Below are 72,089 nucleotides of genomic sequence, written 5' to 3'. Positions count from 1 at the left end.
ATTGGTCGTGAGATAGCATTGGTATTTCTTAAGGAACACTGCCAAACAGCGACACCCGCAGGTAAAGTTCACAGAGGAGTCATGCTTTACAGTCTATGGAGGCATGCCTCCCTTTCCTCTCAGAGGAAACCATATAAAATCATCAGACCCCCGTTGTGCGGTGGGTTTTGTGGGGGGTAATTGAGAATGAATGGGGGAAAGTCCATGATTGGATATGATTGGTTTGTGCTATAAATCCCGCCTCTTGTTGACGTGCGCGTTCCGCGCGTCAGTTTGACTGAAAAAATTATGGCGTCAATCGGAAGACTAATTGAAAAGTAAGTAAACAGATCACAGTTAGATATCACCGCTTTATGTCACGTCAAAATCAAACTTGAAATGGACTGAAATCATGATGACTGGGTTTTTTTTAGTGCAATCGATTGATAAAATTAAAAATACAATTCGTGTCTGTGACAGACTATGTTTACGGAGCATGACTGATGATCCAAAATATCCTAGGTTGACAATTAAAAAGAAAAACCGCAATACACAAATAAAATATATTGTTTAAATTATTATTGCCTTTAGTTATTATTTTGGAATGAATGTAGAAATGCTTAAAACATTAACTTGATGAGATTGACTTGGTTTTGATAAATAGAACATTACACTGTTAATGTAAAATTACGAAATAGAATTGTATTTGGTTTCCTTTTTTTTTTTTTTTTTTGATGTACTGTAAAGTAATGTTCATTTAACAAAGAAGATGTCAACTTTAAGAGTAATTCACATTAATTTACATTGATTCATAAAAAAATGTGCCTCCTCATATATATATATATATAGCAACATAAATGATTTTTACTATCACTTTTATTCTGCAAGGGTGTAATTTAATGCATCCTTGCAGAATAAAAATATTAAAATATGAATTTATTAGAATTTGAACAGTGTAGATAGATAGATAGATAGATAGATAGATAGATAGATAGATAGATAGATAGATAGATAGATAGATAGATAGATAGATAGATAGATAGATAGATAGATAGATAGATAGATAGATAGATAGATAGATAGATAGATAGATAGATAGATAGATAGATAGATAGACAGACGGACACAGACAGACAGACAGACAGACAGATAGATAGACAGATAGACAGATAGATAGATAGATAGATAGATAGATAGATAGATAGATAGATAGATAGATAGATAGATAGATAGATAGATAGATAGATAGATAGATAGATAGATAGATAGATAGATAGATAGATCTTTTTATAGTATATTTCATATATATAAATTAATAATATGTTGCTTTGCTCATGCAACCTTCAAAACCAGTGACATAAACACTTGGAAACATTCAAAGACTGGTCAAACAAATAATAATAAAACACTGATGTCTTTTAATGTAAACACGAAGATGGATGCCTGTCTGTTTGCTTCTTTGATTTTTTGAATGTCACTCCCTCATGGAGGCAATTGAACATGTTTAGTTTCCACCTGCTCCCAGGTTTTTGTTTTTTTTTTCTGTGATGTTGAACTTCTATACAAAACATTATGCACCACCCACAATCTACTGACTTGAAACAGTTCTGCTCATCCAATCAAGGGGTGGTTGCAATCCAATTACTCTTAAACTGCAGCGAATTTGACCTCTAGCATCTTTAAACTTACCATCACTTTGAAGCATTTCAGGTAAACTAGATTGAGATCTTTTCCATACAAAGATGTCTTAATTTGTACAGTTTATATGAATAATAGCCATTTTGTAAAATGTACATCGGGGAAAATGAAATATAAGAGACATTAAGAGACAGTTAAGAGAAGGATGATGAACATAATCACTTCATGTTCTGCCAAGTCTAGCAATTTGCTCATAATTAAAAGCTATTTGCTCAGTCCTCAACCAAGGACACTGGAAATTGAGACTATATGTTCAAAATAGCATACTAGTATAATACTCTTATTATTTCTGGCAAACACAGTAAAGTATGTAAATGTTATGAATAAATATAGAATATGATAAATGTGTAGTATGCAACTGAGGATATATATATATATACACACACAGTACAGTCCAAAAGTTTGGAACCGCTAAGATTTTTAATGTTTTTAAAAGAAGTTTTGGCTGCTCACCAAGGCTACATTTATTTAATTAAAAATACAGTAAAAAAAACAGTAATATTGTGAAATATTATTACAATTTAAAAATAAATGTGTACTATTTAAATATATTTGACAAAGTCATTTATTCCTGTGATGGCAAAGCTGAATTTTCAGCATCATTACTCCAGTCTTCAGTGTCACATGATCCTTCAGAAATCATTCTAATATGCTGATTTGCTGCTCAATAAACATTTATGATTATTTTCAATGTTGAAAACAGTTGTGTACTTTTTTTTCAGGATTCCTTAATGAATAGAAAGTTCAAAAGAACAGCATTTATCTGAAATACAAAGCTTCTGTAGCATTATACACTACCGTTCAAAAGTTTGGGGTCAATAAGAATTTTTATTTTTTTGAAAAGAAATGAAAGAAATGAATACTTTTATTCAGCAAGGATGCATTTAATCAATCAAAAGTCATCAAATAATCCTGAAAAAAAATATTGTACACAAATATTTTGTACAATTGTACACATTAAATGTTTCTTGAACAGCAAATCAGCATATAAAAATGATTTCTGAAGGATCATGTGACACTGAAGACTGGAGTAATGACGCTGAAAATTCAGCTTTGCATCACAGGAATAAATTACTATGTGAAATATATTCAAAGTTATTTTAAATTGTAATAATATTTCACAATATTACTATTATTTACTGTATTTTTAATTAAATAAATGTAGCCTTGGTGAGCAGACGAAACTTCTTTTAAAAACATTAAAAATCTTAGTGGTTCCAAACTTTTGGACTGTACTGTGTATATATATATATATTTATTTATTTATTTATTTTTTTAATAAATAAATAAATAAATAAATATATATATATATATATATATATATATATATATATATATATTTATTTATTTATTTATTTTTTTATATACTTTTTTTCCCCCTCTTCTTATTTGTCAAGGGAGAAGTCAATACTTAAAGAACTGTTTTGTACAATGGCATGGCGTACAGGAAAATGAAGAAGTGATGCATCACTCCACCCCTCCCCCCTTAGATGAAAATAGAAACATCTTGAAGTTCATGAAGTACACTCAAACAAGTTTCATCCACCTCTCTTCCCCATTTCCTCGCTCTCTCTCCTCTCCTTTATGTCATTCTGTCTACATGTGCTGCTCTAGAAACTTGCACAACGAAACCTAGACAGAGCCCTCATGACAGTCTGAGATCTTTTACTTGAAGTAATAAAACGGAAGATAGAGCTATTTTGCACCAACTGCTCTTCTGGCCCAAAAATAAGTCAGAAATTATGTCAGGCAGTGATACTCAATGCCCATTTGAACAACATAATTTAAAACTAATGTTTTTTAATTGTAACAGACACACACAATGCCAGTGCAAAAGTCACAGGTTGTCCAATGCTAGCACTTGTTAGTGGTTTAGACAATTGCTAGGTTGTTGGTGGTGTTTTGCTAGCTACTTGTTCACCAATCCAGATGACCCTCTTTCAAAGTAACTCTATGGTATTTTTGGGCTGTTTTACTGTCCACCAGGGGAAAATCACAACTCTAGTTGCTTTACATTTATTTCTGGGATAAGTTACAAACCAAAATCTTAGTAATAGTGCTAGTGATGCTTGCCTTAGTGAGCACCACAAAAGAAGTGCCCTGTTGTCAATGATACTCAGGGACCAATAGACATCTTGAACAAGATGAAAAGGAAGAAGCAGGAAGTCAATAAGAAGTAGCCTTGGGTGAATTTGAAGACAGCTTGCATCCCTCTGCTTCATTTCATTTGTCGTCTCCTCTGAATGAGCGCACTCTATACATACACCTGAAAACAGTGTCCCCTCTTTCCTGTCCTTTAATGGAATCAAGGTTGGCCACCTGTGGCCCAAATGGGCAATTTGACTCAGGCCTGAGGTTTCGTTTGAAAAAGAGGCTGTTCGTCCTTGCAATAGGACAAACTAAAATAGATTCTCTCTCTCCTCTCTGTTGCTCCAACATCACTAATATTACGTGTTAGGGTGAGCTGCAGTATCTAGCTCTATGAAACAGCTAATAGACTAAGATCATTATTGCGTAATAAAACAATTAATATTGTTTGTTTTAAGAAAAAAACTGGGGAGGGGGGAGGGTAATAGATGTACTTTCATAATTCTCAATACATAAAACATGCAAAAAAAAATTATAATTTATGCTTTTTTCGAATATTATATTCATGTAGTGTGTAATACAGCGGTTTGTGAATGTAGTATAAGCACCCACTCGCAGAAACATAAATCAGCGCCAATGGTTCATATGCAGTATCTTAGGGTCATTATTTAAGTGTTTTCTCAAAATTGCAACATTTCATATCTAATCAGCAGTGCTGGGGGTATAGCATTACAATTAACTTGAGTTACGTAATCAGATTACTTTTTTTCAAGTAACTAGTAAATTAACGCATTACTTTTTTCAATTTACAACAAAATATCTAACTTACTTTTTAAAATAAATATCGCAAGTTGCTTTTTCACATTTATTGACTAGCAGCTCTCCTTTCCCCATTTTGAGAGGTTGTTTGTGCTGTGTGAACATGATGCTTATTGTAGTTCTAGACTAAATGTGAACATGCATTTACTCATCTCACTTGCATGAAAACATTCAGTAATCCTCAAAATGAATAAATACAGTGAAATGCAAACTCAGTTTTTTTAACGCAAACCTGTTATAATTAAATATTTTAAGTTAAACAAATATACTTTATGTATTTAATCTCACTTTATTAACCACTGTCTTTGCAGCTGTCCTTTAATGATGTGATTTAACCATAATGATTAGCAAAAATTACTTTAGATTAGATTTAGAAATAAGAGTGTTGAACTTCCTTCTCCTGTATCCTATTCTTCTTTAATTCTGAATGACAGCACAGCTGAAAGTTTTGTTTGAGCTGTGTTCTCAACTGTACAGGTGTGAATATGCATTTCCTTCAGCCTGAGGTTTATTTATTTCACTTTTGGTGTGAAAGGGCTGTAACATTTGCCAAAAGTAGAACTTGTTTTGTTGTTATTAAAAAACAAACAAGCAAGCCCAGCGCAGGTGAGAAAAGTTACACAAAATTAATGTAATGCATTGCTTTTCATAAAAAATATCTTGATCAGTTACTTTTTAGGGAGTAACGCAATATTGTAATGCATTACTTTGAAAAGTAACTTTCCCCAACACTGCTAATCAGCTTTTGACAAACACATTAAAAATACATATTTACATAAAAAATTTCATGTTTACATGCAATGCAGGGATTTCCCAAATTTTTTGTCAGCTGAACCTTTTTGACCTAATATATTTACTTGAAGTAAGCCCTTAGATTTTAAGTTAATAAGTGAAGTCAATAATAATAATAAATAATAATAAAATGAAGTTCATGGTTCTCTGGTGTTGATTAATGATCACATGACATGCAGGTAAACAATGTTGTTTTTTATCTTTTTTATTAAATGTTTTATTTTGATTGTTTTTATTTTCAAATTTATTTTAATTTTTATGATTTAACTACTTAATAGCTTTTCATTAAACCCACAACCCCAGTCTGGGAAACCCTGACATAATGTAATATAAAAAGCACTTCATGTTGTTAATAACAAAGAATGGAATACATTTTCTTTCTCAAATCAATGAATGATAAACAAGTTAGGTCAAAAGTCATCTAAAAAGTAATCAAAAAGTAGTCAAAATGACCTAAAATGAGTAATCTAGATTACATTACTAACTACAATTTTTTTCATGTAATTTGTAATCAGTAACTGACTACAATTTGTAAGTTATCTACCTAGCACTGGTTAAAGGTGTTATATGAATTGTAAAGAAGAGGGTGATTTATAGTCATTTATTACTTCTATGTCAGTTGTTAATGAGACATGAACTGGCTTACCGCTCTCTGCCGTGTCATAGATTGAGTTTTCCTGCATTTCTCTGTGTACAGGTTCAGAATAGTAGCAACTCTCTCTCTGTAATCTTTGTTCAGCCTCGATGTTCTAAAAAGCATTAAGAGGATTTAAAGTGTGACATCTGTATCTGAAAGTGTCCATTATGTGTTACGAGCAATTAGAAAAACGCTCATCATCATTATGTGCTGTGATTTGATGTCATTAAACCTACAGGGAACGCCTGCTCGCACAGACTCCTGATCCAGCCCTTCACCTCTGAATGGATGGCAGCGAAGATGTATAGTTTGTCTGAGGTCTCGAGAAGAAAGGCGGCGCAGTCTTTGGGGCAGTCAGCCATCTCGTTCTCTGATATGCGGATGCATTCTCGCAGCCGGATCACCTGTTTGTAGTCGGGTTTGCGTTTGTTGGAGCCCTGTTTGATGGAGGAGTGTTTGTGCTCGTACACCTCCAACCGTGCGATGCTGCGTCTGCCCTCGGCCGCCACCACACACCACACCTTCTTCCATCGCTGGAGAGGACACACACACATTATAGTCTGTTATTTGCTCGGTTAGTGCTATTTGAATACATGTAGCCTACATATACACTAAAGCAGTGGTTCTCATCTGGTTTGGCCATGGTCATTAAGCCATGACCCAATTTTTTGAAATTTGAACCAAGCAAATTTATTTATCAAAACTGGTTCACTCACACACACACACATACACACACACAAACACTTTACTTAATATAAACATAAATTGTAAGAATATCACTATCACTTATGGATAAACAATATATGGGTAAGGCTATTTAATAGCAGTCCCACTCCCAAACTATTTAAGTAAGTTGGCATGAGCCACATCATCAAAAACATAGAAATAGCACAAAATGAAAATAAAGTGGTATTTTGGGTTAAGGTTACAGAAATATTGTATTTGCCATGGTAAATACAATAATTTACTGGGACCTTTTGGCAGGGCCATAACCAGCATAGGCATTGAGGGCACAAGTAACCCACAATAATTGATATTTCTTAATGCTGCTCTCCATTACGCACCGCTCTGTTTGTTGTTAGGATAGCAGACAGTTTAAAAAGTTACATTTTAGGCTGGTCTGCCGCGATTAATATTCACTGAAAAGAAGAGTGTGAATTTCAGCACAACACTTTTAGTTTTTGCGGTGAAAGAGTGCATGTGTGTTAAGTAGGTAAACATTTAACATTTGACGACTGTTTTACGATACACAGTAACATAGTGATGCAAACTACTTAAACGGAGAACTCCATTTTGAATTGTAAATGTGCTATTATTTAAATGATGTAATTCATAACCAAATGTGACAAGACAAGATGCCTTCATTTTCATTTTATTTATTTATTTATTCATTCACATTTTTTGACATATTACACATACAAAAATATATTATTTTAAATAAAATATTATTTGCAAAGTTTGGATAGGCTACTTAACTAGTTAGACCTAGAACTTCTTTTAACTTTATTATTTATTCTTTACTGCAGTAATTTTTATTTAATATTTCTTCTTTACTGCAATACAAAAATACCAATTTTGGCCAATTCGTTTGCGCGCGCAATTGAAGAGGGCGAGCTATGAGCACATATGACAGTACTGTAAAGTTTCTTTATCTGAGGTGAGAGACTTTTTATTTAGAAACAAGTTACGAAAATAATGTTAGAATAATGACACTAACATATAGACTGGCAACATCTCACCTGGCATAAGATACAAAATCATGCAACGCGTTTTTCTCAGGTGCAGTTTACTTAAACTGCGTCTGACAGAAGAGTCAATAACTGACATGCTCGTCTTTCAGAATAAAAGTCTCGCATCAGAAAAAAAAAAACTTTTAGAACAGTTCTAAACGTTTTCTGATGTGGTTGTTGTTTCTTTCACTACACACTCCGCAACCCAGTCAAAACGGTCTTGCGACCCACTTTTGGGTAGCGACGCACCAGTTAAAAAACACTGCACTAAGGTCATAAATGTTGTTGCATTACATAGCAAATATATCAAACCAATATGAAGCCTTTTTATTTGAAAGAAATAAGGCACAAAAACACTTTCAAGCAAAACATTTCTGTAAAGGTTTAAAATTATAAAGATGTAAAGTGTTTGACTTTAGTGATATTAGGATGAAGTACAGTTTATAAAATATTTTAATAATCTCTCTCTTTTAGTTAGTTATGATGAACGTTGTTGTACAGGCAGTAAAATCACTTAGCCTGCATAATGTAATTCACATGCATATTTCTCTCTTTTACTACCTTTCAAAAGTTTGGGGTCAGTAAAAAATGTTTTTGAAAGAAGCATCTTACGGTGACCAAAGCTGCATATATTTGATCAAAAATACAGTAAAACAGTAATATTGTGAATATTATTACAATTTACCATAACTGTGTTCTATTTTAATAAATACTATTTATTCATGTGATGGTAAATCTGAATTTTTAGTATCATTACTCCAGTCTTCAGTGATCCTTCAGATATCATTCTAATATAGTTAATGATTTGCTGCTCAAGAAACATTTATTATTATTATCAATGTTGAAAACAATTGTGCTCTTAATATATTTATATATTGGTTAATGGGGTCAGTTTTGTGTGATTGAACTCTATGCCAGCATCAGTGGACGCAGTTCTTTGCAGCGTTCAGTCTTCCGATGCATGTTGAATTCAAGAGTGTGAAAGTTATATTGTCTTTAATTTACCTTGTTTTACAGCTCTGAAAAGGACACTGAGAGTCTCACCTTGCCGAAACGTTGCTGATGAAAATAAAGCGTCCCTTTTCTCCTGATGTCCTCCTCCATGGTTCTTCAGCTGGGCTTTATCTGTTTTTTTTTTTCTCTCCTCCCTCTCGCTTTCTTTAGGTTCCCTTGAATCCCCTTTGCTTTTACACTGTTTGAATGACTATGAGATGCATTGCTGCGAATTGCGGACTGACCTTAGGTACATTGTCAGTCTTACTTCCTGTCTATGCAAGTCTAAATCAGTCACTTGGAGAAGTCAGATGAGTGGGCGTGTGTCTGTATGGCTGTGGTGGGGTTGGTTTCCTACTCATATGATTCTTCCTGTTTGACACTATTTAGAGCTGAAGACTGTTTATCTTCTGTAAAAACAGTGAAAACATTGCTGCCACATCAGAATCAATCACAGAATCACGGGAATTATTTACTTTTCCTCACATCTTACAACAGTACTATAACAGTAAATGCTACATGCAAAGTTCTGCATTATTACAATGTCAGTCCAAATAGATTAACATGATCTTCAATTTATATATATATATATAAATATAATTTTATTCAAATCTAAAAATGTATTGCACATACAGAGTATTTATGTACATCAATTGTGCATGATATTCATTATTTTCACCTCAAGTCGTGAAAATAACAGTCAGGAAACTGGCCAGAGGATATTAAATTAACACAAGGCTTCTTGCCATAGGCCTACATAGTCTGATCATGTATCTAGAGTGCCCCTTTGTGACCATTGCGGGCTATTACAGCACATTCACAAGCATTACATCACAAACAGGCTCTTGTACAGTATGTACACATTTTTGAAGACAAGCTGCTAATGCTAAAACATTCTTGTTTAGAATCTTCTTTTTTCTTATTCTTTCAATAACCACTGAGAAATGTACATTTGTTCAGTATCAGATCTGAAAGGTGTCGAAAGGCCATATTTTTAGCCGATACCACTCTGGGCTAAGGCCATCATGCGACAGCCGATTTAGTCACAACTATGGGAGGTTTTCTGAGAAACTTCTGAGAAACCTATCCTGTGGTGTGACACGGTTATTTTAGTTTACTAAAACTAAAACCTTACAAGATAGCATTTTCATTACTTGAAATATATATTTCTCTTAATCATTTAGTTAAACTTGATGTGCTAATATAACTAGAACTAAAACTAAATAAAAATGAATTAAAAAGGACATTAAAACTTAAAATTTAGTAATATTTTGAATTTTTGAATAACATTTATTTTTATATTTTCTAGCTTTTAGTTTTAATTTTAATTTGTTTACGTTTTAGTAATTTTTCATGTTATTTTTTTTTAGAAATATTTCTGTATAGCTTTATTGACTTAAGTTATTGAAACTGAAAGTTATTTACAATTGCCAAAGCAGAATGTCTAATTTTCATTTTAAGTTTTTTTTAAAATGTAAATTCATTTAATATTTATATTTCATATTATTTTGGCTTTATTTCAGTTACATTCAGTTTGTTTTATGTAACAGTAAACATTTTTTAAACATTGTTTGCTTATTATCATTGCTATGCATGGAGATTGTATGAATTCATATTGAAAGACTACATGGGACATTTGTATTTTAGAATTTTATTTTATTTTATTTTATAACACAGGAACATTTAAACTTGCTGAAATGAAATACTGATACATAGAATTTTTTTGATATTCATAAAAAAAAAAATAAAAAAAACCTGGAGATGCCAATTCCTCAGTTGAGACTCAAAGCAATCTGAGTCACAAAATGATAAAAATCAATACAATAACAAACTCTATCCTGTCACTGTCTCCACACTCTCTTTCACTTCAGTGAATGCTTTGAATGAGCTGTTAGCCTCCACAGCTCCATCTGAATAGGCGTAATGAACTGTGAATATCTTGTGGTTTGGTAGAGAGCCTGGAACCTGTCAGTTTAGCCATCTTCAATCCTTTATATTGCTCAACTGATTGTTCATCCTGATCTAAAAATTCAATCAAGTAGTGGTCAAAGCCTAGTTTAATAATAATAATAATAATAATAATAATAATAATAATAAATCTACAGATGTTTCCAACCTCACATCATCATCATCATAGGTTAATTACTTATTTTAGGGTGCACCTACAACCCAGAGCACCTTATCAACCACCTAGCAACCATCAAGAACTTCTTAGCAAAGTGCTAACAACCAACTAGCAGCTCTCTAGCAAAATCCAAGCAATCAACTAAAATTTCTGTGCATTTTTAATCATCATCATAACTATTTATAACGGTGTTGTCCTTGTTAATGTATTTACATCACATTATTAAGAATGTAGACAGTTATTTATGTATTAAATTTAATTGATTTATCATTAGGCCGAACTGTAAATTAGCTCTAACATTACAATGAGTGTCACAAATCATGATGAGAACTCACAGAGGAGTTCATATTGAGCTTTTATTATGAAATCCATATGTCGCAACAATCCTTGGTCCCAACATTGATTCTTATTTTCATATTTCTTCAATAATTCTTATTTTTATGTACATCTTATTTTAATATTGCAGTGTTTATTATAAATTACTTATCTGTGCACGTCATTTGAAATGATAGTATTAAATTATTCAATTTATTATTAAATTATTTCATCATCATTTTTTAAATGCATGTGCTCTACTAATCTTTAATCAAAAACATTAACAAAAACGAAAACAATCCAATCAATTCCCAATGGACAAAATCAAGTCCCATCCTACATTTTTTTCTCATTTGAGAAGCCATTTTATTTGTATATATACACGTCACAATAGAGAATTTTTATTTCTTCTGTTTTGTTTTATTTCCTGTCCAGAAAAGATTATGAAGATTCAGATTTATTAGTGGGAAACAGAACACTGGCTGAAAAGCAAATTATTAGGCTATACATGTTATTGTTGTTATTGTTATTATTACTAAATCAATCAACTGCATAACATATCTAGTCATGTGATGCCAACATGGTGACATTTCTAAGGGCCTTCCCATGAAAAAAAATCACTGACAACTCTCGGAGTGGATTAAATTCAACCAGCATTTATTGGCATGGGGTATGAAGTATACATGGCTTGATTTTGGCGTACTAGATCTGCTACGCTGCTGCTGCTGCTGCTGCTGCTGCTGTTGCTGCTGAGCAAATACAAATTGTTCAGCTTAGTCAAATAAAACAACAAGGAAAAGGCTGCTGCAAGAATGGTAGAACCCCCGTAGCAGATCTCTACAGGTGGCCCTGGGGAGGAGGAGGGATAACAGCATTGCGCAGCTTGTCGATCGCAGGCTAGGGTACGACATATATGGTTGCGTGGATATGGAATTACTTCTGATTGGCTGATGCCACGGCGTAGAAAGACCCAATCAGCGCTCGGTTAGAGTTTCATGACTGAACTTTGTATAATCACTGCACCCAAAATCGAATACTTCCCTATAATATAGTAGGCAATGTGAAAAACAGCATGCTAAAAGAGTAGGCCTATGTCAGAATACAATAGTGTTCAAAAAACAATAGGCGAAAAGTTCCTGGATGACTAGGCTTACTACTTCTGCTGAGATTCTGAAGTGCACATTTGATTTAAAAAACTGTATCAATGGCAGTGAAGAGATGCAACTGACACTGGTAGGTCACGTGAAAGTAACAACATGGCAGATACAGTACATCTAAAATTCATCCATACTACCCACATTCATAGTAGGCTATATATAACGTACTAACAGTCGCAAAGTAAATTAAAATTAAAATGTAGTACCTACTCAGTATGTGATTTCAGATGCAGCAATTGTTGTAAAAATAAAATTGCTAGTAAATCTGACAGTTTATAAAAATAGCAAGTAATATTGAATTGAATGTTAAATTTTTAGCTAGAAAAAGTAAATATTTTTTTGTAAAACGTACTCTAATATTTTTTGCTTTATTTAACTAACTTTGAAAAAAATTTTTTACAGTGTATAATACTACAGAACACAATTTCTAGAAGACTGTTATGTCTGGTCTTCATTTCATATCAGTGGTCATCATTTTGACATCAAAAGTGATGCACATTGTTTACAGGTGCAGCCCTTCAACGCAAAAGCCTCTTTGAACTTGAAATAAGCACTGTCAATCACGCTTAGATATAATTAGAATCATAAATCCACGTGACCTCTAATATCTGAATTCGCAGTTTCACTTTAAGAGGCATGTAAACAAAGGCTCTTTTCTGCGTTAGTTTCGGCGGTGGATGGATGCCGTAACGGTATTCACGAAGCCTCGAACGAACATCTGGCTTTATCACTACCTGCGTCAATTGCGTAAACGTTCCAGTGATTGTAGGAGGATGCGCGCATGCTCATTGTCAGGGGGAGTGAGAGGAGCATGAATGGAGCAAAATGGCGGATCATGTGCAGGTAAGTAAATGATTTTGTTTTGCTATTATTAAATTAATGTGTTCTGATCCACAACAGCCTAGTGATAGATCCCGAGGCTTATTTTGGCGATGCTTACGTGTTTGTTTTAAATGCATGCGTCGCGCGGCGGGAGAGGTTGGCTCGCATGCTTTATTGGATGCGATTATCAAGTGTTGACTTGTGGCCTGTCATCATGTTGATTTTAGGACTACAGAGTTAACACACAACTCTGCCAGTTGTGACTGAAAGTTGTTTTGAAGCAAGATGCAAAGACTTTTATCTCAAGCAGCAGCGATCGGTAGATCCTGAGAGATCATTTGTATTACACTGTATGTAACTCTATAGCCACAGTGATGTTTTACATTGTAAACAAGGCATCATCCCTCATCCAACCGCTTGCAATGCAATGAATACACTGGCCTTGTATACACCAGCCATAGTGACTCTCGCTCAGCAAGACTTTTTCCAAGCGAAAAGCCTCTCGGTAAGCCCAAATAAGTATTTGCGTTTGGTTATCTGTCATTCTGGTCTTGCTGGAAACAAATGTGCCCAGTTTGCTGAGCTCTCGCTCTGTTAGCCTGTAGCTCGCGTGCTAACTCACGAGATTCTCCCGCGCGCCGTCTCGTCAAACCAAAAGCCCGAGCAGAAATGAATTTTTCTCGAAAATTATAAAAACGCTGTTGACATTAGCTTCCTTCGCGGTTTGTAATAATGTAACGTTTTTTTAAAGTCATACATAATATATATATTACTAATATTTTCTTCACCTGTAGTGTTTGAGAAGAGTTAAATGACTCCGCGGAATAACTGCCATTATTGGATGAAGTGACTGTAACGTTAGCCAACCAGAAATATCCTTTTTGGGTTTTACTATATTATGCATAATATTTCATGCTTTATTTTGTTTATGAATGTTTTGAGATGTGTTTTAATCAAGTTAATTACAATGAAACGAAAAATATGACATTTTTATTCAATTTCATTGACTATCATGACATTGTTTTGATAACGGGGGTTAATGAGACCAACTTGACAACCGAAATAATTTAATGTATAATTGACAGATAAAGGCTGCTCAGAATTTAAGAAATTATTTTTCTACTTCTCATTCACTTTTGATAGACTCAATATTGTTGTCCTAAAATTATCCCATACCTAGACAGCATTTTTGGGCTTCACTAGGACGTTAAAACACACTGTACCATGTTTTCAGACACTGCTTGTCATGTTTCATCTTGTAAACAAGCTGCTCAAGACAGGTCATATTTGGGGGCAAAGGTTAAGGAGGTCTCAGGGTTAAACACAGTGTTGAATAACTGCTTATTCCCATGAAACTTAATGAAGTGGGGGACCATGCAGTTGTTAACCTGACTCTCATTTGCACAGGCAACAGTAAACCTTTCCAGTGTTGTTGCCACGCGTCCTGTTACTGTGTAAGTGGGAAAGAAGCCATTCCATTTGCAGTAATAGATTATTAATTACCATCAGAGCAGCCCTATGTCTTACAGGCCATTTGAGTGTTGCCGATCACATCTTGGTAGTGTAACATACTTGTTTATAAAACCAACCAACTAATACTTCAATATATGTATGTTTACATGATTATCAAAGGATATGTTGTGAGGCGTGAGTTGATATGACTCAGCAATATTTCTGGCTTATAACATTAAATTTCCTTGTTTAGCAGCTCAAAAAGAGTTGAAAACTTTAATGGTAAAATGTAAAATAATCCTACATTATTCAAGTACTGTGTAAACTTTTAATTCACAGTGCTCAAAGCATATTAATGCCCGTCATTAACATGTTATAAGTAGGTTGTAGGTGATAACTGACATTATTTTTAGTAAAACCCATGCATGATGTCTTCATTTTGTGTTTTTCAATTTGGCGTTGTCTTATCTTGTCTGTGCAGTTCCTTGCAAATACAACTTGCATTTTATCTATTAGGATGCAAAGCATTTTTTTTTTTGTATCTTTATGGGTCCTCCCTGTTCTTTAGGGTCTCTTGATTCTGTTATCAGCAGGTTGCATCAAGCATATGTACATGGGCATGTCATGAAATACCAACTTAAAAGTTGTGAAATGCACTAGAAAGTGTGCATTTTTGAATGTTTTAAATGAGTAATTGTGCGAGTATTAAACTTAACTTTATTTAACTTCATTTAAGTGCAAAGAATTTTGAAATAAATAACTCTGTAGGCTACTAAGTTCATTATTTCAGAATTTTTTGCATAATACACATTAACTTTTTCATTTAGAGTCATTTGTTGCAGCTGCTGTTTTTCTGCTGATGCTGATTTTGTATAGTTAGTTATGCCCCACAAGGGAACAAAGGACGTTTTAGAGTCGGAGGCTTGTTGCTGCATAACACGAGTTAGCTTGTTCATTCTCCTCTATGTATTATTACCACCAAAGTGTATCACTGACTTTTTTTCCAATCACCATATAGTCTTTCATGCATGCATGAACCAGATACTCCCTCAGTGACTTAGAACAATAACTTGTGGATGTGTTGACTGTGCATTAATTTGCTTAATGGAACATAAGTGTCTAGTTTTTCATAAACCCACTGTTTGTTGTTGTGATTGTACAAGAAGCTCTCTGGCTTCTGGTTTAAGATTGTAAAACTTGGCATCTTTAGCATTTGACAATACTTCAAATTGTGTCTTGTTGAGGAGATGTGCTATTAGTGGTCTAAGCATGTGGGCAATTTAATGACTCTAAAAATGCCATGTGGTGTAACCAAGTATAACAACATATTTTCCTTTAATCTTGAATACATCAGAGTGTCTTTATCTTTTTCTCAAAAAAAAAAAAAAAATCAATGTAAAATTTTTTTTTTTTTTTTTTTTTTTTTTTTTTTTTTTTAACAAATATTCTGAATTATTAATTCATATATATACATTTTTTTGGAGTCGCACCACATGACGTTTTACAACCGATACTACCGATACCGATACAACCTTGATGTAAAGAGGTCAAATTATCTGATATTTTAAGGTACTTATTGACCTTGATGCACAGACATAAGAATCAGCACCTGACTGATTTGGTGTACAAAAGTTTTGTCAATTATTTTTATTTATTTATTTATTTTACAAATATTAAAGATTATGCCAAACTACTTAATTTTTTTATATATCATATCAGGACAGTTGTATCACCCTGACATTTAATTTTACTTGATTTCCCCAAAAAATATCAACAAATTTTAATGCAGAAATTAAAAACATGCTTATCTTAGAAGAGGTGTATTCAAGTCATTATCTGTATGAGTTTTAACATATTTTTTGATGAAAATAGTAGATGTGGTTAAATGAATGTCATTGACCACATCCATCATCTAGCTTGATTATCAATACCAGCATATTTCTGCAAGAAGAGTTTGTAGTACTTATATAAATAGACATGTGCTAGCTTGAATTTCTTAGAAAGCTGAAAAAAATATCAGGAATTGTATTGGTTCATATCACAAATATTCTCTGGATGGTTTTGTTTTGTTTTTTTGCTGCCACTAAACTCATGTGGGTCTCTTTTTCAGAGCCTAGCCCAGCTAGAGATCCTGTGCAAGCAGCTATATGAGACCACAGACACCACCACACGTCTACAGGCCGAGAAAGCTCTGGTGGAGTTCACCAATAGTCCGGACTGCCTGAGTAAATGCCAGTTGTTGCTGGAAAGAGGAAGTGTAAGAATTAAACTTTTTGAAAGCTGTGAAGAACAGGATGTCTGAAATGATCTGACAGCAATGTTCTCAAAAATCCTAGTTCTTTCTCCATTAGTTTGAGTTAAGCAACTATTTAAAAGTGTTTGGTTAGGTTTTCCCAAATTGCAGATTGCTTGCTTGACAGTGTATTTGTAAAATCTTCACAGTCCTCATACTCGCAGTTGTTGGCTGCAACGTGTCTCTCCAAGTTGGTGTCTCGTACAAGCAATCCACTTCCCCTGGAACAGCGCATTGACATTCGTAAGTTATAAGATCGACCTTGTCTTCAATATGAGTTTTAGACCTCAGAAACCTTGAAGAAACAACATTTTGAAATAAATGTCACATTGGTTCCTCAGGAAATTATGTTCTCAATTATCTGGCAACCCGGCCAAAGCTTGCTGCCTTTGTGACACAAGCCCTGATCCAGCTCTATGCCAGAATCACCAAGCTTGGCTGGTTCGACTGCCAAAAGGAAGATTATGTCTTCAGGAATGTCATAGTCGATGTGACGAGATTCCTACAGGTAGACATCAATTATATAGTACTATTAGAAAATATAATAATCTTGAAATCATAATTATACATTTTGGAAATATTTCCTTACCTTTTGCTGTTGCACCTTTAACTAGGAATGCAAACATTTTTGGTTGAAAGTGCCATTTTTGATGTTCGCCTGAATGTTTTTTTTTTTTAATTGACTATTTTAAATGAAAATTCAACTTTAACAAACATTGATGAGGTGAGAAAACAACATCCATGTGAAAATATACATGTTCTTTGGATTTAATGGAAACAACAATTGATGGTGTTCAAAATATATCAGCGATGCCTTGTTCAAGATTTATGGACATTATGATATGTTTGATGCAATTCTCAGTCACCTTGAATTTTGGGAGGGCATTTGTCCTCATTCATGAAACATGAAAAATTAATTTATGTAAATCATTCCTAAAACAATTCTTATGTAAACTGTTGCATTAAAAATACAACAGTTTCTTTAAAAAAAAATGTATAAGCAAACTACTCCTGTTTCATGAATGAGGACATTTAAACGTAACTGCACAACCACAACAGTCTATAAATACATTTTGTGAAAATTCAAAAACATTTTGCAGTTGGTATTTATATTTCCTAGTAGTGCACTCTCATTGAAAGACATCTTGGTTTTGCTTTATGTCCCAGTTTGTTTAATTTTGGCCAAAGATTTTCATTCCAGTGAAGTGAAGTTTATAATTCATTCCTTCCTGTGAAGTTGTTTATAAGGTTTTCTTGGTTTAGATTATTTTTAACATGCTACATTTTTTGACTCTTTCAGGATAGTGTTGAACACTGCATCATAGGAGTCACAATTCTTTCCCAGTTAACCAATGAGATTAACCAAGTAAGTTTCTCCGCTTGCAGCATTTAGTCTTTAGACATTCATGTAGTCTTTCCTCAGTGCTTGGAAGGTGTTTTTGCTGTATGTTTAAGATCAAAAACTGAATGCCTCATTAAAGATGAATTACTGATTCCTTGAATCTTCTTACGGTCCCCCAGGCAGACTCATCGCATCCACTTACAAAACACAGGAAGATTGCATCATCATTTCGAGATTCCTCTTTATTTGACATCTTCACCCTCTCCTGCAACCTCCTCAAGCAGGTGAGGCTAATGTTTAATGACTTCTAGACTGCACCATGTATCTGTATATTTTCCTTCACAACTGTTAAACCAGCATGCTTGAATATTATGTAAAGAACTCAATGCATTGTTCTGTATGTCTACAGGCATCTGGGAAGAACTTGAATCTAAATGATGAAAGCCAGCATGGGCTGCTCATGCAGCTACTCAAACTGGCCCACAATTGCCTCAATTTTGATTTCATCGGTACATCCACTGATGAGTCTTCAGATGATCTGTGCACCGTCCAGATCCCCACCAGCTGGAGATCAGGTGAACCTCCTTTTTTTTTTTTTTTTTTTTTTTTTTTTTAATGAAATAATTAAATGAATGAAGCAACTGTGTCCCAGTACTTGTTTAAAGTATCTGTATTTTATAATATATTTTAACCTTCTTTAGAGATAAGTATTATAAAGTCGGCTTTTCTTGTTGCAATTTTTCTCCTTTTCTTTTCTTCTATACCTTTAAGACTTCAATATGCAAATTTTTTTGTTATGGCTGGCTAATCATTCTTTTTTTAGCATATACACTACTGTTCAAAAGTGTTCAAACCAGTAAGATTTTTGTTAAAGAAATTAAGGTAACACTTTTTTAAAGTTGACGTAGTTACACGTTACTACGTGTACTTACTATAGTAATAACAGTAAATTATGCATAATTACAAGTAACACCCTAAACCTAACCCTAACTGTAACTCTATAGTAAGTAAATGTGGTTAATTAATATTACTCAGTACTTATTTGAGTAATTACAATGTACTTGCGTTACCTTAAAATAAAGTGTAATCTAAATTAATACTTTTATTCAGCAAAGACATTGAATTGATTATAAATGTCTTTACGTTCACTTTTAATGTTGCAAAATATTTCTTCTTCAAATAAATTGTTCTTTTGAACTTTTTTCTTTGAAGAAAAAGATTTTCATGGTTTCCACAAAAATATCAAGCAGCACAACTGTTTTCAACATTGATAATAATAATAATAAGAAGAAATGTTTCTTGAGCAGCATATTAGAATGATTTCTGAAGGATGTTGTGACACTAAAGACTGGAGTAATGATGCTGAAAATTCAGCTTTGACATCACATAATAAATTACATTTTGAAATGTATTAAAATAGAATTATTATTTTTTTTTAAATTCTAATAATATTTAACAATATTACTGTATTTTTGATTAAATGAATGCAGCCCTTCAAAAACGTGAAAAACACGTGACCGTCTCCAAACTTTTGAATAGTAGTGCACATATTTTTAGTATAAAAAGAGGCATTCATGTTTAATTCATGCGTCATTTTGGCCTTTCTCTCTCACCTGCAGCCTTTTTGGATTCCTCAACCTTGCAGCTGTTTTTTGATTTGTATCATTCCATCCCTCCTTCGCTGTCTCCCTTGGTGAGTGTCAAATAAACAGCATGATATGCATGTGAAGATAAACAAGCCTTTGCCTCATAGACACTGTTAGACTCTTCCTCTAATGATGTGAACTGTATGTTTGTCTTCCAGGTTTTGTCTTGTCTAGTCCAAATAGCATCTGTCAGAAGGTCTCTCTTCAACAACGCAGAGAGAGCAAAGTTCCTCTCCCATTTAGTAGATGGGGTGAAGAGGATATTGGAGAACCCTCAAGTATGCTGTCCATCTTTATATTTGTTCAAATGTCTTTATAAATATATTGTAATATTAGTTAAGTTAGAATAGTAATTCTTGTCATTGTAATTAGGCATGTCACGATTATTAAATAACCATCTTTTTGAATTTGCGTTCACTTCCCAGCGTGGGTGGAGGGATTGGGTATGGGGTCAGATAGGATGGTGCCCATCTTGGTAGAATGCATATGCTTATAGGGATTAGCGGTATTGGTCATTTGACAGCATTGACAAGTTAAAACTGACTGGATGGGTAAGAATAAAGATTAATTTTTGTTATTTTGTTTACGGGTCATTACATCTAGCTGTCAATGAATGAATTAAAGAGAGAGAGAGACTGTTCTTGTGCAAATTGTGAAATCTATTCACAGCATGGTATGGTTAATTGGGTAACATGGCCTTTTTTTGTGTGTGTGTGTGGTTTTTATCATGTTTGGTTTTATAGAGTTTGTCGGACCCAAACAACTACCATGAGTTCTGCCGACTGCTGGCTCGACTCAAGAGTAACTATCAACTAGGAGAGCTGGTTAAAGTAGAGAACTACCCCGAGGTCATAAGACTGATCGCTAACTTCACAGTAACTAGTCTTCAGGTGAGTGAAAGTCTTTGTATGTTAAAGACAAATCTGAATTGTGATTGTTATAGAAGTTGAACCAACTTGACACTATTACAATTTTGAAAATTGGCTTTTCAAAAACTGATAATAATTTGTTGCGTCCCAGCACTGGGAGTTTGCACCCAATAGTGTGCACTATCTGCTGAGCCTGTGGCAGCGTTTGGCGGCATCTGTCCCTTATGTGAAGGCCACGGAGCCCCACATGCTGGAGACCTACACCCCTGAGGTGACTAAGGCCTACATCACGTCTCGCCTGGAGTCCGTGCACATCATTCTGAGGTACAGTGAGCACTATCTGAAGTCAGTTAAGTCCGATGATCATGAATGTCATAAGTGTGTAATGTTTCTATATACAATATCCATTCTATACAGGGATGGTCTTGAAGATCCCTTGGATGATGCAGGCTTGGTGCAACAGCAGCTGGACCAGCTGTCTACTATCGGGCGGTGTGAGTATGAGAAGACCTGCGCCCTATTGGTCCAGCTCTTTGATCAGTCTGCCCAGTCATACCAGGAGCTGCTGCAGTCCACTAACTCCAGCACAATGGACATAGCAGTCCAGGAGGGTGAGCTTAAAACACCTCACATTTCTTGATGCACAATCATACGTCACGATACAACCCTTACGTTACGAATGTGTTGTCCAGGTCGTTTGACGTGGCTGGTGTACATCATTGGTGCGGTCATTGGAGGAAGAGTATCCTTCGCCAGCACAGATGAGCAAGATGCCATGGATGGGGAGCTTGTGTGTCGGTAAGCAATTGGCACTGAAGGCTGTTCACACCAAGACAAATGTTTGGCGTAAAAGTTTCACATGAAATTTGCTTGTTCAGACCAATGTATAAAAAAGACAGATGGGCTTAATGAATATGCACAACTTGCACAACCCTTTTGTCAAGGAAAATGAAGGAAATCAAACATTATTTACATATTTTTTTAAAAAGCTGTACAGATTTTTGTATTAACTATGGTGTTTATTAAACCACATCACATACTAGAGTACAAAGGCAAGTGATAATAGTCTGAATTCTTCCCATGTTGTTCATTGTGCTACCACAAATAGTCTGTTTGTTAGTGCCACACTCTAAAAAAAACATTGTTGGCTCAAAAAAAAAAGTTAACGTAACTGTTTGAGTTATGGCAACTTCATATGAAACAACCATCAAACTATATTGAGTTAGAGTAACTTAATAATGTGTAACATACAATTTTTTAAGTGGATTACTCAAAAAATTGAGTAGCTCTAACCAGTGCCGCGTTAACCCTTCTCGGGGCCCTGGGCTATTGAACGCAAAATTGTTTTGTCTCGGGGGCCCCCCAGTGCTCGAGGCCCTGGGCTGCAGCCCATGTTGCCCATTAGGATAACGCGGCCCTGGCTCTAACTACTTGAGTTATAGCCTTGGAACCAGTTAATCTTTTATATTTCAAAAGATATTTCCTCAGCTATCATAACACATGCTAAATGTAACTTATTTAGCATGTATATTTAATAAACAAGTAAGATATTTCTTATCACTGGCATTAGTACAGTTGTTCATATGTTCAATGTAGTGTTTACCTTCATAGTCTCCTCTTCAGCACAATGGTAGCCTCAAACTTCAACATAAACTCTTTTAAATGTCAAACATAACAGCATTAAACACTAAACAGGTCTTTCCCTTCACTAAAAAACAAATGAAATAATAACTTAATTTCAACATTCTCCTTATCCAGTCCTATGCAAAGCATGCTGGAAACTAGAAATCCACTATACCCAATTTCTGAAGTTATCAAGACAATTACATTAACTAACTACAACTTTAAAAAAAAAAATCAATTAAAGCAGAAATTTAAGTTTAAATTACACACAATATAAAGTTAATGTAATGATCAGCATTAATATGTCAACAGAACTCAACAAAATAATGTTTGCAACTTAAAGCTGCTGTCCACGATTTTTGGCCCTCTAGCGGTTAATAAACAGAACTGCACGCATCTTGTGTAAGAACATTGTAGCCGGAGCTACTTTTCTCCGTGTATGTCTATGGCGAGTCATGCAGTTACTGTGATACTCTGTGGCGGATCCTACAAGTCTGGTCTGAAATAGTCTGAATATAAACACTTATTATAAGTGTACCATAATGATTCAGGATAAGACAAAAACCAGGTTTGGTAAATGGATTCATGTTGTATATTCTCATTATATAATTTTTGTGAATTTTTAACACAAAAAAAGTTGCGGACTGCAGCTTTAAAAGGCATAAAATCAATAAATTAGACATTTTAACTTGCAGCCATGCATTCAAGTTGTGATAACAGGTTTCATGAAGTCTAGTTTTATGTAACAGCAGTGGCGCTGGGCATGTGACCAAGAGAGTAAATCTTATTGGTTGTACAGTTTTCTTTGCAGTGTGTTGGAAAAGGGATCAGAATATTTGCTATTTTTACATTTATTTCACCTTTGCCATCATGTAACACAATAGTCTATATAATTTAAAGTTATAATTTAATCTCAAATTAATTTTTAAAAATGCCAGTTTACATTTAACAGTGTTATTAATCTTTAGCAAATCTAAAAAAAAATAATTTTCATATTTTTATAATGATGCAATTCATAATTTCACTTGTATTAAAAAGTTAATTTATGGTTTTAGTGCTTAATTATATTTATTTCGACAAAGTGAGAAAGAATTTAACTTTAATTAAACAATCACTTATGATCACTGGTTCTTGTACTTATTGCTTTAATATAAACTTCATCTTTTGTCATTTTCAGAGTTTTGCAGTTAATGAACCTCACAGACTCACGGCTGGCTCAAGCAGGAAATGAGAAGCTCGAGTTAGCCATGCTTAGTTTCTTCGAACAGTTTCGGAAAATCTACATCGGTGACCAGGTGCAAAAATCATCAAAGGTAATGACAGTTATATTACAGTTGTAGTTTGTCTGTTTACATGAGCACAAACTTCAAGCTGTGGTTTGTTTAGACATCAAATCTAAAACATAAAATCAGCTAGTAGTGAATTAATTATTGATCCCCTGTAACTTTCACAGGGTTTTGCCTTTGAACTCTCAGAATGGTTAAATTTTGCAATGGTGTTGTGTCTGGGCTTTGAAAAGAGACAGTCAATTCAGCTTTTTTGCATGCTTAGTTGTGGTTTCACTCTTTTAGTCTGGCTTTCTAAATGGTTTGAAAACAAATAGGTGGACACGTAGATTAAAAAACAAATAGTTTTTTGTGTTGGAGATGAAAGTGACCTGTCTCAACTAACCAGAAAGCTGAAGTTTTCTCTCTTGTCGCTCAGATTCCAAACTGTGAACAGAGAAGATAAGTGCACATAGAGAGACTAGCTGTTCCTCTAAAGGCCAATTCACATTGCACCAACAGACGGCAACAGACACTTCATCAAATTTTGTCGGATGAGTGTGGGATCCTGTCGGCGTCTGTTTGCGTCTGTCGGAGCATTTTATTGCCGATTAAATATGTTGAATCACTGCTTGTCGGGTAGTGGAATGTCTGAGAAGTGACTTTCTTTAATCTGGTGGTTGTCTGCGTTGGTCGGCGTATGTCGGTGCAGTGTGAATTGGCCTTAAAACTGTGTTTAGTTCTGCTTTATCCTGTTGTCCTTAACCTTGGAATTAGATACATTTTAAAAGTGCTCCTCATAACTGTAAAACAGTGCAAAAATCATTATGAAGTCTGATTGGATCTTGATGTATTAAATTTAATGGCGAATTGTATATAGTGTCCCAAATGGCACACTTAATTTGGATTTTAGAGATGCAGACTTTACAGTGTACTATTACACAACAGCCCATGCAGCAAAGTGTAGAATCAGAGGAGTGTGCCATTAATCAGGACTCTACTATGATTTGTTTCCTTAAAAGAATTTATTTTTAGCAGTCTAATTGTATTTGTGTTAGAAAAATATGTATACTGTATTTGCCATTAAATGGTACATTAGGTTTTTAATTTGTAAATTAAATTGAACTACTTTATCCCCCTTTTCTCACCAAATAAATATAGGTAATGGTTTTGTGAGAAGAGAACCCTCTGAATTATCACAGTTGCTTGCTTCTCGTGCCTTTATTTCCCAACCTCTTTTTCAGTAGTTGAACACTAAATGCTTTTGTAAAATGGATGGTTCCAATCTTTGATGCTGATTGGTTAATACATCATTCCATTTAAAATGCAGGATATATTAGTAAGAGCTACAATGCAAAACACCTGTTCAAGATCAATTCAAGATGACATGAAATAATACTACTTTTGTTTGATCCCTAGTTGTATCGAAGACTATCGGAGGTTCTTGGCCTGAATGATGAGACCATGGTACTCAGTGTTTTCATTGGGAAAATGTGAGTAATGTCAACTAATGATAAATATATTTAGTAGGAAAACTTATTTTGTCAAAAATTACAATTGAAAACCATTTTTAATGAAGAGTTTTGTTTTAACGCAGAATCACCAACTTGAAGTACTGGGGACAGTGTGAACCAATCACATCTAAGACACTACAGCTCCTCAATGACCTCTCTATTGGATATCCTTACACACATGTTGCTTGTTTAAATTTTAAACAGTATCAGCATTGTTACTGAGGTTGATGGACTTTTATTTAACGTAAATCTATAGAACGGTCTGTGAAGTTTTTTGACAGTGAATATGTTTTTGTGTTTCCTTAACCTAATTTGTCACATACAGCAGTGTTAGAAAACTAGTGAAACTCAGCGCTGTCCAGTTCATGCTAAACAACCACACGGTAAGTGACCAACATGAGCTTTTTTCGTTTTTCTTCAGCTTTATTTGTCTCTGGAGTGCAATTAATGGACAATGACATTAAACAAAGTAATATAAATGTTAAAAAAAAATAGTAATTTATTTTAAAAACTGTTTATTTTTATTACAATTCTTAAAACTGTTTCTTCAGTAACAAGCTGACAATGTGTTATTTTTCTTCCATGTGACAGAGTGAGCACTTTTCTTTCCTGGGCGTGAACAATCAGGCCAATCTTAGTGATATGAGGTGTCGGACCACTTTCTACACAGCCTTGGGAAGACTTCTTATGGTAGATTTGGGTAAGGGTATACCTATTATAGTTCATATTTCAAATTTACAGTGGACTGACCTTAAAGGGTTAGTTCATCCAAAAATGAAAATTCTGTCATTTATTACTCACGCTTATGCCATTCCACACCTGTAAGATCTTCAGAACGCAAATTGAGATTTTTGTTGAAATCCGATGGCTTTGTGAGGCCTACAGAGGGAGCAATGACATTTCCTCTCTCAAGATCCATAAAGGTACTAAAAACATATTTAAATCAGTTCATGTGAGCACAGTGGTTCATTATCAATATTATAAAGCAACAAGAATATTTTTGGTGCGCCAAAAAAAGACAAAATAACAAATTATTTAGCGATGGCCGAATTCAAAACACTGCTTCAGGAAGCTTCGGAGCATAATGAATCGGTGTGTCGAATCCTCAGTTCCGAGCACCAGAGTCACATGATTTCAGCAGTTTGACGGTTTGACATGCGATCCGAATCATGATTCGATACGCTGATTCATTATGCTCCGAAGCTTCCTGAAGCAGTGTTTTGAAATCGGCCATCACTATATAAGTCGTTATTTTTTTTATTTTTTTTTGGCACACCAAAAATATTCTTGTCACTTTATAATATTAATATTGAACCACTGTACTCACATGAACTGATTTAAATGTTTTTAGTACAATAATGGATCTTGAGAGAGGAAATGTCATTGCTGGCTATGGAGACCTCACTGAGTCATTGGATTTTAATCAAAATATCTTGATTTGTGTTCCGAAGATCAACAAAGGTCTTACGGGTGTACTAACCCTTTAATCATCTGATATGTATGAAATGGAGCATATAAGTGTCATGTAAAAGGACATCTTTTACAGTGTTCCGTGTTTTTGACAGGCGAGGACGAGGACCAGTTTGAACAGTTCATGCTTCCTCTCACTGCCGCATTTGAAGCCGTCGCTCAGATGTTCAGCACCAACACCTTCAATGAACAAGAAGCAAAAGTGAGATGTCATATTCTTTATCATTTAGCACCCTTCTCAGTGTAACGTGCAGCATTTGCAAAATATCTTTGTTTTCTTTTCTGTTGCTGACCTTTAGAATGCATCTGTACCTCAGTGTTTTCACATATGAGAGATGACCAAATCTTTTTCTTTTTCTTTTAGAGAACTTTAGTAGGACTTGTGAGAGATCTAAGGGGAATTGCCTTTGCCTTCAATGCCAAGACCAGCTTTATGATGCTCTTTGATTGGATGTATCCTTTTAATATGTATTTGTTTTTGTTTTATTTGTTTAATTATGTGTTTATTTTTGTTTTTATTTATCTATTTATGTTATTTCATTTTAATTATCAATTCAAATTTAAACAAACTAAGAAAATGATACAAAACTAATGGGAGTGGGAATCTTTTGGAACCTCACAATTCACAATTTTTAATAAATTTTCAGTTCGATGAACTCAAAATGAAATAAAATAAAGGAAATGAAATTATTCATTTAATTTAAAGGATTAGTTCAACTAACGTGCAGTGCAGTATTGAAATATTATAAATTATATATATTATAAATCAATCAATTTATAATATCTAGATATTTTATATTGAATTATTTTATTCATAATAAATTACATTTCCTGCCTTTTAACTTTGTAGGATATTGATAATACTAGTTATATTGTTTATATTTGTTCCCGTGGTACAGTTTTGCCATGTCTGCTTCTTATATTGTATTTAAGGGGCTTGTTTTGCTTTTTTTTGATATCTGGAATTCCTTCACCTGGAGCCTTAATGAAGAGAGGGAAGAGTTCAGGAAGAGCAGTAGCATGAGAACTGAACAGCAGCTACTGTTAGTGCCAATCGGTCGGAAGTTATTTAATAAAGTAGTTTAAATTATACACACCTTGTAACAGTGTTATTTTACTCTAGCCCGCCACTGTTCAAATTTTCACATTTGCCTCTCACAGCATGAGCGCGCACATGTTTTTTGCATCATTAAAATGTGATAAAATGTGTCAAGTTGACAGGCGCATAGAATCAAAGGAAATGATTATCAGCTGGATCCGATCAATGGTCGATCATTAAGAGTTAGAAATATATAATATGTGCCGTTGCATTCTCAATTTTTTGTAATTCAGCCTTAGATACAGGATATGTTCAAAGCACTTTTATAGGCAGATATTGTTTAACACAGAAAACCACTAGACGTGTGTTGGTAATTGTACATGATTTAAGGCTATTTTCTATTTAAGATATTGATATGAACTTGTTGTCAAGTAAGCTTCATTCATAATGATTCCCCTGTTGCAAGCCTGTGCACTGTCTAAACTGTGCTGCACTGCTCTCTCGGTTGACTTTCGCCTTCTTTGAAATGACAACATCAGGTTATTAATATACATTTTCAGACCTGCAAACTCCTCAGAGTAAAAAAGGTGACAGTGTCGCGGGGGGTGGGGGGTGCGATTCACATAAATGACCCAAATGACCAAGAAAAAGGTGATTGTCACCTAAAAGTGACAAGTTTGCAGGTCTGCATTTTGAAAATCGAATTTTTGAAATTTGTGAATTGGAAGATAGAAGATACCCCCCACCCCTAAAAACTAATCTCTTTGGCCAAACTGCACATTTCCGAATGAATGGCAATTTTAATATGTTCCTTAACAGGTCATAGTTACCCCTCTTACATGCCCATCTTACAGAGGGCAATAGAGCTCTGGTACCATGTACCTGCCTGCACCACACCAGTCCTCAAACTCATGGCTGAGCTCGTCCACAACAGGTATGCATGTGTTACGTCTTGCGCATGTCCTTGAGAGCTGTGTTTGAAGGTTATGCATGTTCTCTGACTTGGTGTTTTGTTTTGTTTATTTACATGAAGGTCACAGAGATTACAGTTTGATGTGTCGTCACCGAATGGAATCCTGTTGTTTAGGGAGACCAGCAAGATGATTACAACATATGGTACATTCTCTCCTATAATGACCCAGTTTTCATATTTTAATGAACTATTATGCTGGTTTGGTGTAGTAGCATTATGAAATCGTTAACACTTTATGTTGATGTAAAATAATCATTTGTCTTGTTTTCACGTCAAGGGAATCGGATCCTGACACTGGGTGAGGTGCCAAAAGATCAGGTGTATGCACTGAAATTGAAGGGAATCTCCATTTGTTTCTCCATGCTGAAAGCTGTATTAAGCGGCAACTATGTCAACTTCGGCGTCTTCCGTCTGTATGGCGATGATGCCTTGGACAACGCCCTGCAGACCTTTATTAAGCTGCTCTTATCCATCCCTCACAGTGACCTGCTGGTAAGAGCCGTCAGCTATCAGTATCAGGATTGTGTCTTTCAGCATTCAGATTGGTTGATTTTTGGTTGGTTGGTCTCCCTGCAGGACTATCCAAAGCTTAGTCAGTCTTACTACTCTCTTCTGGAGGTGCTAACCCAAGACCATATGAACTTCATCGCCAGCCTGGAGCCTCATGTCGTCATGTACATTCTGTCCTCCATATCAGAGGGGCTTACTGCACTTGGTAAGGACCTTCTCTTCAAACACAGAATTTTTTTTGTACACGATTTGATCTCACAAACCCTCCTTCAGTTCCATCATGGACCTTTAGATGTTTGTGAACCTATTAAGTTGATCTCTGTTTCTGTTTGCCGTTTCACAGACACAATGGTATGCACTGGTTGCTGCTCAAGCCTGGATCACATAGTTACTTATCTATTCAAGCAGCTGTCACGCAGCACAAAGAAAAGAGCGGCGCCCATGGCCCAGGAGAGTGACCGCTTCCTTCACATAATGCAGCAGCACCCTGAGATGATTCAGCAGGTGAGCTGCATCTGTAGCCATATGAGGCTTTGAAAGAAATGAGAAAAAAAAATGTACATCATAAATTATTTGTTTAGGAATTTTTGTCTTGTTGAAAGCAGAGATTTTCACAGCCATTTGTTTGTTATAAAATATATTTTCCTCATGTACGTTGACATTTTGAAGTGTATTGGAGATATTTGATCTGACAGATTTCTTGCAATCTTTTTATCCAGATGCTGTCCACTGTGTTGAATATCATCATTTTTGAAGATTGTAGGAATCAGTGGTCAATGTCACGGCCACTGCTTGGTTTGATTCTGCTCAATGAGAAGGTATGTAGTGTGTGTATTAAAGTGGGGGGGGGGATCAATTCTCTGATACTTCGTGTTTCTCTCTTCAACGATTCTGAATTGATTCTGAAAACTGTATATTACTACTACTTGTATTACTACTGTTGAAAATTTTGAAGTTGGTAAAAAAATATATTTTGAAAGCCTCTTATACTCTCTTTGAGTCTCATACTCACCAAGGCTACATTTATTTGATCAAAATTACAGTACTATTAATTAACTACAGTTACTGTAATATTTTGAAATATTATTACAAAATCAATATAATAAAAGTAATAATATTTTAAAACATAACTTATCCCTGTGATGGCAAAGCTGAATTTCATTACTCCAGTCTTCAGTGTCACATGATCCTTCAGAAATCATTCTAATATGCTGATTTTCTCCTCAAGAAATGTTCATTATTATTATCAATGTTGAAAACAGCTGTGCTGCATAATATTTTTGTGGAAACCGTGACACATTTTTCAGGATTGAAATGGAAATCTTTTGTAACATTAGAAAAGTCCTTACTGTCACTTTTGATCAATATAATGCATCCTTTTTTAATAAGAGTATTAATTTCTTTTTTAAAAAAATTAAACGTTAGCATGTGTAAAAACAATGTAATGTAAATATGGTGTCCATTCTGTAAATAGTCACACCTGTACACATCTATAAAGAATGTAATTGTGACTATCAAATCATTGGGGTCTGTCTAATGAGAGGCCCATCATTCTTTTTTTAACTTTTAATAAGCACTACAGCACCTTTTGTGATCAAAGCATTGTGTTTGTAGTATTTTGCAGATTTGAGGAACAGCATTGTGAACAGCCAACCACCAGAAAAGCAGCAAGCCATGCACTTATGCTTTGAAAATCTCATGGAGGGCATAGAGCGAAACTTGCTCACCAAAAACAGAGACAGGTCATTTGATTTCTTGTTTTTTTTTGTTTTTTTTTATTGTTTTTTTATCCTGTATTGTTTGTTTACAGAGAAATACTAAACCATAATAAGGATCCTTTAAAATATAAATTAAGTGCTCAAGCACACACTCAATCATAATGATTATGAATGTAATTTTAATAAACTAGTGCTTTGAGTTAGTGTCGCCTGCAAAAATGAAGTTGACTACGCTGACTCGTCATCTCCGCATTATAGTGGATGCGCCTATTGAGAGAAATGCACGTTAAATTAAACGTCATGCAGTTAGCACACTTGGGTATGTGCCTAATAATAGTGCACATTTATCTAGATTAACATTAGAGCGAGCAGTAGGGATGTCCTCGACTAAAGATTTTTCTGTTCGAATAGTAATTTCGAATAAGCTGTGTTCGAGGTTGATGAAAGATAAATGTTTGGATTTACTAACTGACATACTGTTATTACCACATGGACCAGCCGTGTTAACAATCTGTCTGTCATGGACTGCGTGACTTTGCCAATTGCATTTTTTCTGTGACCATTGACCAACTAATTCAAATTTGGTTGACTAAGGGTGCGTTCCCACTTGTAGTTTGGTTCATTTGGTCCGGACCAAAGAAGAAAAAAAAAAACATTTAGTCCTGGTCCGGTTAGCATTCAGATTGGCAATTTTATCACCGAACCTTAAGGCATAGGGGTACATTCACAACGTGATTGGTCGGATTTTATGACGTATTGCCTATTTTGAGACGGAACTTACCGAACATCCAAAACAGTGCTGTTTCCTGAGGTAAATGCGCTTGTTGTGTGTGCGTAGCGGTGCATAGCCTGCATGTGATGGTATTTTGGCCAGCTGGGAACTCGTGAAGAGCTTATAAAATGTGTAAAGTAGTAAAAACACCGGCGGGAATCCATCCGTCACACACACAAATGATCTGCTGCATGGAGACGCGCGTCTGATGCCTGTGATGGGCAAACTCGCGTCTATGACGAGAAAAACCGACATGCGTGAGGATTCTGTCCTTTTTAGGGTCTCGTCTTCCTGTTTTTGGTTCGGTTACATGTCTTTGGTCCGTGTTGCATTCATATATCATTCGAACCGCACCAGAGTTCGCTTGGAAGCGGACCGAGACCCATCTTTTCAGCGGTCTCGGTCCACTTGTTCGGTGCGCACCAGGGTTCGGATGGCAGTGTTCACATATGTTCAAAAGAACTGCACTAACCGAGCAATCGCACCAGGGTTCGTTTTAATCGAACCAAACATGACAAGTGTGAACGCACCCTAAGCCTCTTCTCATTGACTTCTGTTTGGTCAATTATTAGGGGGCAGCCCTACAAGCTTCACTGTTAGTATCTTATATCCCTAAACTAAAGTTTGAGTATTAAAATAATTTTCCATTCATATTTATTTTGCCATGCTAAGACAGAAGCTGACACTCACACTTTTTTTTTTTTTTTCACGGATGTCATTCAAATATGTATGTATGCGTGTATATATATACACACACATACATATATACTCAACTTTTTTTCTTCATTTTGCAGGTTTACACAGAATCTTTCAGTATTTAGAAGAGAAGTCAATGACTCCATGAAGAATTCCACATACGGGGTAAACAGCAACGATATGATGAGCTGACATTCCATAGAGCACCAGGCCATGTGGCCCGGCCCCGCCCCGTACTCCCACCCGCCCCTGGCCCGGCTGCCAGGGGACCACCACTGCGCAAGCCTGCACCTCCCGCTCCCGCTCCCCAGTCCCTAAAAAAACCATTACCTCTCTCCCCTCACATCTCCTCCCCCACCCTTTTTTTATATATATATATATAAATATATATATACACATATAAATATATACATATTTTAAAGCCAGTTTCTAGAAGTCCTTCTCCTTGACCATTCTCTTGTCATTTGGGGCTCAAAGTCCAAAGAGAGTGAAGAGGGTATGGCTGGGGAATGGTTGGGAATGGGTTTGGGGTGTGGGATGGCACCAGTGTGGACTCTAGAGTGGACGGCACACCCGAACCACTCTGAGGGATAATGGGAAGTGGGCGTCTGTGTGTGTGTGTGTGTGTGTGTGTGTGTGCGTGTGTGTGAGAGTGTGTTTGAGAGCATGTCCGTGGGAGGAAGGGTTAGGATGAGCTGGTATACATAGTGCTCTGCTTTTGCCTGCCTTGTATAGAAACACATAAGGAAAAAAAAGTGTACATTTTTTTTCATAACATTTTCAACAATGTTTATAATTATTACAATTTAAGACAAATAATGAGTGTGATTGAAAACTTTTTACAGTCTAGTTAGTGCAACTGTGCTGGAAGTGTGGGTTTGTCTGTATGGAGAGAGTTGTTTATATCCGGGTGACAACATGGGATTGTGGCATGAGTGCTGGGATTGACACCTGTCCACAGAGGGGGTGGGATGAAAAGTCGTATAGGATCACAAGTTGTACATTTATTATTCAACCCTCCCCCCAACTGACTCTATCGAACAAAAGCGGGAGATTTGTAAATACACAAAGCCCCTTGCGTTAACTTTTTCAGGAGGGATACCATTTCCCTAAAATCTTGAGCATGATGAAGTCTGTCTTGTCAACCTCTTCACCTTTAAGGTCATCGTGACATCCCCACCACCTCCATTGCTGAGGGTGTTCTTGGTTCTACTCACTGCTGACCTGGAAACGGTCCCAAAATGACCCATTTTAGTGTAAAATTAATTCTGAGACCTCCGTTAAAGGAGAACGCACGTGTAACATTTTCCATTTTGTCTCTGAAGGGTTTGATCATGTCGTCTGTGGATTTGATTAGATAAAGTGACTTGGTTGTGGTGAAGTTGCTCTCTGAGCTTTCGTCAAACTGTTCTCCCTGCTTTTTAATCTCACAGACTTCCAGTCTCTCGTGGCTTTATTGTTGATCTGGCGTTCTTCGGTAGTGAAGCCTATAGAATGTAGCCGTGTCCTTCAAAAAAAGACCCTGGTACTTGAGTCATTGCAACAGGATCACTCTCAACAGTTTCTTTATCTTTAACCCTGTTTTTTTTTTTTTCTCCCCCTGGATTCGAGTTTTATTTTTAATAACAGAAAACACATCAGAATATGGTAGATTTAAACAGAGGTGAATGGAATATATTAGCAACTTGTGCTACTCAACAGATGTTGCTGCTAACTGTTTGTGAAGAACTAGCTCATCTCTTAACCATGTCCAACACTCATGGATGTTCACTTTCTTTTCTTGGTTCCCTGATGTGAATGTGTTTTTTGGCGACTGTGTGTTGGGTCCATTGAGTGATAAGGTTGAATTGTTTGATTGTTTGTTTGGATGTCTGCTACATATAGTGTAAGCATTGTGACTGCAAAATAAACATCATTGGTTTGTACTAGTATGTGCACGTTTTGTGAGCGCCACATCATGACCATCAAGTAAACATGGTTTAATATTGCCTTTTTTTAAATAAACACTCTATTCTTAATAGTGGCAGAGGTTTTCGTGGCCATAGCAAACCTGGAAATGTCAAGAAAATTTCAGTTCACCTGAAAATTGTCATTTATTCACCCTAAAGATGTTCCAAACCTGTATGAAGTTTTCATCTGCAGAACACAAGATATTTTTAAGTATATGGGAAACCATCAGTTGATGGACCCTATTGACTTCCGTAGCATGGAAAAACCACTATAGGGTTCATTAACTGTTTGGTTACCAACATTTATAATGCAAAGTTGAAATGTTCCATTGCCCAGAGAGAAAAACAAGGTGTGGGGTCAGAGGAAAAGATGCACCAGAGACGAGAGCTGGCGTATTTTCCCCAGGTTCATCATTCATCTATATACTGTACATGGGGATTGAATGAAGAAAAACATACAAATAAACTTTCAACTCCGATTACAAAAGTCAGTAGAGCAGTTCCCTCTTCTGCTTACCTTCCACTTCTCTTTAAGACACATCCTCTACGCACATGCAGTTGTCATTCTACCAAAAATTAAGTGACCGTCGCACGTTCTGCAGAAGAAATTCATACAGGTTTGGAACAACTTGAAGGTGAGTAAATGATCATATAATTTTAATTTTTGGGTGAATTATCCCTGTAAATTAAATTCATGGTATTCTGCATTGAATATAATTTATTTTCCTAGTTATGCTCTGCTCAATATACGATTGGATTGAATTTACACTCTTATTAGAATTATTTCAGTGTGGAAGTTATCGAATTCCTGTTGATGCAGTAAAAGGTAACGGCAAAAATGCCAAATAATGGCAAAAAATTGTAAGCTGGCATTGGGATGCATCAAGATGCTCTCAAGGGTGAACTTTTAACTCCAAAAAAGAACTTACATTTTTGGTGTGTATCGTTCAAAATTGCTAACGGCCACTTTTATTAATGCAAGTTCTGCTTTTTGTTGAATGACATTTTAAAGTGAAATGCGAACGCAATTTCATGGCTTTCAAGCCATGACAATCAATTCACAGTACAGCAGCACATTTCCCCACTGAAAATGTAGTTATTACAAAAAAGGTGCCAGACATTACAGGAAAACCAAAACAATTTTATCCACCTTCTGACTTTAAAGTACAAATAAAAAAGCAACTTTTATATACATTTACATAGGACATTTATTATGTATTTCTCCACTTTTTGAGCTTGATGTGTAATATCTCTACTACACCAAGAAGGACACTTAAAATGTTACTCTGTTGTGATTAACTGTCATCTTTAAGTTGTTTGGTTTTTGAATTGGCTTTGTGGACGACGTCATTGTAGCCTTCTCTGTTTCTGGCAATCTCAATGGCGTAAAACTGGATTCTGGTGGCTGAAATGAAAAGAAATTAGTTTACCCCCTGAGCATTTCCTTCTAGTAATAATTTGGTTTTCTCTTGGTAAGATACTGATCTATTTTGGGGACTGAAATGTGTATGTGTGGCATTACATACCAAATATCGTGTTCTCCTCCGTGTAGTCCTTCTGACAGTCTAGACGTAATAATGTACCATAGTTGAAGTCCTCTACAACACCTTCAAACTGGTTACAAAAGGGCCTCCATTTCTGCAAACAGAATTGAAATAGAGCTTGACCGACTCTCCATGGGTAATATCTAAAATTAAACGCATCTCACGTGCAAGAGTAACGTCACAAACCTCTTTGGCGTCTGCTGACTTCAGCAGCTCCGGGTCCAGAACTTGAATACTGAGGTCAGGAAATGCTTCCCGGAATTTAGTGTATATCTGCTCGTCTGATTTTGTTAGTTTTAGAAATTTAGGATCAACTGAGGAAATAAGCTGCAGAGAAATAAAGAGTCAGTGAAAGAGTTCCAGATCGCACGATAGATTGTTATACATTCATTCACTTACATTAAAGTAAACTTCTGCGTGATTGTAGGCTTTCATAGCCCACATTACTTCCAACTGAGCCTGGTAGGAAACAAAATAAGGTTAGTGTTTTGAAGTGATACTCAATTTAAAAGAATATTAAAAGTTTTGCTTATTTGTGCAAATATAAAAACGTCCCAACTCACATCGTTTCCATACGCTTCTGCTGGAAGAGAGAGCGCATGCGCAGCTGCGGTGGCTCCCTCTATCCCCTGTTTAAAATACAAATATTAAACTCAATGGAGAATGCGTTGCAGTGCATTAATAAATCTAATACGTAAAACGCGTGCCATTAATACCACGAGTGACCGTATTTATCAACGCTGTCAAGTACCCATGTTTGACTAGTAAAGAACTACCGAAGCATTTTAAACCTCGATGAATATAAATATCATTGATTAAGAATATTTTTTCTTATCCCTGATCTGTTTTGTTCATGTTGTTGCCATATGCTCAAGACATGCTTGTTAGCATGCAAGCTAACTAAGATATATAGCTGTAGCAAACAGTGGTGAACATTCGTTAAGAGAACATCGCTTCAATAAAATACTAATTTTGCCTGTCGCGATATTGTACAGTGCTATATGTTTGTTGATTTCGTTAAAATAATTCGTTCCTTACCAAAGATGCAAGAACATCCCCCGTGTCCATGCTGACGCCTTTTGACCCGGATGAGCTACAAACACGTCATAACGACAGGTCATGTGATTTAAATGCGTTTTGTTGTTTTCAGTCTGGTGTTCGGTTCAGGTATTGTTGCTGTGAAATTGATTTTAGACCAATATAAATAATAAAATAATGTAAAATAATTAAAATAAAAAACATTGGTATCGAGATTTATAAAAATGAAGCCTACATAATAAGAGGCTTCACTGCGCCCTATAGTGGTTAGGCTCTGTTACAACTCTGTCGGTCATATGTTACAACAAAAGTAAGTTCATTGTGGAAACATAATGTTGAATAATCAAATGCTATATATTTATATAAAATGTTAAGTGAAATACTGCCTAAATAATAAGAGGCTTCACTGCGCCCTCTAGTGGTTATGCTCTGTTACAGGTTTTTGTGTGTGTGTGTGTGTGTGTGTGTGTGTGTGTGTGTGTGTGTGTGTGTGTGTGTGTGTGTGTGTGTGTGTGTGTGTGTGTGTGTGTGTGTGTGTGTGTGTGTGTGTGTGTGTGTGTGTGTGTGTGCGCGCGCGATAGTTTTTAAGCAATTTTAAATCAAATATTTAAATTAATTTAAATTCTAACGTGATAAGCAACCTTTTTTTTTTAATTGCGAGCTATTAGTCTAGTAGAATTCATGTAAAATAAAATATACTCATGGTAGCTGTCATAATAATATCTTTACTGTGCCCTCTAGTGGTGTCATGGTCGATTATAACCTTCGTGTATATACCTACTCTTGTGGTTATTTTATTTTATTTAAATAGATTTTTCAAATACCTTGTCTCATTCAGGTAGCTAACATATCATTTTTATCCTTATAAAGTCAGAGGCGACTTGCAAAGTTTGAATAATGTGAAACATAAACAATCACAGATGTATAAAGCCCAGGTCAGGATCAAATATAGCACATATTCTTATCAATTCCAGTAATACTGCACACCAGGCTCAAAGAGAGGTTAGAAATAAGTGCCCCAATATGAGGAACACGACAGTCTCATCTTGGGTAGCCTATACAGTTGTTTTATTCTCATTGGGTGGGCATTTACTGTAAAAGATGCTTCAGACGCACGTTTCCTCCACAGCGGTGGTGTTTCAAAAACTACCAGACCGCGTTTTGGGGGTTTTATTAGCGCGTTCCGAGTCAGCTGACTCCGAAAGCGACTATGACGCACAAAATGCGGTCTAGGTAGACAGCTCACTGGTGTTTGAGACACTGCCAATGTGGCAAGAGCGTATGAACGCGTAATCCACGCAATGATCTTGAGTGAGACCTTTGAAATTCTGCATTTCTGGACGGAAAGGACAGAATAAACCGCTGCTTTACAATCTGAGGTATGACTGAATGAATGTGCAGGCTATAATATACAGATTATTATTGATGTGCAGTCATCGCTTGTTGTTGTTTGATGATGTATGATGGATGTACTTGTTAATATTTTGCCGTAGTCGATTATAAGCGTCAGTGGAGGTTGTGCTAGAGCATCATCATCATCATCATCATCACACTTGTCCTTCTACACGCACAAGATTCTCACGATCTCTAGAGGACGAATTCAAATAATTGTTTTATTTGGAAAACGCGGATTGGGATTAAAAAGCCCGACTAAAAAATAAAATACGTCGTTTCGTTAGGCCATGTAAAGCTGTAACCTTCAATCTTGACTTGAGACATTAAATAAGGAATGTTCTGTGTATAGGCCTGTCCTAACTGTCCTGCGCATAATTCATAACTCGAGTCGTATAATTAACAACATTCAGTCTGCATTTAAACAAATCGATTCAATAAAATTTCGGAGATATATAAACGCTTGTTTGATTTATTGGCTAATTATATTTATTTGTACCCTACAAGCGTCACGAAATAACAGCAAACAGAGTAAATAACTAAAGAAACGAAAGCAGCAACAGTCTCATTGCTGGCACTAAAAGACGCGCCCCCGAACAGCTGCGCGTCCCCGCTGGTTCACTGTTTTCCTGTCACAAGCAACAGGAAACTACTGCTTCCCTTAAGGATACCTCAGTCCTGCAGCTTTTTCTTTGGAGCACTTATTATTTTTCATTTGTAGTCCAAATGAATTAAATATACAACGATATCTTATTTGTATTAATAATCTATAATTTATTATTATTATTTGTGGGAAATTACCAGTGTTTAATAGCAGACACTCTGATTCATATTTGTAGAAATATAGAAGGTTTGTCTGTACACAAAAACAAACAAAGGAGCATTTTCTGTCACATGTCCTCATGAGCACACTCTGAATTGACAGCATTGATGGTGGCAGTGAAAAGGCTTTCTCATCATCAGATAAAAGGCTGTAAGATGTAAGGAGCAAAGAGTCACATGTTAATTGTGTAGATCCAGAGATTCTTCAGTCCCTGATGGCATATTCCCTGCGACGTCTTTACCTGTAGCTGAATATATGTTTATTTCATATTCCTCATGACTTGTATAAAAAGACTGTTGTACTGGAACAGATGAAGATGTGTAGTGATGGCGTATAATGAAACACTGAAGCAGACTGATCATCTGTTTGATATTAGACAGCAGATGACCTCCTCGGATTTGCATGGAAAATCAATGCTGAATAGAAATAACATTTCTATTCAGTCCAATTCTATTTTATTCTATTCTGCCTGGTCTAGATCCCATTCTCTTCTGTTCTTTCCTGTCATATTCTATTCTATTCTATTCTATTCTATTCTATTCTATTCTATTCCCTTTTGCACTTTTTAAGACAGGACAGGGCTATTCTATTCTGCTCTCTTCTATCATATTGTATTCTTTCCTTACATATTCTATTTTATTCTATTCAGCCTAGATCTGTCCCCTTCTTTTTTCTTCTGTTGTGACATATTCTATTCTTTCCTGTCATATTCTATTCTATTTTGCAGTTTTTAGAATAGGGCTAATCTGTTATATTCTGCCATATACTGTTAATTCCTGTCCTATTGAATTCCATTGTGATGTTTTTTTGGTCTATTATATTCTATACTATATTCTTTTCTGTCCAGTCTAGATCTATCTATGACATATTCTATTATTTACTGTCATATTCAATTTTATTCTATTATTTTTTTCTGTTTTCTTTCCTTACTTGTGCATTATGGTCTAGAACTATTGCCTCCTTTAAGTCATATTCTATTACTTTCTGTCATATTTTATTCTATTCATATTTTATTTTATTCTTTCATTATTAATTTATTTTGGCCTGGTTTTTGGGCCAGGTTTATTCTATTCTGTTCTGTTCTGTTCTATTCTACTTTATTCTATTCTATTCTGTTCTATTCCTTCCTGTCTGGCCTAGATATATTCCCTTCTCTTTTCTTCTATTGTCATATTCTATTCTGTTCTATTTTTCAGTTTTTAGGACTATTCTATTCTATTCTATTCTTTCTTGTCCAGTTTAGATCAATTTCCTTCTAGTCTATTGTGGCATATTATATTCATTTCTGTCATATTCTATTTTATTCTTTCCACATTCACTTATTTTGGTCTAGAATAGATCTATTCCCTTAAGTTCTATTGTCATATTCAATTAATTTCTATCATATGTTATTCTATTCTTAAGTTTCATGTCTGGTCTAGATCTATTTCCTTCCCTTCTGTCCTATTTTATTATTTGTTGTCATATTCTGTTCTGTTGTATTTTGCAGTTTTTGGGCCAGGACTATTCTATTCTATTCTATTCTATTCTATTCTATTCTATTCTATTCTATTCTATTCCCTTTTGCACTTTTTAAGACAGGACAGGGCTATTCTATTCTGCTCTCTTCTATTATATCATATTGTATTCTTTCCTAACATATTCTATTTTATTCTATTCGGCCTAGATCTTCGGCCCCTTCTTTTTTCTTCTGTTGTGACATATTCTATTCTTTCCTGTCATATTCTATTCTATTTTGCAGTTTTTAGAATAGGGCTAATCTGTTATATTCTGCCATATACTGTTAATTCCTGTCCTATTGTATTCCATTGTGATGTTTTTTTGGTCTATTATATTCTATACTATATTCTTTTCTGTCCAGTCTAGATCTATCTATGACATATTCTATTATTTACTGTCATATTCAATTTTATTCTATTATTTTTTTCTATTTTCTTTCCTTACTTGTGCATTATGGTCTAGAACTATTGCCTCCTTTTAAGTCATATTCTATTACTTTCTGTCATATTTTATTCTATTCATATTTTATTTTATTCTTTCCTTATTAATTTATTTTGGCCTGGTTTTTGGGCCAGGTTTATTCTATTCTGTTCTGTTCTGTTCTATTCTACTTTATTCTATTCTATTCTGTTCTATTCCTTCCTGTCTGGCCTAGATATATTCCCTTCTCTTTTCTTCTATTGTCATATTCTATTCTGTTCTATTTTTCAGTTTTTAGGACTATTCTATTCTATTCTTTCCTGTCCAGTTTAGATCAATTTCCTTCTAGTCTATTGTGGCATATTATATTAATTTCTGTCATATTCTATTTTATTCTTTCCACATTCACTTATTTTGGTCTAGAATAGATCTATTCCCTTAAGTTCTATTGTCATATTCAATTAATTTCTATCATATGTTATTCTATTCTTAAGTTTCATGTCTGGTCTAGATCTATTTCCTTCCCTTCTGTCCTATTTTATTATTTGTTGTCATATTCTGTTCTGTTGTATTTTGCAGTTTTTGGGCCAGGACTATTCTATTCTATTCTATTCTATTCTATTCTATTCTATTCTATTCTATTCCCTTTTGCACTTTTTAAGACAGGACAGGGCTATTCTATTCTGCTCTCTTCTATTATATCATATTGTATTCTTTCCTAACATATTCTATTTTATTCTATTCGGCCTAGATCTTCGGCCCCTTCTTTTTTCTTCTGTTGTGACATATTCTATTCTTTCCTGTCATATTCTATTCTATTTTGCAGTTTTTAGGATAGGGCTTATCTGTTATATTCTGCCATATACTGTTAATTCCTGTCCTATTGTATTCCATTGTGATGTTTTTTTGGTCTATTATATTCTATACTATACTCTTTTCTGTCCAGTCTAGATCTATCTATGACATATTCTATTATTTACTGTCATATTCAATTTTATTCTATTATATTGCTTCCTGTCTGGCCTAGATATATTCCCTTCTCTTTTCTTCTATTGTCATATTCTATTCTGTTCTATTTTGCAGTTTTTAGGACTATTCTATTCTAATTCTATTCTATTCTTTCCTGTCCAGTTTAGATCCATTTCCTTCTAGTCTACTGTGGTATATTATATTCATTTCTGTCACATTCTATTTTATTCTTTCCTTATTAATTTATTATGGTCTAGAATAGATCTATTCCCTTCAGTTCTATTCTGTCATATTCTATTCATTTCTGTCATTTGTTATTCTATTCTTAAGCTTCATGTCTGGTCTAGATCTATTTCCTTCCCTTCTCTCCTATTTTATTATTTCTTGTCATATTCTATTCTGTTGTATTTTGCAGTGTTTGGACTGGGACTATTCTATTCTATTCTATTCTATTCTATTCTATTCTATTCTATTCTATTCGGTTAAATTTTCTGTTCTATTCTGTCCTGTCCTAAAACTGAAAAATGGGCTGTAATACTTTTTGTGAAAATGTATTTTGAACAGAGTTGTGATAAGACATTTTCCGGCTCCTGATGGTCTTCTCCTGTCATTCAGTTTGCATTGAAGTGATTCACTAAGAGTGTAAATTGAGAAGCATTTCAGGTTTAATCAATGGGACACTAATCTGATTGAACAAATCCAGCAGTCAGTCTCTCAGTCTGATGGTCTGATCTTCACAGGATTGTTGACTGAACTAGTCAAGACAATCCAGAGCTCTGCTAAACCCCCAGGCTTATGACCTGGATAGCACTACATGCGGAATAAAACTAAGCCTAGAATAAAGAAACATGGCTGCCCAGACCACGTGCAGCACATCAGAAGTGACGGGGAGGAGTTAGGAAGGGCTTGTTTTCTGGGACGTGATGTGCAGCATGGCCATTGTTCAAACAAGAAAGATCTTCAAGAGGAGGGCTTCCTCATGCTGTTTATGTCAAGCCAGAAACACAAGCTCCCCAGCTCCTCAGCCCATCACATCGCTCTCCCAGTGGAGCAGGAAGGCCTCGCCAAGGTAATGGATCCTGTATCCATCAGCGCTGCTTGGAGAATTCTCATCAGACGAAGCAGAGCGTTGCCCTGGTGACGCAACCGACGTGTCTGATTGGGCGTTGGCTGCTCTTGGTCTGCTGAGATAAGTGCATTTCAGTTTGGGTGGAGAGAGAAGTGGGTGGGGTCTTCTAGACAGCGTGCAGGGAGAGAGAAACGACGAGGACTGAGGAGAACGGGAGTAGGATGACAGGAAGTCTGGATCTCTCAGCGTAGGATTTCCTCTTCATCACAGAGCTGGAGCTGAGGTGGAATCCTGGTGTGTATTGTGGCTTGTTTTGCCTCCAAAATGACCCTTTCCTTTCAGACTAATCATGGTTGGTTCTGCGATCCCTTCCTTTATTTATTTTTTTTCTTTCATTTTTTTATGAAGCTATGGATTTTTTGGTGCTTGGTCCTGTGCAGTTTTTAGTTGTTTCATTCCATAAACTTATCAGTGGTTTCCTTTGGTAAAAACAAACCAATTTATTATATTCAAGTCGATATTAAAATATGGTTCTTTTCCTTTTAAAATTCAGCTGTTTTAAAAACATATATATGATTTTAACTCTCAAATGATGATAAAACTCTTACTTTATGCTTGGAAGTGTTGTGTTGATGCTAGAAGGTGGTCTTTTTGCCTCATTATGAGTGTTAGAAGATTTCTAATAATTTTCTTAATCAGTATTTTTGTCTTTTCTTCCATTAAAAAAATGTAAACATCTTTAAAACAAGATAAATTTAACAACTGTATTAGATATTTAGTTACTGATTAAGAAATACTGATTAAGATTTTGTAGTGACTAAGAATCATATTCCCTCACTGCTTACTCATGCATGCTAAACCTCTCTGATGGGAGATAAGGGCATTCTCTGGATCTCGTGAGTGCACTGCCTTGCTTCCTTATTACTGTAACACGCACTGTTTTCAGTAATGCTTGAAGCAGGCCCATTAATACCGGTCTGACACACTATGCTGTCTTTAACAGAGTAGCGTTAGTAATGGTAGATCATTTAAGCTTTTCTGTGGTTGATGAGCGTAGTTTACTACTACAGTACAATGTTTTATCCTGCTATGAGAATACATGCAGTTCATATGGCCTCAGTGCATAAATAGTTGAATTTTAAAAGCTCTTCTTACAATTTCTAAGTGTATTGATAGTAATAACAGCACACCAGCTTCTTAATATCTGTGGGTCAACATTTAAAGTATATTTTGTTGTTGCTTTTTTTTTTTAAATTGTATTCATCTTTAGGTTGTTGGTTAAAAGAGGTAGTCGGTTAAAAGTTAAGAAAGGTTGTTGCTCATTATTTTTATTTAAGGTGCCATCGAACGTTTTTTTACAAGATGTAATATAAGTCTAAGGTGTCCCCTGAATGTGTCTGTGAAGTTTCAGCTCAAAATACCCCATAGATTTTTTTAAATTATTTTAACTGCCTATTTTGGGGCATAATTAGAAATGCGCCGATTCATGCTGCGGCCCCTTTAAATCGCGCGCTCTCTGCCCACGGAGCTCGCGCTTGCCTTAAACAGTGCATAAACACAGTTTAAACAGTTAATATAACCCTTAAAATGGATCTTTACAATGTGTCCGTCATGCATGCTGCATGTATGCGTCGGATTATGTGAGTATTGTATTTATTTGGATGTTTACATTTGATTCTGAATGAGTTTGAGGCTGTGATCCGTGGTTAACAGCTAATGCTACACTGTTGGAGAGATTTATAAAGAAGGAAGTTGTGTTTATGCATTATACAGACTGCAAGTTTTTAAAAAATGAAAATAACGATGGCTCTTTTCTCCGTGAATACAGCAAGAAACGATGGTAACTTTAACCACATTTAACAGTACATTAGCAACATGCTAACAAAACATTTAGAAAGACAATTTACAAATATCACTAAAATCTGCCATTTTTCGCTATTGTTCTTGCTTGCTTACCTAGTCTGATGATTCAGCTGTGCACAGATCCAGACGTTAATACTGGCTGCCCTTGTGTAATGCCTTGAACATGAGCTGACATATATGCAAATATTGGGGTCATACATATTAATGATCCTGACTGTTATGTAACAGTCGGTGTTATGTTGAGATTCACCTGTTCTTCTGAGGTCTTGTAAACAAATGAGATTTATATAAGAAGGAGGAAACAATGTAGTTTGATACTCACTGTATGTCATTTCCATGTACTGAACTCTTGTTATGTAACTATGCCAATACAAGTTTTTAATTCTATTTAATTTTTAATTCTAGGGCACCTTTAATTGCATTTATTTTATCACTAGGTTTTTAGTTAAAAGTTAACATGAATGACAGATACTCATGTATAACGGCTGTGAGGTCAAAAGCAACAGTACCACTAGTACAATAAAATAGTGTGATAAAATAATAGTATGATTTGAATTGAAAAATGAGTACAGAAAAAAATAATAACATTGTTTCATTTAAGTATTCAAATCAATTTTCAGTTGATCGATAATGATGCCCCCCCCCCCCAAATACTTATAAATCAAAATACTTCTAAATTTCAATTTTAACAAGATTTTGTAGAAATAATATTATATTGAAAAAAAAAATGTCATCCCTGCACCCCTCTATTATTTCTTTTAGTTGTGCTTTGAGTGCAACAGTTCTAGAAGTAAACAATCCATTCATTTTCTCCATAAAAAGGCTTACTTATAAACCTTTAACGATAGTCCTACTGTGAGCTACAAGGTTGTCAGGGGCGTAAATTTCATCGGACAGTAGGGGGGGACAATAAACATAAAATTTCTCAAGAGCAATTTTTGAAGGGGACACAAATAATACAGCCACAATTTTACTTATAAAGGATATATGTAACGTAATGTTACACAGAAGAAAACCTTACAACTATTATTAGTGTAGCATGTAGACTGCCATTATGCTCAATGTTCTCTTTGGTTCAATAAAAAAAACCTACTAAATTGACCAAAATATTCAAAATCATTTATTTATTGGAATATTTTTGAAGTTTTTTACAACCAAGTCACCAAAATACGATGAATATACTTTGAGCAAAACCCAACACACAGTAAATCTTCTAGCCTTATTACAGCTCACATATTCTTATCACACGGTTAATTGTTGTTGGTGTGGGTTGACATAGTATCCAACAAACTATTGTAAACAAGCTACCAAACACGCTAGGTAACATTATAATTGCTAAAATAGCTCACGGAGAAAAAAAAAAATCAAGTTAACATCTTGCTTTTTTTGTTATGACTAATTACTCAGCGTCGTCATCATTAAAGCAAAAATAACCACTCCATCCGATGTTTTTGAATAAAATAGCCTTAACAGCCGACTTACTAGAGCTCCTCTCAACTAACGTCTCTCTTCTCTCCCGCCGGCGCCGCCGGATTTCTACACGCACGAGTGTGACGTGCGCGGTGGACCAAACCACTGTGAGGCAAGGGAGGGGTGACTCAAAATGTTTCTAAACTTAAAACGCCTGTTTGCGTTTGTATTGCTTTAATTCTTACACAATTATTTTAAAAATATATCATTTATTTACAATACTTAGAGTGGTATTTAATTATATTTTTTGGGGGGACAGCACTCAGATAAGGTGGGTCATGTCCCCCCCGTCCCCCCCGCGATTTACGCCCCTGAAGGTTGTTAATCCATTGTATTTGCTTCTGCTGAAGCCGTCAGCCTGCATTATTTCAGCTTATTTTTTAAAATAATCATGTTTAACATTACCCATTATGCTGTACAGAAAATTACATCAATCAGAATCAAAAAAGCAACACGTTCAAAAATAGCTCTTTAGCTCCGTCCTCTCCCATGAATTACTGTGAATGACGTAATCGAGTCGATCTCTCTACGCTTTCAAAATACTGAAATGTTTGTGTATATATATATATATATATATATATATATATATATATATATATATATATATATATATAATTTTGCAATAAACTTAAAGTGACAGTTCACCCAAAAATGAAAATTATCTCATAATTTACTCACCCTCAAGCCATCCTAGGTGTTTATGACTTTCTTCTTTCAGCCAAACACAATCAGAGTTATATTAAAAATATAAGGCTCTTCCAAGCTTTATAATGGGAGTAAATGGTACCCCTAGATTTTGAAGCCCAAAAAAGCACATCCATTCATCATAAAAGTAATAAAGGCCTTCTGAAGCGGTACGCTTTTGTAAGAAAAATATTAATATTTATAACTTTATAAACTATAATCACTGGCTTCCGGTAATGGTCGTACATGAGCCTAGTTTTGGTGGAAGAGTAACCCCTGACCCGACACATGACATATTGACAAACGCGGAAGCACATATTGAGCACCGGTCACAAATTAGAAGTCTAAAAGGAGAATCTTTAAAGAGAAATATTGGAAGATTTCAATATAAGAGAAAAGGAGCTTGAGTTCGTTGCCCAGGATGATTTGTCTGAACCATAAGAGGTGTCTACTCTCACCTAAGCTTACACTACTCCTGCATCATACTTCGGGTCAGAGGTCACCGCCGGAACTCAACTTTGGTACGGCTGTTACCAGAAGCCAGTGATTATAGTTTATAAAGTTATAAATATGGATATTTTTCTTATAAAAATGCAGTGCTTTTTTAACCTACTGGAGCCATATGGATTATTTTTATGTTGGATGGCGTTCAAAATCTAGCGTACCATTCACTCCAACTTGGAAGAGCCCTCATAATATTAACATTTTAATATAACTCTGATTGTGTTTGGCTGAAAGAAGAAAGTCATATACACTTAAGATGGCTTGAGGGTGAGTGAATTATGGGATAATTTTAACTTTCCCATAATTTTCTTAACCCTTTGAAATAAATTGTTTTTATACATATAATCAACATTTGTAAATGAGTAGTTTTATATTTCTCCATCATTTTTAATTTGATTATGCTTTGCAATGCTTCATGGGATTGTAGATCTTTCCTATTTGTCTTTTTGTCCAATTTTCAAAAAATGTTTTGCTTCATATCAAAGTTCGTAATGTTACAGTTCACCTCGTTGCTGATTGGCTTGGTTCATGGCTTTTAACTCTTTAACAAAGACTATTTTAAAATCACAATGGGAAAAATTTATGGAAAAAAAAAAAAAACTTCTGGAACCAGTGCTACTAAAACAAAGGGGGTGGTCACTGTTGCATTAAAATAAATGCTTTTGACATTGTCTCTGACTTCTGTTAAGATCAATATTGTGTGTTGGTCACTATTATAGTGGCCATCACGACTATTTAAAGGCAGATAGATTTGCAGTAGAATTCACTGTGAGAGAAAATCTATGAGTGATGTGTGCTGTCAGATTCCTGCTGGAACAGCAAATATCTCAATTTTGATGTGCACCAGCAGCATCCTGAGTTTCACTACTAGCCACCGCATAAAAACACAATGAAATGTATGAAATCTCCACACAGTAGGTAACTGGCCACAATTATTTAAGTGCTAAATTGTCTTCTCAGCATGTGAATCACCATTAAATCAAACTTTATTTGAGCCTGGTGCTCAGGGACGCTTCTTAGCCAGATTGAACTTGAATTACAGACAGCTTGATGCACATGGGTCCCTTCGTCTCAAATGACAGGCCATTTACATTGTGCTCAGGGTGATCAATCACTTCAGTAAAGTGGTGCTGAGGGTCTCAGCACGACGTCCTTCACGCCAGAGTAAACCTAACCTGAGCTGATCGCTAACCCTATAACCAGCAGGGAAAGCCGTCTATGGCTGAGATCAGTCGAGGGTGGAAAGGTGGAGGAAAGGAAACCAACAGTGATGTTTGGTGCTACAGTAGATTCCTCTCACTGCCTTTTCTGTCACAGATTTGTTTTTGGCAAACATGGAGGTTTAAAATACATTTTTGGCTTTAGAATGAACAGAAAAGGGAAGATTTAATATGAGTCTCTTAAAACTGCCAAGAAAAACATGGATTATTAAAATCAAAAGAAAATTTGCATCACTTTACAATAAAGTCCCATTAGTTAACGTTATAGTTAAGGCATTTACTAACTGACAACGTTTTTGTTACATTTGTTACATTACCTATTCGTCTTTGTTAATATTAGTTAATAAAAATACAACTGTTCATTGTTCATTTTAGTAAATGTTGAAATGAATTGAGATTAATAAATGTTTTAGAAGGGTTTTCATTGTTAGTTCATGTTTACTAATATAGTTAACTAATGATAAAGAATGAAACATTATTGTAAAGTGTTATCAGAAATTAGATTAAATCTAGACAGAACTGCCATATTAGAATTATTCTTATATTTTAATATTTATAATCTTTTTAAATTATTTTATTTTGTAATCTGAAATATAATTACAGTATTTAAGTATTTTTATAATTAATTTATTTTATAATTAAAAATTTTAGTTCTGTATTTTTTTTATAATTATTTGATTTTATAATTGGAAAAGGTATTGCAGTATTTAATTAAAACAATTTTAATAACTAATACAATTTCAAATAATAAAATAAAATAAAGTACTGAGATTGAGAAGTTGGGTGGACATGAAAATAATGTCACATTGCAAGAAATGGAGTCTTTTTTTTTTGCGTAAAATAGTGCAAAATTATTATTTTGTGCAAAATATAATTTCTCATTTTTTCTTTTGATTTTGAGGTGAAATATGACCCAGACATTTCTTTAGAGATTTACACATAAATGTTATGCGTTTCCCTTGACATTTCATCTTTTTTTCCCCTGAAGCAACACATGAGCAGTCAAAACAAACCGGAACAAACAAGCTCTGGCATTACCCCGAGTGAACTTCATCAAATCAAAAAGCTTTTTTTGCAAATAGAGCATCTTTGTCGACTATTTTAATGCAAAGAAATGGATTCAAAACGCCTTGAGGCTTGTACCCTGCTTAGAGTGTGTTACTTACGCTCTTGTCATAAAATATTCAAGGCGCATCCTTATATGAAATTGAAATTACTGTTAAAACTAATTAGCACATTAAAGACTGCCAACCCAAAACCATCTGTACTCAGTATAATTCTCTGCTGTTTTCTGATGCTGAAATCTGATAAATTCTGTGGACAATTCTCTAAAGAGAAATTGGGTGAGCAGTCGTGATGTCACTTCCCCTCCCCCACCACACTAACAGGATGTCTCTGTATCTAATGAATTAATGTCTCATTTCATAAAGACATTAGTCCACTGATCCCCTTTGTGGAGATCAGACGGATGGTGTAACTGTTTCCTTCATATTTATTCATACTGACAGCAGCTTTTATGGTCAATTCTTCCAATAACTGGGCAAAAAGATAGTACCGCGCCCCCAGCTGATGCAATTGGTTGAGCCAATGTTGCTATGTCGGGCTGACTGGGATGATGGCAAGTTTTAAAAGCATCACAGAATCAGTGTTGTTATTGTTAATTAAAGATCATTTTTGTTAGTTAAAATAAAGCTGAAATAAAATAAAATAAAACAGAAACACTAGATGGAAAAACTTACATTAGAGCTGTTGCCTACTATTTGAAATAAAATTATGTTCTAAAATTACAAAACTGAAATAGATATAAATGAAAGCTAAATAAAAGTAAAATAGAAATATTGGATGAAAAATTTTATTAGATCTGTTGCCTAGGCAACTAACTGAAATCAAATGAGTTGAAATACTAAAATTACTAAAACTGAAATTGAATATAAATGAAGATAAATAGAAATAACATAAAAAAGAAATATTGGATGAAAAACTTAAATTGGAACTGTTGCCTTGAAAACTAACAGAAATCAAATGAGTTGAAGTACTAAAATTACTAAAACTGAAATAGATAAATAAAAGCTAAATAGAAATGAAATCAAATAGAAATATTGGATGAAAAACTTAAATTAGAACTGTTGCCTAGGCAACTAACTGAAAACAAGTTGAAACACTAAAATTACTCAAACTGAAATGAATATAAATGAAGCTAAATAGAAATAACAAAATAGAAATATTGGACGAACACTTAAAATAGACCTGTTGCCTAGGCAACTAACTGAAATAAAACAAGTTTAAATACTAAAATTACTAAAACTGAAATAGATATAAATACAAGCTAAATAGAAATGAAGTCAAATAGAAATATTGGATGAACACTTAAATTAGAACTGTTGCCTAGGCAACTAACTGAAAACAAGTTGAAACACTAAAATTACTAAAACTGAAATGAATATAAATGCAAGCTAAATAGAAATGAAATCAAATAGAAATATTGGATGAACACTTAAATTAGAACTGTTGCCTAGGCAACTAACTGAAAACAAGTTGAAACACTAAAATTACTAAAACTGAAATGAATATAAATGCAAGCTAAATAGAAATGAAATCAAATAGAAATATTGGATGAACACTTAAATTAGAACTGTTGCCTAGGCAACTAACTGAAAACAAGTTGAAACACTAAAATTACTAAAACTGAAATGAATATAAATGCAAGCTAAATAGAAATGAAATCAAATAGAAATATTGGATGAACACTTAAATTAGAACTGTTGCCTAGGCAACTAACTGAAAACAAGTTGAAACACTAAAATTACTAAAACTGAAATGAATATAAATGCAAGCTAAATAGAAATGAAGTCAAATAGAAATATTGGATGAACACTTAAATTAGAACTGTTGCCTAGGCAACTAACTGAAAAAAAAACAAGTTGAAATACTAAAATTCAATCTATATGAAGCGCCATATTAAACGGAGCTAGAAGAAATACCGCTCTAAACACACTTTCTGAAGAAAATGTTCTACATAGAACAGGTTCTGTCTGGTGTTTCATATATAGAATCTTTTAGGACTTTCAATCAGGGATCATTTTATGGAACTTTTTTTTTTCATTCTTCATTTTAATTCAATTTTATGACTTAAACAGCTCGTAAACATTCTTGATCACTAGAATAAAATTTAAAAAAAACAACCCGTTAAACATGAAATACAATGCAATCATTTAAGATATTTCTACATATAACCCTTTTGGCATGAAGGGTTCTTTAAAATTGAGTCAACAATCCTAGGGATCTATATAGAACCTCTTTGAACATTTTTTGTAAGAATGCAGTTTCCTAAAAACAAATAAATATGCATCTCTGAATACAGTAGAAGCTACGTGTGGACTAACCTTGTTATCCAAACATCCTGTGTTGGGCGATGAAATGTGTGTGATATCAGTGGGCGTGTTGAACACTCTCAGTGGGAGGATAATTAAATGGATCAGCTCAGACTGAATTGCAGGAATGCTCCGGTGATATAGTCTGCTAATGTGAGATGGGCTAATGGGACGTTTCATGCAGAAACAGTTTAAATGAACTCATCTGAATTTCACAATGTTGTTTTTGGAGCACACTGTATTCACAATTCTAAAATTGTGATTTATATTAAAACTCATAGCAGATTATCAAGACCATCTTTCTGTTTCCAATTTAATTTTTATGTTTTCCAAAGTATGGGAAATGCCTTGTAAAATATTGTTTTCCACTAAAAAAATATTTCAGTATACTTAGAACAAGATTTGAAAGTTTTAAAATGTTCTTTAAGAAACAATCAATAAGACTTCATTTAAGAGGATATTTTGATTTAAGCATAAATCTAAGATAATAAAGAAAAATAATACACTACTGTTCAAAAGTCTGACATCAGTATCATGTTTTTATTTATTTTTTATTTTCTTGAAAGAATTTTGATCAAAAATGGCATTTATAATGTTTTAAAAGATTATATTTCAAATAAATGCTTTTTATTCATCAAAGAATCCTGGATGGTTTTCATAAATATAATACGCAACACAATAGTTTTCAACAGTTGTTCAATAAAGCAATAAGCCCCATGAAGCTGTGGTTTACAGTGAATTTATAACAGCTAAGGGGCATTGTTAGGCACGATGTGGAGCGGAGTACCTAAACCCCCCTTAGCTGTTATAAATTCACTGTAAACCACAGCTTCATGGGGCTTTTTTTTTTTTTTTTTTAAACGGTTACCACACAATACAAATATTAAAACCAAAAAAATATGTATCAATGCAACTTTCATGAAGTAAAATCATTAGAAGCTTCCTTCCACTGGAAAAAATACTCCCTGACCGTGAACAGCAAAAGAAGTTACATTATTACACCATTAGATGGCGGCAAAGACTGTCTTTAAGAGCGAGGCATTCAGTCACAAAGACTTTTATATTGAAACTTGTTGAAGTAAGATGCAAATGACAAATGCTTTGACTAGCACTGTCAGTGTCAGCAGGGAACAGGGGAAACCCATTAGATGTTAAAAGGACAAGATCACAGCAAATTCAAATTGATATCTTATTATGAACATAGGACTGGCCTGAAGGAAAATGCTAAATTTGAAATCGGGTAATACTCTCGGTCACTCGATATCTCTCTCACAATACTCTTCTACATAATGCAGTAAGCTTCAATGAACAAAATCAATAAAGAACAAACATATGTTTACGTTGCTAAGAGTGGTTGCTAAGACAGATGCAGCAACATAAACACTCAGTGGTGCAGCGATACTTATGTAATGCGGTCAGCTGTATGTTTTTGGACTTTTACACGATCACATGAGAATGTGTATCAATAGTACGAGTTTGTAATCTCGTAGAATATATACGGCAAAATGAGTTTTGGCGTGCTTATGGTACGCGTTTTTTTTCGCGTGCATATGATACGCACTTTATGGCGTGTATATTATACGCTCTTGGGTAGATTGGGGGTGGGGAGTGGGGGTTTCGTACATAAAATACGCCATAAAGTTCGTATCTTATGCACGCGAAAAACTGCGTACCATAAGCACGCCAAAACTCATTTTGCCGTATATTCTACGAGATTACAAACTCGTACTATTGATACGCATTTTTGTGATATCGGGCTCCTTTTACAACAGCTCTGAACTTGGCTCAACCAATCAGAAAGAATGGCCGGAACTATCCGTTTTATAAATTCAGCTTTGCCATCACAGGATTAAATTATATTTTCAAATATATTCACATAGAAAACGGTCACTTCAAATTGTAAAATATTTTTCACTGTACTTTTTAATCAAATAAATCCAGCCTTAGTGAGAATAGACTTCTTCTCCTTTCTTTTTATATATTACCAACTCTGGAGTTTTGAATGGTAGTGTACATGATAATAATAATAATAATAATAATATATTTCTTAAAATTCTAAGTAAAGAAAATCTAATAAAGAAAAACAAAAAACATAATTCAAGAAATATTTTCTGAGAATAAGTCTTGATGTCTTACACATTCTTGACTCTTTTTTAAGGATGTTAACATGTTAAAATAAGATAAAAAACAAAAAACAAAAATACACCCAGGTAACAAAAAAGTTACTTTTAGAAAATACCTACAGTAACCTAATTTGTTTCTATTTTGAATTCACGTTTGGCCTCTTTATGTTTTATTGCAGATCTGTGTAACTGGAAGAACAAAGAAGGGAGTTTTATAATTTTCCTCAGTCATGCAGAAGGTAAAGTATGTTGATTTTATTTCACCTTGTTGCCATGAATCACTGATCTCCTAACACTGAGGTTTCTGAAATATTTATATAGCTTTTTTAAAAGGTTCTCATATACTAATCTATATTATATTTCTGACAAAGTAAACCCATTGAAGTATGATCATATCTGCACTGGGTTTTTTTCCACTTGGTGAGAATGGAATGGGGGCGTGGCTGAGTGACAGACATCATCAGTTTGATTGATGATATTAGATATAGGTCTTATTTCTCATTAACAATGTCATTGGATAGGAGCAGTTAAATTATGACCTTTGACCTTTTTGATCTGCAGGCAGGGACGGCCCCGTCTTCCCGGGGTCCAAGTGCTCCTGGATCCCCAGCCACCTCTATTGTGGTAAGTAAAACTAGCCTGGGCGCTCATAGCTTTCAGTTTCACAGATAACACTTTCCGTTCTGTTATCTGCCATAAAGCACATGCTCAATATCCCAGTTCCTAGGAACCCCATGAGGCATTTCAGAGGACAACCGCTTCTTTCACGCCAAACTGAACTCAGCCTCTTTCTTTTTAACTCCCCAAAGGCACGAATGGACAATCAGGTCATTGGATATAAAGACTTGGCCGCCATTCCCAAAGACAAAGCCATACTTGAGGTGGAACGGCCAGATCTGATGGTGTACGAGCCGCATTTCAATATCTCAGCCCTGGATCGAATGGGTCTCTCCAGAAGCAGAGAGGTCAGAAAAGAACCAGTGTCTCTTTAGATCGAGTCTTTGTTTCATTGTACCATCGGGAAACATTTGAGTAGGTTTATTGTACGTTTTACAACTTCCACTTAAAGTGGAATCAATATATGTGTTTTGGCAAACAGGAAGCTGAATATAATGGTGAGATGTAACTTTAATGTTATTAGTCAAGCTTTGTTATGCATGTTAAATCATTTGTGTGTGTAAAAGTGCACTTGAATGTCAGGCCTTGAAGACGATGCATGTACTGTATGTGTTTGTTCTGTTTTCTCTCCTTGTCTCTTCCAGAGATCAATGTCACCTCATTCTATCTCGCCCCCTCCTTCCCCTGAGGTGAGACATCAAGCCTCTGTCAATCAAGACGGTCACTAGTCACTGATCACTAGTTTTAACGATCATATTTATGTTCCTGCACACTTCAAATGGGATTGTTTTACTGAGCCAGTCAATCAGTTAAATGACATTGCCATCTTAAATGACATTCAGTTTCAGTTGTATTTCAATTACGTTTGCTAGAGTGAATATGGACCAATGTACTTTAATTTATTTAATTATTTAATTAAATTTAATTCTCATTAAAGACATCCACTTATTTTCCATGTTATATTTAATTTTAGTCTTTTATTTAACAAAATTAGCAGGGTGAATTCAGGTTGATTGGGACACTTTTTCTAAATTATCTCAATGGCGAAACGTGTCCCAATCACCCTGAATTCACCTTATTGAATTTTAGTATAATCCAATTATTGGTTATTGGCCATAACATGAAAATAATTATTGTATCATTATCGGACAACATTTTAATATTATTTATTTTTTTATTAATTATATTTAATAATATTAATTTGATTATTATATTGTAGTATTCTATTTTTTTTAAATAATACATATGAATTAATACTGAATGTGAATTAATAATTTATTATTAACATTATTAATCATAATAATTAAAATTAAGTATTTATTCACTGATTAATATAATTAATTTGTATTGATTACTATCTAATACTATAATATTACAATATTGTTGTATTGTTTAATATAATTATGAATTCATATTTTTATTAAAATTTAATTTAATGTCTTTAATTCACATATTACAGTCAATGTGCATACACATTATTTAACTAATCATTATTTAGCAACTATCAAAGGGAACACCCACTTATCCATATTATATTTCACTTTAGTTTTTAGTGTATAGTTTTGAATTTTAATATCTGCCACTTATAATAATTAGCAACATATTGTAATCATCTAGAATTTGAATGTCATGATTTAAAAAAATTCAAAGGTACAATTAAAAGGAAAAATTAAAGGAACACTTTGAAAACACATCAGATCTCAATGGGGATCAGTATAGTAGATCTCTATACTGATGGACTGGGTAATGTGTTAGGAACGAAAGGATGCCACATCGTTTGATGGAAATTAAAATTATCAACCCACAGAGGACTGAATTCAAAGACACACCGAAAATCAAAATGATGCAGCAGGCTAGTCCATTTTGCAGAAATTTCATTACAGCAACTCAAAATGGTATTCAGTAGTTTGAATGGCCCCCATGTGCTTGTATGCATGCCTGTCAAGGGGTATTTCCTCCCAAATCTGGACCAGGGCATCACTGAGCTCCTGGACAGTCTGAGGCGCAACCTGGTGGTGTCGGATGGACCAAAACATAATGTCCCAGAGGAGTTCTATTGGATTTAGGTTAGGTGAGCATGGGGGCCATTCAATGGTATCGATTCCTTCATCCTCCAGGAACTGCCTGCATACTTTCGCCACATGAGGCCGGGCATTGTCAGCGTAGGGTCTGACAATGGGTCCAAAGATTTCATCCCGGTACCTAATGGCAGACAGGGTGCCATTGTCTAGCCTGTAGAGGTCTGTGCGTCCCTCCATTGATATGCCTCCCCAGACCATCACCAACCCACCACCAAACCGGTCATGCTGAGCAATGTTACAGGCAGCATAATGTTCTTCACGGGTTCTCCAGACCCTTTCAAGTCTGTCATGTGCTCAGGGTGAACCTGCTCTCATCTGTGAAAAGCACAGGGCACCAGTGGCGGACCTGCCAATTCTGGTGTTCAATGGCACATGCCAATCGAACTCCACGGTGCCGGGCAGTGAGCACCAGGCCCACTAGAGGACGTCGGGCTCATGAAGTCTGTTTCTGATTGTTTGGTCAGAGACATTCACACCAGTGGCCTGCTGTAAGTCAATTTGTAGGGCTCTGGCAGTGCTCATCCTGTTCCTCCTTGCACAAAGGAGCAGATACCGGTCCTGCTGATGGGTTAAGGACCTTCTATGGCCCTGTCCAGCTCTCCTAGAATAACTGTCTGTCTCCTGGAATCTCCTCCATGCTCTTGAGACTGTGCTGGGAGACACAGCAAATCTTCTAGCAATGGCACGATGTTGTGCCATCCTGGAGGAGTTGGACTGCCTGTGTAACCTCTGTAGGGTACAGGTATCGGCTCACACTACCAGTAGTGACACTGACCCTAGCCAAATGCAAAACTGGTGAAAAACAGTCAGAAAATATGAGTAGGGAAAAAAATGTCAGTGGCCTCCACCTGTAAAACCATTCCTGTTTTGGGGGTTGTCTCATTGTTGCCCATCTAGTGCGCCTGTTGTTAATTTCATTAACACCAGCTGAAACTGATTAACAGCCGCCTCTGCTACTTAATGGCCAGATCAATATCCCAGGAGTTTAACTGATTTGATGCTACTCTCTGATTAAAAAGTGTTCCTTTAATTTTTTTGAGCAGTGAATTATTGACATTGTTATTCAAATGTAGTTTTTCACCACTGATTAATATTATTAATTTGTATTAATTATAATTAATAATATTGTTGTAATATTGAATGTTGATATTAACCTATGATATGAATACATGATAAATTATTATTAATGCTTTAATATTTAATTTAATTGCTTTAATTTACTGTAAATTATTGTGGTGCAGTCATATAAACATTAACATTAGCAAATCTCAAAAGAATGATCCATGTATTATCCATATTATATTTCATTTTAGTTTTTAGTGTATTGTCTTTTAAAAAATGTAATGAATTTTAATGTCGGCCACTCACTGGTTATCAGCTGAACTTAATTAGCATCATATTGGTATCAGTCAGAATTGTAATATTGTGCATTCCTATTTACATAAATTTTAACTTACTCTAGAACTTTGAACAGTGGAATCAAATGGCATTCTATTCTGCTGACTGCCGTTAGCATATTTTACAGTAAGGCATGAGTTCGCAGTGTCATATTATTGATGCAGACAGTAAAATATATTGGTTTGGCTTCTGTTAACATGCTGAGTGCTTAAATTTTGTCCACTCTGTACACCAAGCGAGTGCTTCAATATTCCCCTGTTTATTCAGATATTTGCCTCAAAGGAGTCGAAGGAGTGGCCAGAGCAGGGGTCTCCAGGAGGGTCCAACATGGGCTCCACGGTGCAGCTCCGCAAAATCAGCTCTGCCTCCAAAGGCCCCATGCAGCACTTCCACAGGCCAGGTACTTCGTTCATGCTAGGGTTTTTATTGCAATGATATGTTTCATAATCATTCAAATGTGTTGTAACTGTACATCCATTCATGTTTCAGACAGTGGCACCAACATCTATAAGAAGCCACCAATTTACAAACACGGTATTTGTTCATTTATTTATTTTGTTATTATAATGTTTGTTGTTGTTGTTGTTATATATTATAGTTAGTGACCTCACTTTCATGTATGATTATTGGTTTTCCAAGCTGTTAGGAAAGATGAACTGTCAACATCGTGCTGGTGATGTTTTGATGTTTATCTTCTCCCTGTCCTCAGACAGAGAGACTGTAATGTCTCATAATAAACAGGATGTCATCATTGAGTCCTCCAAGTTCCCAGCAGCCCAACCACCTGATCCTAACCAGCCTTCAAAGATAGAGACAGAGTACTGGCCCTGTCCACCCTCTCTAGCTACTATGGGTAAATGCTCATCGGCTTTCATATTTCTGTCGCATTGGACAGTAGCCCCACCCACAGTGACATTTTATTGTTTTATTATTTTATTACACAGCTGTATATTGAAGGTGAAATGTGTCAAGGGGTTTTCTCATTCTGTTATTGCAGCTTTAGAGAAGCATGCAGAGTTGCAGAAATTGCAGATACCTTTTGAGATGATTATCTTTTTATCATTGTTTGAAATCTCTGATTGATATTACTATACTACAATCACCAAAGGTGCAGAGACGCCTATTGTATCTGTTAGTTTTCTTCTACTTCCTCTTTCTTCTCCTTTATCTTTTCCACTCTTGAAGTCTATGGCAGCCCAGAGAAATGTTTGCGGGAAAATTATGAAATTTGGCACACAGATAGAGGACAGTCTGAACAGTAAACTCAGCAATTTTGGAGTCTCTAACTCAATCCCTCTAGTGCCACCAACTGTCCAAAGTGACACTTACACTTTTGAACCATAAGGGCTAAAAAAAACTAAAATCTTTTTTCCTCTGATTCCTTAGCAAGACGATTAGATTGCATCCTATGACGTCCTAGACAGTTTGTCCGATTTTCACCGAAATTGGCTCACAACATCTTCAGACCATGCTGGCAAAAAGTTATTAAAAGCTTTTTGATAGACCAAAACATTCTTGAATAACGTGCGACGAGTTTGACAAAGAGCACGTCAAAATGGATGCAAGGCTATATCGCGCAATACTTTAGCGTATTCAGACCAAAATTGGTATATGTCACTTACAAGCATGACTTGAGGCTACTTGCAGCATTTCGGCACAGCGCCACCTACTGGCCAGGACAGGAGATATGAAAAATGGCTATTGCTGAATGTTTTGCCCAAAACTGGTCTTTTTTAAATTTAGTGCAACATACCGAGTCAAATAATACCAAAGTCCCTTTAAGACAAGTCATTTCACTCGGCGGCCATCTTTGAAACGCCTCTCGGGCATCCTGGGCATCATGCAGCTCCTATCTCTTTGAATGGGGAAACATCAAATTCTCCAAAACTGTTCGCCAACCTTACGATTAAATTTCATATTTGCAATCACCAATGAAATCTGACAACAACTGTCTCATAAATGTTTTTCCAAACTCTCGAATCATGACAAAAAATCTATTTTTCAGGCTGGATCAAGCTGATGTGCAAACTTTAATGCGCGTCTCTTGTGCCTCATTTCAGAGGCGCGAGTCTGACTGTTTCTATAGAAACCAGTGCTTCTAACGGCCGCTGCAGTGACGCGATGACTTTACCAGTCGCCGATTGGTTCTTATTTAGAAGGCGGGACTTATTCTGCCATATTGTGCGTTACACTTTTTCCCATTCAAAACAATACGAGTGACACGTCTTGTGTTATTCTATAGTCTTTGATAATACCCATATTTCCCACGTTGATCATTTTGGGCACCGGCCATTTTGAATTTTGTCATAAAATGCTGTATTTATAAATTTAATGCTGGAAACTTTGTGTCCTTCCTGATTAGTAAGTGTACGTTGATTGGCCGAATGCATGTGAAACACTGACACCCTTTTTTTTAAAAAAAAAAGCTGTGTAAATACAAACATGAAAAACGGCAATAGATGGATCGATACCAAAGTCCAGGCACTTCTCAACCTTTTCGCTAAGGAGGAAACCCAACGTGATTTTGAAAGGATCAAGTGAAACATGACTATGTATTTCTGCTCAGCTAGCGACACTGGGCAAACAACATAATACTTTTTCGTATACAGTTTGCTTTCTTTGTTTAACAGTTCTATCTTGTAACGTATAAGATAGGACTGTTAAACAGATCATAAACTAATGAAGACGGAGAATGCGCTCAAGTCATTCACATCGCCATCCAAATTAAAGTCCCACACAACAACCAGAGCGGCAGGACATAAGTGACGGCTTACATCACTAAAAAGTTCCAACTGGCTATGCGAATGCAACCAGAAAAATGGTCCTAGGGGAACATTTAGTTCTCGGTGGACTCCTCTGGTGGCTAGTTCCTATAACTTAGTTACTTTAATAACTACCCAGTGCAAAAGTCCCTTCGTTGGTTCATACTCAAGGTACAATACACTTTTTTTTACAATGCCTGTCAATTCCTCACAGAGATCGAGTGGAGGAAGAAGGCAGCCGAGCAGGGAAAACCAGTTGAGGACGATGAGTTTGAAGACCTGACTGAAGATGCAAAGAGACTACAAGAACAGGAACTTCAGAAGGTGAAAGCAGTTTTTGTCTGGAGCAGGACTGTCCCACATCAATACATCCTGTTAAGATTAATATCCCTCATTGTCTGTCTGTCTCGGATAAATCAGACGCTGGGCTGGGAATATTTTCTCTAAGGCTAGATGATTAAGTGTTTTGTTTGCAGGCCATTAAATTGAAGGGAGTGCTGGAAGGATATCCACACACAACATGAGGCCAGCACTTAATGGAGCTCTCTAATCATGACTGGGCTGTTTGTTTTTCAGATACAGTCCAACTTGGGCAAATTGATCCTGAAGGAGGAAATAGAGAAATCAGTGCTCATCCGTAGAAAAACACGTTCCCTGCCAGATGGGACAAACATACTTTTGGGTATGTGATGTCTGTTTTAGTCTAAGTGCACTTCAACAGTATTGAGTATTTTTTGTATGCGAAAAGGATACACTAAAGAATAAAAATAAAGGTTCTTTATTGGCATCTGTGGTTCCAAGAAGAAACATCCATGGAACCTTTCCATTGCACAAAATATTTATAGTTGAAAAAGTTTATTAAAATGTACTTTACACTAAGAACACAAGTTATTTTAAGAACTGAAAGGTTCTTTGGGGAACCAAGAATGGTTCTTCTATGGCATCACTGCTAATATTGCCCCCGGAGGACACACACACACAGAAAATCTATAGAGAAATGTCTATTGTGCTTATAATTAAATGTTTCATTTACATTCATTGCAGGATCATCAGCCAGTGCTACTAAATCTGCCTCTTTACCTCCTTGCAGTCGAACAGGCCTCACAAGGGTAAAAGATTCATCTTTAAAGGGGTCGTATTATAAATTTGTGGGTGATTTTGGGCTATTTTTGCATTTAAAATTCAGAATTCAATATTCAGACTTCAGTCAAAAATGATAAAATGAAAAATTTTACGTTTTGAAATTTTTTTTTTTTTTGGTTCATCGGAATGGGATGACACATTGACACAAAAATGACCAACTTAGGAAATGAATGGAAAATACGAAAACTGTGGGACTGAATGGGAAAAAAAAAACAGTTATATATTGTTACGGATGCTGGTAGAGCAAACACACAATGAGGAAGAGTAACATATAATAAGTCTTTACTTCCACAATCCACAGAATCAAGAGCAGAGCATACACCAACACATCACAAGTACAAACTAGACCCAACAAACAACTGAACACAGACAGGAACTTAAATACACTGACACAAACAAGCTTAACAGGTTAACAAGGGGGCGTGGTCCAATGAGTGTCCATGGTGACTGAATGTGGCGGGAAACAGAACAAAGGAACACGTGACAAAATGCAAACCAAAACAAACAGAACATGGCGGTGACCGTAACATATATGAACTAGCACGACTATAACTATATAAATGCCTCATTCATTCATTCATAACACTCTGTGTTCACGTTTGACTGTAGGAAAATTCATTCAAAAACTGACACTTCAAATCAACATTTCAAACAAAAAAATCTAAACCCTGACAAAAAGTAGTCTTTGAGAATGTCTAAGCATAAATCCAAACCCACAACTTAATAAAAATAAGTATTTATGTCTAAAAAAAAACACCAGAGAATTTTAAGCCACTTTATATAGAACTATATAGGAATCTAGTGGTTACACCATAGCGTTACATAAGTTTTTCTTTTTTTACCCCCACCAGATGGCACCAATCTACCTTCAAAAAATTGGATTTTAAATGCCTTGTCTCTATTTTAACATGGAATACTGCTTTAATTGAAAAATAATTTTAAAATGTATTAGAAAAAATGTATATAGCTAATACAAAATTGTATACATATTGCATAGTATCATAAAATACCCTCAAAATTTTAAATAATAATCAAAAAATATTATTGAACAAAAATATATAAAATTTTCCTAAAGAAAAAAGTTAAATTTCAAGGCTTCAGTCACTTTTGACCATAAAGGACCCAAAGTGTGACACATAAACGAAGCGGACCAGAGGGTTAAGCCAGTGTGTAAATTTGAATATGTAAATACAATCTGTTTTGATTGGCTAACCTCTTTGCACAGTGCTTATTTAGAAAAGATTGGTTTGCTGTCATGTCCAACATAGTTTGGATGGTATATGGGCAGCCACATAATCATAAAAGCCGTTTTTGGATTTTGAGATTGTTTGTTTAGATCACATGTATCAAACTCCAACCAGCTCCAAAACCCCTGCCTGATGCTGGACAGCGGCCCTCCCGGAACTGAGTTTGACACCCCTAGTTTAGATACTATTGAACTGTTTTATTTCAGAAAATCAAGATAGAGATTTCATATGACCCTTTTAAAGACGTGCCAAGCATGTGGCAAACATGTCATCTGTTGTTTAAGTTGTTCTTGTAGTCCTTTAGTGTCTCTAATTTGAGTAATTTTTTTTTCTTTCTGCATGTAGCTGCAGTCCGCAGACTTTACCTCCACAGACAATGGCAAACTAAAAACGGGTAAGGTCAGAAAATGTATATGTACACAAGCAAGATTCTCATAATGTATTAAAGTTCCATTATAAATTATATTAACAGGCAGCATAACAATTTGAGTGTGATTTTGAATGGAAAAGAACATGACTATGAACAAATATTTGGTACATCCCCCTTTGATTGAATGATTTTTAATGCTTTTGGACCTCAATGTATTTTACTGAATATTTCCGAAATGATTCCGTGTTTATTTTAACTCATTCTAATCTTTTGTTTTTCCTTTATATGTTCCCCAGGTGTACAGGTAAGACAGCTTTGTTTATTTGATTTAACAAGCATGGCGTTTGGGTTTTATAATTTGCTGACAGCTATAGGCTCTGACATGGAAATCACACCCTGTTCCTGCTACTAATGTATCTTTACCCTGACATTAGCCTACACTCCTTTTTCATGGCTTCTGACTCATTTGATCTCCACATACTGTTTACATACTTAATAATGAGTCAAATGATCCTGATTCATTATTATGGATGTAGTGAGACCCTCCTCTCTAAATTTACCTGTTTCATATTGATCTCCTTTGTCCTGGGGGCCATTTTTCTCGGGGATGGGGTGGTGGTGTCTTCATAGAATGGCGATTCACAGAGTGGGAGATTGGACAGAGGAAACTCTCTTCCTAGTATTCTGGAACAGAAGGTGAGGCAGATCTTAAGACACCCTCCAAAGTTTTCATGCTCTGTTTCTCTCTTCTAACCCCATGCCATATGTTCACTCACATCCATGTTGCTTCTAAGCCTCGCATCCATTGAATGCAGAATTCAATATGGCAGTATGACTGAAGGCAATATTGAAAAACTGAAAACTTTGGAGGCTAAATGTGTAGTAAACATTCTCCCTTGAACAAGCCTTTTGGCCTGTATTCTGTGTCCAGTGAATCAAAAAGGATGGGTACTGAATATAATATAAATATAATATATAATAATATATAAAATATAATAAAATCTCACCTCTCCCTTCAGATATATCCATATGAAATGCTAGTTGTGACCCACAGAGGGCGCAGTAAACTTCCTCCAGGTGTTGACAGAACCAGATTAGAGGTAAGTCACAAATGAGCACTAGTTAACATTAGTCAAAAAGTTAATGATAAGTTAATGTTAAGTTTGAGGTCCTTGAAATGCAAAGATCAGCTCAAAAGAAATATATTAATCTAACAAATAATATTAATAAAACAAATCATATTAATATTAAAAAATTACTGCTTCTACTGCTATTGTTATTATTATATTGTTTTCCAAACACTCCTATGACAAATAAATAAATAATGTTTAAAATACATTTTAATATTGTCAATTTTTTCATTTGTTATTATTATTTATTATTTTCCCCCAAACACTTTAAATATAAATTTCAATATTTGTTGATTATTGTTTTCAATAAACCATTATTATTATGTTTGCCAATCACTCCTACAAGTAAATAAATAATATTTAAAAAAAAATACATTTTGATATTTTCAAATTGTTCATTTATTATTGTTATTGTTGTTGTTATGTTTTTCAAACACTCCAAGACAAATAAATAAAATTATATTTTTTAAATACAATTAATATTTTCAAATTGTTCATATATTATTATTATTATTTATTTATTTATTTTTCAAACATATATATATATATTTTAAATAAATAATCTTTTTAAGTGCATTTTAATATTTTAATTGTTCATGTATTATTATTATTGTTGTTGTTGTTGTTGTTCATTATTGTTATTTATTTATGTATTATTATTTTATTTTTCCAAACACCTACCACAAATATATTTACTTTAAAATAAATTTTCATATTTTCATTTGTTCATTATTATTACTACTACATTTTTCCAAACCCTCCTACCACAGAAAAAAATAAAATAAATGAATACATTTTAATAAATTGTTTTAATACATTTGTTATTACTATGATAATAATAATAATAATAATAATAATAATTATTATTATTATTATTATTATGTTTTTCCAAACACTCCTACCACAAATATATGATATAAATTTATATTAAAAATAAATTTTATTAAAATAAATCTATATAATAAATATATACTTTTTTATTTTTTTTAAGGTTTTAATTTAAAAAAAATCTTTTAGACTTTTAAACTGACTAAACAAATATTATGATATCTCATCTCATATTGGGTACAACAATAAGCAGAATTTTTTTTATATAATATTGATTGCAATATTTGAAGTTAAGTTGTAGGATTTTGTCTTTAATAGAGGCATCTACTATATACCACATACTGTATACTGTAAACTGACTGATTGTTTTTATTTTGTCTTTAATAGAGGCATCTGTCTCCAGAAGAGTTCCAGAGCTTATTTGGAATGTCCATCACAGACTTTGATCGTCTGTCACTATGGAAACGGAATGACCTGAAGAAGAAAGTGTCCCTTTTCTAACATTTGGACATTTTGGACTTGGACACTGAAACACTCTCCCTCCAGAGACGCTAGTAATATCCACTCTAATCTAATACGGATGCTATGCAGACATTTCAAGATAAGCAAGGAAGGTGACGCAGCATTACCAGATGTTATTTCAATCACATATACAGCAGTCTCTCTCTCTATATATATGTCTCTGGTGTACATAATAAAGACAGGATGAAGATTCTCGCATCCCCTACTGTCGCTCCATATCTGAAAACTGGGATTATTAGTGATGGAATATCAATTTCATAAACTGCTCCAACCCTTTCTTTACGCCTTATGTCTATTTCAAATTCTTAAAGTGCCCAGAGAAGTTTATAATAATAGGCCTATATATTTACACAAAGTTTAAATTGTAAACCATCACTTTTTTCAACTGTGTTCACTGATATTACACTATAAACTTTATTTATTGTATCCCAGACATGTATGACACTGTACATATCTTTTTGTCTGTTCCTGGTGTTGATTCAGTTCAGTTTTAACAATCACTAGAGGAACAGTTCTAACACCTAGAAGAAATCAAATGTTCTTTATCATTCATTAAAAAATGCATGGACACTGAGTCTACATAATTTATTGAGTTTTACCGATAAAAGGCACTGCGATATATGACTCCTATTCATGCTAATAGCAGCAGTGTTATATTGTGGACTAATATGAAATATCTAAGCTCAGGCTCACTGGAAAGCTCTGGCTTTTGGTTCTCATACACTGTTCGTGCTCCATGCAGTAGGTTGTAATTACTGAACAACACTAGAAGATCTTTGTTCCACATGAAGCCACTAGCAATCCATTTACTTGGATTTTGATGTCGATGCATACCTGCTATAGTTGGTCTCCATTGTGGTGTCTTTTAAAATGGCATAGGTGTTATCAAATCATGCACTGCTTAATGGAGACCGTCCAACGATTATGTGTCTGGTCATTGTTGTGTGTCTCATCACCGTTTTTCTGTAACAAGTTTTTCTGTAATGTTGAGAAAATAAAAGCTTCATGTTAGATTTTGTGTCAAGAAACATTTGTTAGGTCAATTCAAATTCACTGGGAAAGAAAACATTGCATTAATACTCTGCTAACTATGCACAGATGTGTTGTCTTGTTAAATAGAATCCTAACATTCAAAAGTTTGGGTTCTATTCAATTCAATTCACAATACATATAGTTTCAAAGCCGCTTTACAGAAAATACATGTCAACATTACAATTTAGAGTAATCTGTTATCAGAGATGACTGTCTAAATGATGTGATTTCAGAAATGTACATATACAAATAACACAGTTAGCTAACAATGTATTAATTTAAAATAGAAACAATGAGCTCATGGAAGTAATGAAAACATGTAAACAATGAATAGGATATATATAAAAATTTGGAATGATGCATGTTGATCCAGAGTTTGTGTCATCTGAAATCCTTGCAGGGGTTCATCTCTTCACAGGTGTTGAGGCATCTTCATAAGGATCCAAACTGGAGCTGATGTACTCTCCAGAGATAAAACAGAGAAGCAAATGGAAAACAATTAGCATAGCTAATTCATAATGTTCATAATGATAATGTTCATTAAGCAAAGATAGTCATGTGCAATTGATCTGATATAACTGGAGTACAAGGTTATGAGATGCATTATGTGAATGCTTGGCAAAAGAGATGTCTTTAGAGGTGTCTTTACTGGGAGAGTGAGTCTGAGCCCCAAATATTATCAGGAAGGCGATTCCAGAGTTTTGGAGCCAAATGTGAAAACGCTCTCCCTCCTTTAGTGGACTTAGATATCCTAGGTACAACCAGAAGTCCAGAGTTTTTTTTATCTTAAAGAGGGTGAAGGATTGTAGGCCGAAAGAAGATCAGTTAACTACACAGGAGCTAAACCATTTAGAGCCTTATAGGTCAGAAGCGATACTTTATAACTGATATGGAACTTAATAGGTAACCAGTGTGGAGATGATAAAATTGGTGTGATATGATCATATTTTCTTGACCTGGTAAGAACTCTAGCAGCTGCATTTTAGACTAATTGTAGCTTGTTTATTGAGGAAGCAGGACAACCAGCTAGTAATGCATTACAGTTAATCTAGTCGAGACGTCATGAAAGCATGAACTAACTTTTCTGCATCAGAAATAGATACCATATTCCGTAGCTTAGCAATGTTTCTGAGGTGAAAGAAGGCTGTTTTTGTAACATGAAATATGATTTTCAAAGGATAAGTTGCTGTCTAATATAACACCCAGGTCTTTAACTGTCGAGGATGGAGTAACAGTACATCCTTCTAAATGCAAATTGTAGTCTGAGAGATTCTGTGATTCTTGGGTTTTTGGTCCAATAAGTAATACTTCAGTCTTATCTGAATTTAATAGTAGAAAATTACTAGTCATCCAATGTTTTACTTCCTTAACACACTCTGTCAGATTGGATAATTTGGAGATTTCATCTGGTCGTGATGAACTATTTAACTGAGTATCATCGGCATAGCAGTGGAAACTAATTCCATGTTTTTTTATAATATCACCATGTGGCAACATATTGAAAATAGCAGAGGGCCTAACACAGATCCTTGCGGCACTCCATAATTTACTGATGTGGTCTTAAGTCTTTCCCTGTTTAAATATACACAATAGTAGCAGTCTGATAGGCATGATCTAAACCACCGTAATGCCTGGCCCTGAATACCAGTGTAATTTTGTAGTCAATCTAGGAGTATTTTATGATCTATAGTGTCGAACGCAGCACTGAGATTAAGCAACACTAGTATTGAGATACAGCCTTAGTCAAAAGCTAGAAGTAAGTCATTTGTCATTTTAACCAGCGCAGTTTGAGGCCTGAATCCTGACTAAAATTTTTCATAGGTATAATTTTTTTTGCAAGAAGAGGCACAATGAGCAGACACAACTTTTTCTAGCATTTTAAACATAAAGGGAAGATTTGTAATTTGCTAAGAAATAAGATTTTGAATGTTTTCGAAAAATCCCTTATGCTCACCAAGTCTACATTTATTTGATAAAAATATAGTAAAAACACTATTATTGTTAAATATCTGTTTTCTATGTGAATATATTTTAAAAATGTATTTTTTTCCTGTGATGTCAAAGCTGAATTTTCAGCATCATTACTCCAGTCTCGAGTGTCACATGATCCTTCAGAAATCATTCTAATATGCTAATTATCTGCTCAAGAAACATTTATTATTATTATTATTATCAATGTTGATAACAGTTGTTCTGCTTTGTATTCATATTTTTGTGGGAACTGATACATTTTTCAAGATTCTTTTTATGAATAAAATGTTAAAGCAGCATTACTTGAAATACAAATCTTTTTGTAATAATGTTAAAATGTTATACTGAATTAAATTAATCGTTTCTTTTAAAAAAATCATATAATTTAAAATCTTAAAAATCCTATTAATTTTACATTTACATGTTTCTTCAATGTATATGATAAGATAACTTAAAGTGTACCAATTAACTGGCCTTTATGTTTTGCATGGTTTAAAATAGAACTATTTTATAGTGATAGAAAAAAGATCTGTCAGTGTTCGTATACACTGATTTTAATCAATAAATGAGGACACCACAGTATTAATCACAAAGTAGTAGCCTATAAACTACTTAGTACATAAAGACACTTTAGTGTATACCCATTTATCTTTCACAAAACCTAATTACCTGCTTATTTAGAGAATTACAGGCACTGGCAGCTATGAAAAGTGTTTTCCTTTGTTAGCCTGTTTTACACATAACCGACCACAAGGTGTCAGCAGTGTTCAGTACTTCTGGACATCTGACTACTGTATTGTCTATTCTGACACTAAATATAGTTATATCGTTTTATATATATATATATATATATATATATATATATATATATATATATATATATATATATATATATATATATATATATATGTGTGTGTGTGTGTGTGTGTGTGTGTGTGTGTGTAGGCTTCAATTAAAAAAAAAATGCGTATTTTTGCATTAAAATCTTCAGCATAGTAGGTTACAAAAGCAAAACACAAATTAAGTGTATCATCAGGATGTTTTAGCCTATGTCAAAATGTTGAGAACTGTCTAACTAACGTCTCCCACACTTTTGGAAGTTTACTTCTGCTTACCATTCGTAACGACTCACCTCCCTCTCCTGCTGCACCCACCTCATATAACAACCTGTCCATAATGTCGAGCTGAATTGGATTTGCAGGAGCGCTGCTGCAGATCTCCATTGTGTGATTAAAACGGCAAACCCCCAGGTGGCCCATCAGGTCATTAGACTTTGCTGCCATACCTTTCACTTTCTGGTGGTCTAAATGGGCTTCTGGCTGTTTTACTCCCACAATAGAATGACTGTAGACAGGTCACATGACCGCCTATGAGTCAGATCAAGACAAAGGATAGCCGCAGGGAAGTCAAGTGCACTGAGAAAAACAGCACCTCTCTAGCCTTCCCGGTTCCGAGACAGCCTGGTTCAGTATGTCCGATTTTACCAGTGCTCCATTGTGCTTATCTTTAACGTGGCCCATACGAACACGGTTATCTGCTATGTATTTTTCCATTCATTTCATGCTTTTGCAGCACGTTAATGAGCATAAGCTTTAAGACGTGAATGACAATTAGGCAAATGAAACTTTGTATGTATGGGTGCAGACGAACGTCATTGCAAAGTTATCAGAAGTAAGCCTAATTCCCCCATAAAGCAGCATAAATTCAAACTGAACCACTTTTAAGTTTCGCCCCTTCCACTTTGATCCATTTTAATTACTGTAAATGCACGTAATGTTGATTTGACTGTGACCAGATCACTCAAAGCACAGTACATACTGTGAGCCTAGTCAAGCAGATGCAAAATTGAAAATTTAATTGATTAGGCTATTTGTGCGACTAGTACTATGACTTGTGTTGTTTTACACAGAAATTCATTCTGCTCACGTTTTCTTAAATGAGGCCTGTTGAGTGTTGAAACACTTTGAAATATCATCATCTATCATCATCTCATTTTTAAATTAATTTTTTTTTTTTTTTTTTAGAATGATGATGAAGCAAAAACAGGCAGCCTTACATCTTATCTGATAACTTCAACCGGTTGGCTTGATTTTACATGTTGCAAAACGCACCAAAACCCCACTAATGTTGTCTTCCTATGCTAGATTAAAGGGTTAGTTCACCCAAAAATGAAAATTATGTCATTTATTACTTACCCTCATGTCGTTCTACACCCGTAAGACCTTCGTTCATCTTCGGAACACAAATTAAGATATTTTTGATGAAATCCGATGGCTTCGTCGGAATTTCAATAGTTCGTGTGACTTTGGAAGCTTGAAACAAAAGATTCGTAAAGCTTCGAAGCAGTGTTTTGAAATCGTCCATCACTAGATATTGTTGAAAAGTAAATAATAAATGACAGAATTTTCATTTTTGGGTGAACTAACACTTTAAGGTAAGTTAAAGTCACCATGAAATCAAAATTGACATTCTTGTTATTTTATGGAATATTGCCGTATTAATTAAAGGTCCCGTTCTTCGTGATCCCATGTTTCAAACTTTAGTTAGTGTGTAATGTTGTTGTTAGAGTATAAATAAAATCTGTAAAATTTTAAAGCTCAAAGTTCAATGCCAAGCGAGATATTTTATTTAACAGAAGTCGCCTACATCGAACGGCCAGTTTGGACTACATCCCTCTACTTCCTTCTTTAATGACGTCACTAAAACAGTTT

At 34.9% G+C, this 72,089-nt stretch overlaps 4 protein-coding genes across 9 annotated transcripts in view; 2 read left to right on the top strand and 2 right to left on the bottom strand.

Moving 5' to 3' along the window:
- dok2l (docking protein 2-like) overlaps positions 1–8,991 on the bottom strand; it is a 20,286-nt gene extending 11,295 nt beyond the window's left edge. The window contains exons 1-3 of the mRNA XM_067399398.1: positions 8,788–8,991; positions 6,250–6,546; positions 6,023–6,125 (exon numbers count right to left, since the gene is read on the bottom strand). Of these exons, the coding sequence (XP_067255499.1) occupies positions 6,023–6,125; positions 6,250–6,546; positions 8,788–8,847 (460 nt within the window). The 5' untranslated portion in view covers positions 8,848–8,991. The remainder of the gene's footprint in view (positions 1–6,022; positions 6,126–6,249; positions 6,547–8,787) is intronic.
- Positions 8,992–13,096: 4,105 nt separating this feature from the next.
- Positions 13,097–33,972, top strand: xpo7 (exportin 7). 2 transcript variants are annotated; one of them, XM_067398076.1, is made up of 28 exons: positions 13,097–13,176; positions 16,718–16,864; positions 17,050–17,143; positions 17,242–17,408; positions 18,201–18,266; positions 18,422–18,526; positions 18,652–18,817; positions 19,862–19,935; positions 20,047–20,166; positions 20,632–20,778; positions 20,909–21,081; positions 21,175–21,368; positions 21,450–21,555; positions 23,558–23,693; positions 25,065–25,138; positions 25,243–25,326; positions 25,482–25,542; positions 25,751–25,859; positions 26,725–26,831; positions 26,994–27,082; positions 28,495–28,602; positions 28,702–28,784; positions 28,919–29,133; positions 29,218–29,356; positions 29,495–29,655; positions 29,871–29,969; positions 30,766–30,893; positions 32,436–33,972. In XM_067398076.1, the coding sequence occupies exons 1-28, from the start codon at positions 13,159–13,161 to the stop codon at positions 32,527–32,529; spliced, it is 3,264 nt and encodes a 1,087-aa protein (XP_067254177.1). In that variant the 5' UTR covers positions 13,097–13,158; the 3' UTR covers positions 32,530–33,972. The 2 variants fall into 2 exon arrangements, with proteins under 2 accessions (XP_067254177.1, XP_067254176.1); XM_067398075.1 differs by lacking the exon at positions 13,097–13,176 and adding an exon at positions 13,571–13,660.
- Positions 33,973–35,217: 1,245 nt separating this feature from the next.
- Positions 35,218–36,955, bottom strand: pbdc1 (polysaccharide biosynthesis domain containing 1). Its single transcript, XM_067398078.1, has 6 exons — positions 36,869–36,955; positions 36,394–36,459; positions 36,230–36,289; positions 36,017–36,157; positions 35,813–35,924; positions 35,218–35,691 (listed from the first exon to the last, which is right to left on the bottom strand). Exons 1-6 carry the CDS (start codon positions 36,896–36,898, stop codon positions 35,582–35,584), a joined length of 519 nt encoding a protein of 172 aa, XP_067254179.1. The 5' UTR covers positions 36,899–36,955; the 3' UTR covers positions 35,218–35,581.
- A 101-nt stretch (positions 36,956–37,056) lies between these two features.
- dmtn (dematin actin binding protein) lies at positions 37,057–67,785 on the top strand. Of its 5 annotated transcripts, XM_067398077.1 has the most exons (16): positions 38,278–43,335; positions 54,456–54,515; positions 54,838–54,900; positions 55,086–55,241; positions 55,539–55,583; positions 58,641–58,773; positions 58,863–58,907; positions 59,083–59,226; positions 61,350–61,459; positions 61,712–61,817; positions 62,180–62,244; positions 63,871–63,919; positions 64,192–64,199; positions 64,526–64,591; positions 64,915–64,995; positions 66,241–67,785. In XM_067398077.1, exons 2-16 carry the CDS (start codon positions 54,507–54,509, stop codon positions 66,352–66,354), a joined length of 1,194 nt encoding a protein of 397 aa, XP_067254178.1. In that variant the 5' UTR covers positions 38,278–43,335; positions 54,456–54,506; the 3' UTR covers positions 66,355–67,785. The 5 variants fall into 5 exon arrangements, 1 of the variants encoding a protein (XP_067254178.1); XR_010896201.1 differs by lacking the exon at positions 38,278–43,335 and adding an exon at positions 37,057–37,178 and having other exon boundaries at positions 64,192–64,995; positions 66,241–66,308; XR_010896199.1 differs by lacking the exon at positions 38,278–43,335 and adding an exon at positions 37,696–38,247 and having other exon boundaries at positions 64,192–64,995; positions 66,241–66,308.
- Positions 67,786–72,089: the final 4,304 nt, after the last annotated feature.

Source organism: Chanodichthys erythropterus, chromosome 10, assembly GCF_024489055.1.
Source record: "Chanodichthys erythropterus isolate Z2021 chromosome 10, ASM2448905v1, whole genome shotgun sequence".
Classification (NCBI taxonomy): Eukaryota; Metazoa; Chordata; class Actinopteri; order Cypriniformes; family Xenocyprididae; genus Chanodichthys; species Chanodichthys erythropterus.
This window is presented reverse-complemented; position numbering and strand designations above follow the sequence as displayed.

Coding starts and splice junctions, on each gene's coding strand:
- xpo7 (XM_067398075.1), top strand. CDS start 13,583: ATGAATACACTGGCCTTGTATACACCAGCCATAGTGACTCTCGCTCAG. Junction 27,083..28,494: donor ATGATGCTCTTTGATTGGAT/GTATCCTTTTAA, acceptor AACAGGTCATAG/TTACCCCTCTTACATGCCCA. Junction 28,603..28,701: donor GCTGAGCTCGTCCACAACAG/GTATGCATGTGT, acceptor ATTTACATGAAG/GTCACAGAGATTACAGTTTG.
- pbdc1 (XM_067398078.1), bottom strand. CDS start 36,898: ATGGACACGGGGGATGTTCTTGCATCTTTG. Junction 36,158..36,229: donor ACGCAGAAGTTTACTTTAAT/GTAAGTGAATGA, acceptor ATTTCTCTGCAG/CTTATTTCCTCAGTTGATCC. Junction 35,692..35,812: donor GGAGGAGAACACGATATTTG/GTATGTAATGCC, acceptor TTTTCATTTCAG/CCACCAGAATCCAGTTTTAC.
- dmtn (XM_067398077.1), top strand. Junction 54,901..55,085: donor CCCCAGCCACCTCTATTGTG/GTAAGTAAAACT, acceptor AACTCCCCAAAG/GCACGAATGGACAATCAGGT. Junction 55,242..55,538: donor GTCTCTCCAGAAGCAGAGAG/GTCAGAAAAGAA, acceptor TGTCTCTTCCAG/AGATCAATGTCACCTCATTC.